Source organism: Panicum virgatum, chromosome 5K (genome assembly GCF_016808335.1).
Source record: "Panicum virgatum strain AP13 chromosome 5K, P.virgatum_v5, whole genome shotgun sequence".
Classification (NCBI taxonomy): Eukaryota; Viridiplantae; Streptophyta; class Magnoliopsida; order Poales; family Poaceae; genus Panicum; species Panicum virgatum.
Window position 1 is genome coordinate 51,746,384 of NC_053140.1, and position 69,830 is coordinate 51,816,213.

At 48.2% G+C, this 69,830-nt stretch overlaps 6 protein-coding genes and 1 long non-coding RNA gene across 7 annotated transcripts; 4 read left to right on the forward strand and 3 right to left on the reverse strand.

The window, feature by feature from the left end:
- The first annotated feature begins 12,838 nt into the window (after positions 1 to 12,838).
- LOC120708385 (cytochrome P450 94B1-like) lies at positions 12,839 to 14,587 on the forward strand. The gene has a single exon (XM_039993598.1). The coding sequence runs from the start codon at positions 12,932 to 12,934 to the stop codon at positions 14,468 to 14,470; it is 1,539 nt and encodes a 512-aa protein (XP_039849532.1). The 5' UTR covers positions 12,839 to 12,931; the 3' UTR covers positions 14,471 to 14,587.
- Positions 14,588 to 15,748: 1,161 nt separating this feature from the next.
- On the reverse strand, positions 15,749 to 17,110 carry LOC120710214 (aspartic proteinase nepenthesin-2-like). Its single transcript, XM_039995866.1, has one exon. It carries the CDS (start codon positions 17,108 to 17,110, stop codon positions 15,749 to 15,751), a length of 1,362 nt encoding a protein of 453 aa, XP_039851800.1.
- A 1,772-nt stretch (positions 17,111 to 18,882) lies between these two features.
- On the forward strand, positions 18,883 to 21,451 carry LOC120708387. Its single transcript, XR_005689347.1, has 3 exons — positions 18,883 to 19,977; positions 20,418 to 20,496; positions 21,261 to 21,451. It is a non-coding gene; the product is annotated as an uncharacterized LOC120708387 (long non-coding RNA).
- A 3,480-nt stretch (positions 21,452 to 24,931) lies between these two features.
- LOC120708386 (50S ribosomal protein L34, chloroplastic-like) lies at positions 24,932 to 27,003 on the reverse strand. Its single transcript, XM_039993599.1, has 2 exons — positions 26,689 to 27,003; positions 24,932 to 25,447 (listed from the first exon to the last, which is right to left on the reverse strand). Exons 1-2 carry the CDS (start codon positions 26,933 to 26,935, stop codon positions 25,188 to 25,190), a joined length of 507 nt encoding a protein of 168 aa, XP_039849533.1. The 5' UTR covers positions 26,936 to 27,003; the 3' UTR covers positions 24,932 to 25,187.
- Positions 27,004 to 29,755: 2,752 nt separating this feature from the next.
- On the reverse strand, positions 29,756 to 30,847 carry LOC120710215. The gene is made up of 5 exons (XM_039995867.1): positions 30,730 to 30,847; positions 30,483 to 30,613; positions 30,259 to 30,345; positions 30,009 to 30,167; positions 29,756 to 29,878 (listed from the first exon to the last, which is right to left on the reverse strand). Exons 1-5 carry the CDS (start codon positions 30,845 to 30,847, stop codon positions 29,756 to 29,758), a joined length of 618 nt encoding a protein of 205 aa, XP_039851801.1.
- A 159-nt stretch (positions 30,848 to 31,006) lies between these two features.
- On the forward strand, positions 31,007 to 32,296 carry LOC120708388 (psbP domain-containing protein 6, chloroplastic-like). The gene is made up of 3 exons (XM_039993601.1): positions 31,007 to 31,470; positions 31,560 to 31,876; positions 31,963 to 32,296. The coding sequence occupies exons 1-3, from the start codon at positions 31,134 to 31,136 to the stop codon at positions 32,131 to 32,133; spliced, it is 825 nt and encodes a 274-aa protein (XP_039849535.1). The 5' UTR covers positions 31,007 to 31,133; the 3' UTR covers positions 32,134 to 32,296.
- A 29,445-nt stretch (positions 32,297 to 61,741) lies between these two features.
- Positions 61,742 to 64,710, forward strand: LOC120708389 (UDP-glycosyltransferase 87A2-like). The gene is made up of 2 exons (XM_039993602.1): positions 61,742 to 62,329; positions 63,485 to 64,710. Exons 1-2 carry the CDS (start codon positions 61,828 to 61,830, stop codon positions 64,393 to 64,395), a joined length of 1,413 nt encoding a protein of 470 aa, XP_039849536.1. The 5' UTR covers positions 61,742 to 61,827; the 3' UTR covers positions 64,396 to 64,710.
- Positions 64,711 to 69,830: the final 5,120 nt, after the last annotated feature.

Genomic DNA, 69,830 nt, shown 5'->3' on the forward strand with positions numbered 1-69,830 from the left:
GACTTTGTTTTCTCCTTTGTCAATTATATGTCAAATTGACTGGCACGCTTGGTTAACTTTTCGTGACTCGGTGAACACTTGCCCTCGGATTCCAGTGTGTTGATTTTTGCGTCAACACATCTTTTGGCACGCTCGGTGGGACACAAAATCTTCAATATGGTGGAACTCACAGATAAATCTGCAGTTAATGAAGAAAACCATATTCTTGTTCCTGAAGATAAGCTCAATGAAGAACAAAAGAAGGAATTTGAAGAGCTGGTGGAGAGGTTCAAGCATGAATGCCTCAAATCATACAGCGTCAACAGATCTGGTGATGTGATCAAGAAGTTTGATCTTCCATTTTTCCAGCCATTGACAGAGGCTCAACGTGAAAGCAAGATGATAGACGCAGTTGGCCAGGCTGTGGCACAAGCCTTCATCAAGAGTGCAATAGTCATGGGCAACACGGTGCACAATGCAGTGGCCAAGACTTTTGCTGAAGGCACGTTATCAAGGTGCATGGGTTCTTGCTATATACAACCAGATTAGATGCAATATACTTCCTTGGAGGTGTCTATGGCAGCAGCCCTATCGGCTCAATATAGCCAGGCAGGAACAAGCAACAGTCAAACTCCACCCCAGACGACTACTGCAATATCGGTGGGTACGACAGATCCTATCTACTCAACCACGCCGCCGATTGCTACAACTGTGCAAGGTGGATCTGCGTCTGTATTTCTTAAAGGATGGGATCCTGCTACTGGGTATGGTATGCATCCGGATTTCTTTTCTACGCCACCCAAGATGTAATTTAATGCATCGACTTCTCAACCGATAGCCTCTCAGCCTGATCCATCGGCCATTCAGCCGATAGGTGCACGGTAGGATGCATTGGCAACACAGCCAAATGCACAAGGCGCATGGAGTCCACAATAGATGGCACAAGCTAATACATCGGCGCCACCGCCAATGACCCCACAGCAGCATCTTGCTATCCTGCTCCAACCCCAGTCTCCTTCAGAAGTGTTATTGTCGCAATCTCCACATCAGAAGAGAATCAACTGGGTATTCCACGATCAAGCAACTAGACAGATACGGTATGTCAATGTGTCGTACATGGATATCACTGGTCAACAATCAGCTAACCCATCAGCTACACAGCCGACGATGACTCAGCAGATACCTAATCAGATGTCCCAGCAAGAACGACAGATGCAATCGGCTGGACAGCCGATGAACCATGCAGCTCAACAACTTGCGATGATGACCAATGTAGCGAGTACGATTTCCCCTCAACAAATGCCAATAGTTGAGCCGTAAGTTGATTGGAGCACGAAGATAGCTGAAGTGATGAGGGAGCAGTTTGGTTTGAGGCCAAAACAACAGTCTGTTATGTACAAGACTCCCTATCCTCCGGCTTATGATCAGATTCCTCTCCCACACAAGTACAAAATGCCTGATTTCACAAAGTTCTCAGGGCAAGGAGAAGTTTCTACTATGGAACATGTTAATAGGTTCCTTCTACAGTTGGGAGAAGCGGGCAACCAGGATGCACTCAGAGTCCGTTTGTTCTCCTTATCTTTGTCTGGATCGGCCTTTGCTTGGTTCACTACTTTGCCAGTAAACTCCATATTATATTGGGCCGATCTAGAAAGACAATTTCATCAGTTCTTCTTCTCTGGGATTACTGAGTTAAAATTGACCGATTTGACCGGCTTGAGACAAAGAAATGATGAATTTGTTACTGCTTTTATCCAAAGGTTCAGAGATGTCAAGAACCGATGTTACAGTTTGGTTCTGTCCGATCAACAGTTGTCCGATGCAGCATTTAATGGACTCTTGCAGCACATTAAAGATAAATATGCATCGCAGGAGTTTGAAAGTATTAGCCAGATCACAAGTCGGATGACAGGAGAGACTCGATCCTACGAGTCCAAGAAGCCTTTTCAGAAGAAGATCAACTATGTGGAATATTCTGCTAATGATGAGTCTGAAGAGGAGCAAAAAACAGTCGCATCGGCTGAGTGGATACAGAACAGTAAAAAGCCGGTGATGTGTCCATTTAGTAAGAAAGAGCCTGAGTCGTACGGGTTCGACATCACCAAAGCCGGCAAGATCTTTGACTTGTTATTGTCGGAAGGGTTGATCAAGTTGAAGCCACATCACAAGATTCCATCGGAGGACGAGCTCAAGAATATAAAGTACTGCAAGTGGCACAACGCCACATCGCATGATACAAATGAGTGCAAGGTCTTCCGACAGCAGATTCAGATGGCTTTCGAACAAGGGAGGTTGAAATTTGAGGCTCTCAAGAAGACGATGAAGATCGACGGACATCCTTTCGCCACAAACATGGTTGATGTGGCTAGAGATGAAGGTTCTTCTCAAGCTAAGATTCTGATGTCATCATCGGCCAAGTAATCTGGAGCTGTTGATCCTAAAGCACAGATAGCGGCCGATGAGGTCAAAGGAAAGGGTCCGATGAGGGATGCTGAACGATCATTGGCACCACGTAGACGTGTAATGTCTCAAATGCTGTTGAACAAGTTTCAGCGTAATCGTGAAAGGCGGCAGCGTAGAGAAGAAGAGGAGCGACGCGAGCAAGATCATTGGAGGTGTCCTTTCTTTGTCTACTGCTGGGAAGAAGGGTTGACATTGCCATCGGCATATGATTGTCCCGAATGCAATGGTCAAGGCAACTGATCATATGAAAGGTCAAGTCATGAGCTCTATCGGCATGAGCGCACTCATGTACATGATCGGCTAGGAAAAAGAGTATCGGTGCATGATCGACTAGGGGGCAGGACAATGCTACGTGATTCTGCTGGGAGAAGAGTATCTATACACGATCGGCTAGAACAAATGGCCGATGACAGAGTACAAGATGATCAGCCGATGCGGAGAGATCCAGAACGTGAACCTGATCACACGGATCAATCCCAATGGTGTCCAGGAGGTTTGACCAGATCTCAGAAACGACGTGTTCAGAGGTTACGCCAGCTGGAGATCATTGAAGAAGAGCAAGAACAGAATCTACACAAGAAAGGGATCAAGTCACAAGTTTGGCGTGCTAAACCCAGAGCCGATAGTGATCAAAATTCTGGATCATCGGCTGCACCGATTAATATGGTTTTCATAATGTCGAAAGAGTTTATGGTACCAGATGATGAAGATCATGAGCCAGAATTAGAGGAAGCCATGACACAGTTAAATTTGGAACCATTGCCAGCAACATTTGAGAAGCCAGAAGATGATAAGAGGCAGCATCTTAAGACACTGTTCCTGAAGGGATTCGTTGATGGCAAGTCTGTCACGAAGATGTTGGTTGATGGAGGTGCAGCCGTGAATATAATGCCCTATGTTATGCTACGCAAGCTTGGGAAGAATCAAGATGATCTGACGAAAACTGATATGATGCTAAAGGATTTCGAAGGAGTCGTATCTCCTGCTTTAGGGGCATTATGTGTCGATCTCACAATTGGTAGTAAGACCCTTCCCACTACTTTCTTCGTTATTAATGGCAAAGGTTCATATAGTTTGCTGTTGGGTCGGGATTGGATACATGCCAATTGTTGCATTCCATCTACTATGCATCAATGTTTGATTCAGTGGGTTGACGATACTGTTGAAATAGTTTTGGCCGATTCGTCATTCAGTGTGGCATCGGCCGAAGCCCATATAGTGAGTTATGATCGGATGAATTGTATTTCTGGTCAAGCATGGGAGAAGGATTTCTTTCGGATGGCTGATTACGAAGTTACATCAGAAAAATCAGGAGATTTTTCGGAAGAGTCTTGATCAATGAGGGATATGGCCGATTGTAGTATCGGCCAAATTTTGTAAGTTATAGCCAATACTGGGAAGTATTGCCTTTAGTGCAAAAAATATGTAAAAGCCAATTCGCGAGTTGGATGCATCGGTTGTAATATGGCCGACACGATATGAGTTGCCCTTAGAGCAATAAATCATAAAGACAAATTTCGGGATTAAGATCAAGTTGTCTGCTAATTCTGGAGGTTACATTACATGAGGTATTCTTACGGTAATCCTAGAGCTTCCTGGATTACTTTCATCGCACGCAGGCGAATTTGATCAATATTTTCAATTACTTGGTTGTTATCTACTGATGAGCCAGAAATCAGCCACAAACTCTTGTGAAGTTGATATGCTTGACAAGCATGCTTTTGCTTATCCTCCTCGAGTTTGGCAATGGCTGGTGGAATCTTAGATAGATCGTGATATGCGATGTCTATTGCTTGGTTTACCCGGTTAAGTTCTTGCATGAGATGATTCCGTTCAGCTTCCAATGCTGCCTTATTTCTCAAAATGCTGGCCTGGGTATCATTATGAGATTTGATCTCACCGATGGCCGATTCTGCTAAAGCTTTAAGGTTGTCCCTTTGTTTGATGATTTCTTCCTGCTGAAGACGATCAGCGAGTTGTCTCTGGGCCTTGTTGGATTCTGCACGATGACTCTCGATAAAGTCTGCAGGGATTAATGCCTCTTCGATCGGTTTTGGAAGCTTACCCTCCAGTTCTTCCAAGATGGTTCGGATCGGCTGTGCATTCTTGATTAGTTGGCCGATGTCTTGATTCAGAAACTGAAGGGATTCTTGGAGTTTGGCTTTGGTTTTGGTTTCATCCGACAGTACAACAGGATTGGCCGATGATGTTTCTTCTCCCTCTTTCTGAGAAGTAGCTCCGATTTGGAAGGACAATAGGCTGTTGTCCGGAGACTCCTGTGCCTGAAAAGAAGATAAAGTTAAGGTGGCCGATGGAGACAAAAGAGTAATAGGATCGGCCAACAGAAAGAATAGTTATTTACCTGCTTCAAGCGTATTTGTTCTAGATTAGAACCAGTAGGGACGAGGGATTGCGATAAAGAACTCAGAATTGCAGTGTTTGGCTGGCCATCGGCTGAAGGCTCTTATAAATGTTGGGGCAAATAAAGCCAAAATTAGCCGATGGTATGATAAAACGGTAAAAACCAAAACCTTTGAGCAAGGGGAATTGGCTTGGAAGTGTTGGAAATATGCCCTAGAGGCAATCATATTTCCTTGTATTCATGGTTAATAAAGTGTTCCTTGAATATTCATGGATGACAACTTGCATTGATTAATGCTTATGTGAAGTATTTGTGAAACTCTTTACTTGTATGAATATTCTAAAGTGTTCCTAGTCGGAGTTCATGTGAGGACACACATGAATATTAGACTAGCACATGTATTAGTTGATTGACTATGTTTCACAAGTCATGGACATGGTGATGTCAAACTAATAATGTGGGCTCATGTGAGACATGAGATTGAACTGACTCAACACGAGATGATGACTTCTCATTACACAATATATACGCTGTGTCCTAAGACCTGAGATCGTCGTATGTACTCAAGATGTGAACCGACATACTTAGGAGCCATCAAACGCTGCACCGTAATAGGGTAGTCATAAAGGTGGCTTTCGGGTCTGTCAAGAAGCATGCTGTGAGACATAATCGGTCAAGATGAGATTTGCCCCTCTCTACATGAGAGAGATATTTATAGGCCACTCGTGTGAGTCAGATCAAGAAGTGAATGGCCATGCCAAGGTTAAGTGTTAACCAAGGATCTGAATCACGGCATCGAGAAAGAGAGGTTAGCTTAGAGCTAGACCAAATATCGTGAGGTAAAAGGAACAGCATGTGTATGATATTGTGACGGCTCGTCTGATATGAACTTTACGTGCGCATAGGAGTTGACATGTCTTGCTAGAGGCCGCTGTCTACTATTGGGCCGAGTAAGATTACTCGGGCTATGTCTATTCGCGTGTGAGCCCATAGGGTCATACACTTAAGGGAAAGAAGCCTAATAAGGACGAGATCCAAATTAGACTGGGCTAAGGTGCACTAATGGGCCCCAACAGGGAAGCCCATTAAAGGGGCACCCCTAGGGGCTATATAAACAGAGGAGGGGGCGCACAAGGCGAACCCTAATTTTCTTCCTGGACGCGATACAGTACCGTAAATAGTGCTCGGTGCTACAGTGCCCCCTGCTACAGTATGCGGGTGAATAGTGCCGCCCCCTGTGCGCCAAGCCCAAGGTCGCCTTCGCGGACCTAGCAGTCCGGATCGTGACGCTTCTTACTGTACATGTGGATACCTTGGAGGTGCCGCATCTGCTGCACAAGGACGAGCCGCACGTGAGGAGGTTTTCGCAACTGCACTGCCGGCTTCCATCTGTTCGACTACATCGACGCACGACAGAAGTTCCGCATCCACGCGTCTAGTGGTAATCCCGTGATCTATAACAGCAGTAGTTCCTGGTCATGGGGTAGAAAATTTTTGTTTTGCATCCCCATATCCCTACAGGAAGTTGATACTGCCGATAGGAACAAAGAGTTCGAAATTTGGCAAATGGTCGCCAACGTGGGAAAGACTATTCAGAATAAACAGATACGTTCCGAGCAATGCCTATATTTTAGAGACACTCGAAGGGGAAGAGTATTCTAAAGCTCTTAATGGGAAATATCTAAAGAAATATTACCCAAGCGTTTGGGTAGATGCATAGCCGATTAAGTAAAAAGATCGGTTGAATTCAAGATAGCTGATGCAGAGAGTGTATCGCCTTTAGCATGAAAAATAAGAAAAGGTTTGATCGTATCGTAATACGTTCAAGTATTTTCGTGGCCGATATAACATGTATCGCCCTTAGATCAAAAAATCTAATCCAGAGGTGCATGGTTTAGGTTTGACTTGGTTTTCTGGTTCGATTATGGTCGCAAGAAGGTATTGGTATATTTGGAGCGATTGCAAGACAGAAATTAATGCAAAATACAGTAAAGACGGAAGACAAGAGCCAACGAGGGGAGCCATTCATTGATTATATTTACAGAAAGCCAGAATAGGCTGTTACAACTACAACCTAGTCTGACTCTTCCCCGAAGAGGTTGCTAATGACCCCCTCCAGGCTGACATCACAGGCGACGGCATCAACAGGATAGTAGAGGTCCTCAACAAGCTCCTCGAAGGCATCGCGCCACGACCCTGGATCGGGGAAGACCGGCGCCCATTGCCGGTAGTCCGCCCCGGACATGGTGAAGACGACGGCGATGGCTCTGGCGGCACCCTCGTGAGCCCCGTACTCGACGACCTTGGTGATGCGGGCTGGAATGTTCTGGAGGCGCGCGACGACGGTGTTCCCCCTCGCATTCACCGAGTCAATGGAGACTCGGGCGGCGTCCAGCAGAGACTGGACTTGTGCCTCCAGCTCTAAGAAAGAGGAAGGAATTAGAATGGAAAATCTGAAGGTCATTAAAGAAGACATGGTTCCAAAACTTACTTGCGGCTTTGGTGTCGGCACTGGTGAGTTGGCCGCGGATGATGACCTGGTCCGTCCGTGCCCGGTCGAGGTCGCTACGGACCTCGTTTAGCTGGCGGAGGAGGTCGCGGATGTACTCCTGGGTGCATGCGTCCAGGATCCGGAAGTTTGGGGGAGTTCCATGGCGGCGTATCTACAGAGAAGAGCAAATGGTCAAAAAGCAGATCAGGGATGCAGCATTGACAGAGAAGAAAACAATGACTTACCCCAGACGAGGGCGGTGCGGTGGAGGAGCATCGGAGGAGCCTTCGCCAATGCGCTTATTGTTGGCCATCTGTCTTGAGGAAGGAGAGGAGGCTAGGGTCTTTTGGGCTTGAAGAAGAAGAAGGCAAAGAAAGCTTTGGCCGATGAAAAGAATACAGTGCCGATGGGGTGATTTATAACCCAAGGCAGGGAAGGTGAATCGGTTGCATGCCCTGGCATAGCCTTTACTCTTGATCTAATCGAGAGACGCGAGGGTAAAAAGACGGAAGGTGAATCGGCAGATTCCCGTTGTGCGAACGAGAAGATGAAGGGTTAAGGGCAAAGAAGAGATTTCCACTCGCCACCCGCACGGGAAGCGAAGCTGCAGTGAGTGAAAAGACCGTTCGGCAGCATAATCATGACAAAGATTTAATTTTAAAGTAAAAAGGATATTTTTACTCTGAAATTGGGGGGCATGTGTTGACACCATTTTTTGACACGTGTCAAGGAAGGTGATTTCGGTGAAGAAAAGGTGGCCGATTCAAAAGAAACCAAAAGATGCATAGAGTTGGGATCGGCCGATGGGAGTCCGTCCGATGGACCAGAAGAATATTCTGCGAAGATGCTGATTAGTCCACTCTGGTACTCGGCCGATGGATAGTTGCCGATGAAGTCAAGGAAGGGGGAGAGGATCCGGGCTCTGCAAGAATCTTGATGATTCGGTTGTAGTATTTAAAGTAGTTTATCTTTTAGAAAGTCTTTTCTTTTTAGTCAAGTAATGTTTGCCGTAATCAGTTAGGACTTGATAGCACTAGCCTATATATATCAGTTGTAAGGGACCGGAAAAACTTGATACACATCCAATACAACAAACTTTACAAATCTTTTGCACTTTTTCGGCGACTTCGCCTTTTCTCTTCTTTTTTCGACGAGTTCTTTCAAGTTGATCAAGGACGTCTCACATTCGAGCGACTTGATTTGCTGGTGAGTTTTCGTTTTACCGAGTATATTTGAACTTTAGCTACCGGGCACATCGCTGTGTCTTCGTTCAAATCTATTCAAAAGTTATCGAGTTTATCTAGACTTTGACTTCCGGGCGCATCGCTGTCGTCTCGTCTAGATCTATTCATTAAATATCGATATCGGCTAGATTTGTAGGTTTTTCTATGCTTTTTGGTCATTATCACATCTAAAAACATACTAGATCGGCTTTAGGTTTTGGAGTAACACTTTTGTTATCTCAAGAGCCGGTTTAGATCTGTTTTTAGCTTCGCATCATCTAAGTTACACATTTGTAGCTTAGATCTTGCCATACATACACGATCGGCTGCTCAAAATCCGATTTTGTCGTCTAGTGTATCGGCTGATCCTGCCGATACGCTCCTTCACTATACGCTTGCATTTAATATCTTCTTGTCGTTTATAGTATCGGCAAAGCTTGCCGATACGCCCATCTGAGAGATATTCGGAATTCCAGCCGATACGCTCTCGAATTTGATTTTGTTTTCTCCCTTATCAATTACAGGTCAAATTGACTGGCACGCTTGGTTAACTTTCCGTGACTCGGCGAACACTTGCCCTCGGATTCCAGTGTGTTGATTTTTGCGTCAACAAGATCCCATCTCGAGCCTTACATTGAAGAATGAGGCTTGATACGGTGCTTGAGAGGAACCACCGGTTCCTCCCTCCACAAATTATCTGGAGCGTTGATTTAATTAGGGGTGTTTTATTTTAATCGAGGGCAGTTTAGTCACTTTATCCAGCACGAATACATCTCGTTCTTCTCTTGACCGGCGGTAGCCACCGGCCTGCGCTCGGGCCTTCCACGACGGCAGTGTCGGCCTGCGCGCTGCCCTTCCCCGACGTTGGTAGTCTGCACGCAGCCGTTCCCCAGCGGCCACCTACGCCGCTGCACGCAGCTCTTCCCAGGCGGCGGTGGCCTGTGCATGGCCTTTTGCCGGCAGCGGCGGCGAGCAGCGCGCGGCCCTCCCTCGACCGGACAACCCGCAGTGGTGTTACTTTAAAATTTAGGCTACGAAATCAAACAACACGAGACACAATCGCAGAGTGTTGAGATCATTCAAACCCACCTAACAAATCGAATTCGAACCCTTTGTCATCACAATTCACAACCCCAATGTTGTTCCATATTACAATTCACTCGAGATCCAAAAGCTCGTGTTGATGAGCACGATGCCGATGCAGAACCACTTGCGGCCGCTGGACTGGTACTCCCTAGCCTTGCCCAGCTCCTTGTTGCCGCCGTGAATGAAGTAGCAGGTGTTGGCGACGTGGCTCTTCATGTTGTCAAGCTTCTCCCCCTCGTCTCCACCGTGATGGCCATGTCGAGGAACACCCGACGGACCTCCAAGAGGCTGCACTCCACACCGATGTCGTAGCCCATCCGCCGACTACACACCATGCCAACGCCTTAGCCCGTCCGCTGGCTGCACGCGCTGCCGACGCCGAACAGCCATCCCACCTGTAGCCGCGCGCCGCGCCTCCGGGCCATCCCGTCTCCTTGATGCCAGCGCTGCGCCTCCCGGCCATTCTCGCTCCTAGATATCGACACCGTGCTGCTTAGCCGCCCCCGCATCCCGCTCATGTCGTGCCACGATCCCCAGATCAAGGGACATGCGGCGGCGGGAATGATGAAGATGGCGCAGCGCTACACCGCTTGACCGGCCTGCTCTAACCATACTGCGTCGCAGTCCTCGGACCAGGGACATGCGGCAGCAGGGCCTGACCACCGCCGGCATCGGCACAATCTATCGTTTTTATTTTCCAAAGCGTTATTCTCCAAAGCGATTTACATTGTTTAATGATTGAAAAGATATGAAAATTGCTAAAATATCCTTAAGGTCATTTTCATAAGTGGTTCCTGGCTCACAAAATAATAGTTCCTGGTCCACACATTTAGTTCTTCGTAACCGGTTCCTCCCACTTTTTAACCATTGGATCTGGACCCTCAACGGCTCATAAAATCTCCGAGCACCGTAAAATTTCTCTTGAAGAATACTTGAGTTTGGAAAATACCTTGCCTTAAGAACCTGTGCGCACAAAGTGCTTGGTTATCAGACCTTATGGACCCAAGCACAGGTACCTGGGATGAACAATTAATCACTGATGTATTCTGGCCCGAGGATGCTGAAGTAATTCTTATGATACCAACCGATGATGAATCTGTAGATTGGCCGGCCTGGCACTACGATCCAAAAAGGGTTTTCTCTGTTAAATCAGCATACAAATTGGCAGTTCAGCTACGGGATCAGCGTAAAGGGAATGATGCTTCTACATCAAATGTGACAAGCCAGAACACGGAGGATTTTAAATGGCTAAAGTTGTGGCAGATCAAGCTCTTAAACAAGATTAAGATGTTTGTGTGGCTCTTTGCACATAATAGCCTGCCTGTGAGAAGGAATGTTGAAAGAAGAGGGGTTCGCCTTGATACCCGCTGTCCTATCTGTTACAGATTCGACGAAGATTGCGGCCACCTATTCTTTAAATGTAAAAAAGTTAAAGAATGCTGGAGAGGTCTATGCATGGAACATATAAGGGAGTTATTGCAGACTTGTAGGTCAGGCAAAGAAGTGATTGAGAAGGTGTGGACTTTACAGGAGAAAGAACAGCAAAAAGTATGGATATTTCTTTGGAGATGGTGGTCTGTTCGGAATAAGGTAAACGCAGGTGAAAGGATGGCTAGTACAGCTGAAATTTGCAGTTCAGTAACCTACCATCTAATGGAGTTTGAACAGCTAAATTTGAAGGAAATCAGGAAAGTGAGTAATCTAAGGGAGAAAGAAACTTGGAGTCCACCCCCTGATGATGTATACAAGATTAATGTTGATGCGTCCTTCCATGCTGATACGAAGAAAGGAGGTTGGGGATTTATTATCCGGGATAGTGCAGGTGATTTTTTGGAAGGAGGAGCAGGAAATATTCCACGAGCTGCATGTCCCTTACAAGCAGAGGCGCTAGCTGCTCTCTACAGCTTACAGCATGCTTCCCATCTGGGTATGACAAAGGTGATTTTGGAAACAGATGCCTTCCAACTTGGTTGTGCACTTAAATCAGCGGAGATGGATCGTAGTCCATATGGTGCTTTGTTTATGCAGGTCCGTGAGCTCATGTACTCACAGTTTAGGCAATGTAACATCTCTGTATGTTCTAGGATTTGTAACAAAGTAGCTGACTGCATGGCTACTTATTGTGCGTGCGTTCTTACTTCTGGCTCTCAGGTGTTTATGAGCCAAGTACCAAGCTTTGTATTCGATCTTGTCTCCGGGGACAAACCTGGAGCTGGGTGTCAATAGGAACTTTTGTTCCTGGTATCAAAAAAAAAAGTGATGTGCTGTCGTTCAGTTGACAACTTGATAACAACCAATGATTTCCAACTGTCAGAACACCATCCATGGGCAGTCCCCCGGCCTGTGGGTTCTGGCCCTGTTTTCGGTCTCTCCCGTCAGTACAACTAAATTTTTTGAAATACAATCTCAAAAAAAATTGAAATACGAAATCACAAGTTGGAAATCATTATTGTTTGGTTTTCACAACTTGTGATTTCTATGAAACTATGTTTCAAGAGTGAAACCCTCCAAATATAGTCAGTTCTTATACTTGCTTAAGGGTGCAACTAAATTTTTTAAAAATATGAAATCTCAAAATGCAATTGAAGCACTTTAATTTCATAAGTTATTCACCTAATGCCTAGATCTCCCAAGTGACACCTATCTATGTCCACCTTGTCCAAAGCCTGGAAATGCGTTTCAGGATTGCTAGACCCAAGTGATAATCAAGACAAGCACAAGAAGTGGAGATTGCCTCGTTCAATTGCTTTGGTTCCGTTCCTGTCCAAGAACCGTTCAGGAACAGTATTGAGTGGATTTCCTTCCTTCACTCAAGCCGAAGGGGGACAGAGCTGCCCCTCGTCCCTTCCTTCAAATCTTGTCCATGAACCATTCCATTTCCAGGAACACGAGGCTCCGATCCGGGCCGTGGAGTGTAGGGGGAAGGTCAGGCTGGGCCAGTTTTCTTTCCAGGCCAGAGCAAAATGAACAACCATTCCACGGACCGCAGCAATCCACTCTGGCCAATCCGACACAAACGAACGAGGTCTTTGTATATTTTACTCTTCTGCCGAACATATGGTCCTCTCTGCACTTGAGTGAATCTTAAACAAAGTGAGCACCTCGTGGCATTTGTCTTGTTGGCATCGATCATGTCGTCTATATTATATCCCTCCTGGAAAGATCAACCATCAACTTCCTTTATTTTAGACATGCCTCACTCACAACCTTTGGAGTTGGGCGCACATGACAGGCAAGAACACGAAGCATCAAATAAGTATTGGGAGCCGCGTGACTCCAGCTCGCCCGGTACACAAACAAACCACTTGAACCAGAAAGCCAATCGCCATGGAACTCCCCTTGACCTCGTCTCCTCTCCTCGTCCTGCTCCTCGCTCTCCTCCCTGTCCTCTACGGCCTGCTCCGCCTGTGCCGGGACCCCAGGAAGCAGCCCCGCGCCGACGGCCTCAAGCCCTACCCCCTCCTCGGCACGTTCCCGCACCTGATCAGGAACCAGCACCGCTTCCTCGAGTGGACGACCGACGTCGTGAAGCGATGCCCCACGCACACCATGTCCTTCAAGGTCCCCGGCCTCGCCGGCGTCGCCATCACCGCAAACCCGGCCAACTTCGAGCACATAGCCAAGACCAACTTCGCCAACTACCCCAAGGGCGAGGTCACCGTGTCCACCATCGAGGACTTCCTCGGCCACGGCATCTTCAACTCCGACGGGGAGCAGTGGCTGCGGCAGCGCAAGGCCGCCAGCTACGAGTTCAGCAAGCGCTCACTCCGGAGCTTCGTCGTCGACACGGTCCGGTTCGAGATCGCCCAGCGGCTGCTGCCGCTGCTCGAGCGCGCGGCGCGCGACGGCCGGACGCTGGACGTGCAGGACGTGCTGGAACGCTTCGCGTTCGACAGCATCTGCCGCGTGGCGTTCGGCGACGACCCGGCGTGCCTCGCCGAGGAGGGCGGCGTGTCCGCGCGCCGGGGCGCCGAGTTCATGCGCGCCTTCAACGACGTGCAGGACGGCATCATCGCCCGGTTCATGACGCCGTTCAAGTCGCTGTGGCGCGTCCAGAGGCTGCTCAACCTGGACCCCGAGCGGCGGCTGCGCGAGGCTCTCGACACGGTGCACGGCTACGCCGACCGGATCGTCCGCGAGCGCAGGGAGAGGGCGGAGGCCGGGCTGGCGGGCCGGGACGACTTCCTCTCGCGCTTCGCCGCGAGCGGCGAGCACAGCGACGAGTCCCTCCGCCACGTGGTCACCAACTTCCTCCTCGCCGGCCGCGACACGACGTCGTCGGCGTTGACCTGGTTCTTCTGGCTGGTCTCCGGCCGGCCAGACGTGGAGGGCAAGATCTTGCGCGAGATCCGGTCGATGCGCGCGTCCGCTCCGGCGAACGCGGGCGCGCCGGCATTCAGCTTCGACGAGCTCCGTGAGATGCACTACCTCCACGCCGCCGTCACCGAGTCCATGCGGCTGTACCCGCCGGTGGCCATGGACGCGCACAGCTGCGAGCACGACGACTTCCTGCCGGACGGCACGTTCGTGGGGAAAGGGTGGCAGGTGACGAGCTCCGCGTACGCCATGGCGCGGGTGGAGGACATTTGGGGGAAGGACTGCGAGGAGTTCAGGCCGGAGCGCTGGCTCGGCGAGGACGGCGCGTTCCAGCCGGAGAGCACGTTCAGGTACCCGGTGTTCCACGCCGGCCCGAGGATGTGCCTCGGCAAGGAGATGGCCTACATCCAGATGAAATCCATCGTCGCGTGCGTGTTCGAGAGGTTCAGCTTCCGGTTCGTCGGCGGCGAGGAGCGGCCGGGCCTTGTGCTCTCCTTCACGCTGCGGATGAAAGGCGGCTTGGCGATGCAAGTGAACAAGAGGAGCTAAGGCAATCCAGGATATTGAGACCTACAATTTGTTACCTGTATTGTTTCATAGTGTTGTTCTCGTTTGGTTTGAGTCTTATGACTGCTATTAACCACTGCTGGATAAATTCCTACCTTACTACTATACCTGCTTTGATTAAAAAAAGGTAAATCTTTAAAATTCTCATAAAAATCAGAGATACGTGGCCATCAACCCGATAGACTCCAGTGATCATTAAGAATAATAGCCATTGGATGGAGAAATCACTGAAGAAACCACTGAAAGAGAAGAAAAGAATCACTGAAGATTGAGCACATGTTGGTGCAGGCAAAATTCACTGGCCTCACGGAGTCACCGTGCAACCACACAGTAACAAACAGACAAAGGTTAGTGATTGTCTCTACCTTCAACCTCTGAAGATCAATTGGTTCAGATGGATTCAATATTCAGAAAGTAGGAATCAAGAAATCTCATTGTCGCACCAATGTGAAACTTGGAAGTGGATCAAAGTACAATAAATGTTTCTCGTGAAAGTGTGAAAGAACCCGGACTAAAAGTGGGACAATCACAAAAGGTGAGGTGATTCAACTGTATATTAAGTTATTAACCAAAAGATAGAAACTGGAGGATCCATGATTGCTACAGTGGACAATGGCTCAGAAAATTGGGAGTCGTAGTGGGTTGAACAAAGGAGAAAGTTAGATGTACACAAATCTGGGCTCTTGAATTTGATCAATACAATGATTAGAAAAACAAGTGATTTGGGAGATTAAAATCATCACATGATGAAGGAACAGGGCCATTTACTTAAGAAACCATCTCTAGTGTTCCTTGAACTCTGAAGATGTAAAATACCATAATTTTACTATGCACAGGTTCAGGCACCTCAGGCAAAGGCAACATTCAGGACGCAGAATAAAAAAAGAATATCGTTCGCACACCGAATAAAACCATAGCAAAATCGATAATATATTCTCAGATATTACAGAAAAAGAGATTTAATAAAGATAACAACAAGCAAAAAAGGGTAGATTGAAGCATTTGATTCAGATACATTAGCGAAAACAAAAGATTTAATAAGGGGACAACACGATAATTCCTCTTGGAACAACCAACTAGGAACAGAATAAATAACAAGACAGCAACGACATGATAATTCATCAAAAGAGAACCTAGCTTAGTAAGATGACTACTTCACCTTCAGTTCAAAAAAAAAAAAGATGACTACTTCACCCTATTCTAGCAACTTTCTAGTTGCTACGAACCACAGCTAGCACCAAACTCGAGCAGAAATTAAGGTTATGAAACGCAACCAGCAGCTTGATCGATTGATATCTCCCTTTCCGATAAATCGAACCCCATGTTAGTGTTACGCTGGGCATATATGCCTAGAGCTGTGGTATTGCTTGGAGTAAACCCCAGGCAAATCCATTCCGAATTGTTGTATTCAAAGAAGAGTGAGTCGCCGAACAGCTCCATCTCCGCCCCTCCGACAAATCCCAATGTCACAGCCACTTCCTCAACATCCTTCATAGTCCCTCTGTAGCAATAGGCGTTAGGATTGTCAGAGAAGCGCACCCTGATCAGAGAAATATCAGTGTCGATTTTCTTCTGCAGAGGGTAAAATATAGATTCGGGAAGCCAAAGCCCGATGGTTCCCGAGTCCACCAGCATATAAAGTGTGCTCCCTTCAGCTCCTCCATCTCCAGGATATATGGGTACAGGTTGCTGCTGACTTAAGCGATTTCCATGCTGATATGTCACCCTCTTCAGTTGGACATAGTACTTATTGTTGTAACTCCAGAATGGAATCCTCTTCCCTGAGATCCGGGCTTGAGAACCAAATCTAAGGTAGCTTAGTGCTAGATCATCATCATCACGTCTTGCTGGAGCTGGAACACAGTAAGAGAATTTGTCCACACGCACTTGCGCTACAAATGACAGGCTGCTGGTACCAAGAGATAAAATTCCGGTGTTATATTCCCTTACAAATACGGACTTCTCAGCCGTGGCACAGCCAAAGACAACTTCCGGCTCAAAGTGGTAGTCAGTGTTGCCTTCCAAGCTGAAGTGGAAAATATCAGATGCTAGGTAACCCGAGGCCTTACTCCCATCCACATATTTCCTAAAAAATTTGCACTTCCCGCTGCCTGATTCATCACAAGAGGCATCAGGGGCATGCTCGCAGAGTGGATCATCACAAGAGACACTACGAAATGTGCTAGACTTGAACGGCATGTAAGGGGGAAAATGGCCCCGAGCACAGTCCGTACAAGGATAGCACTGCGTCCAGGATAGATCACTGCCTGTGTCAAACATGAGGTACCTCGAGGAGATGCGGTCGAGAGATCCACCGATGCGGAGCGGCACGAGGTAAAGACCACGGCGGAAATGGGATGGCACAACTATCTTCTCACTGGCCAATGCATCAACCGGCACATGTGACGATGCCAGTTGAATCTCCTCCTTGAACAGATCCCAAGTGGTCAGAGTGGAGTCCCGAAGTGGACTCGTCAGGGCATTCCGGTGGATGATGGAGAGAGAAAACCCGCCCTTGAAGGAAGGCTCGCCAAACGGAGGAGAAGCAACCTTCTCATCACGAACGGCAGAATCGACGGCCACGAACAGAAGAGCAGTGAGTATAAGAGCAGCAATGCTCATCGTGAGTGTGAGAGAGAATTGGTAGATGTGGGAGCTGGCGAGCTGCTTATTAAAAGCTTGAAGGAACACGAAATTCATCAACTCATAAAAGTTTCCTAGGCAAGCATGCATGTGGTAATAAGCTTGAACTGATTGATCACCTTCTATGTGCTGTGGACTAAGGAACCCATTTCCAAACTAGACTGAATCATGCATTTCATGACCTCTAATCATGAGAAAAGATTCATGTTTTGGTTGCTCACGCAGACCGCCAGTTTGATTCATGTTTTGGTGGCTCACGTGACCAACCGAGATGACTAGTGCGAGGGACTAAGCAAGCTTTGGTGAAGCGACGGCTTACCATGTGTGCAAGTGCTAAGGTGAAGTACTGATATCCGTGGGGTGTTCGAAGTATCATATCCAAGTTTTGATTGAGAAGAGCAATGCAATGCATCAAATATTTTATTGGAGTGACTTGAGTATTCAAGGACAGTTTTGCAAGATGATTTGGAACTCTAAGTCATTAGCTCACGTATGGATTTGCTCAAAAGAATGTTGTGCAATGTTGGAATCCCAAAGTTGAAGAAAATTAAAGTATGGCAAAACTGAAGCAATTCAAGGCTCAAGTGGTTGAAATGTGTTTAATATTTAATCTTGAGTATAGGTACGTCGTACTATCCAGAGGGATGCAACATTGATTATTTGACTTGATCAAAAGTGCTCATAGGTCACTCCAAGTGAGAATCCTGAGAGAAAACCCCTGAGAACTAACTTTTTGCTACTTGTATGATCAAGTGTTGATTTGGTGGACCAAGTAGAGCACCTAGACTTGGGTTTGTGCTTCTCTGGCCCAGACCGGTCTGATCGGTCTGGGGGACCGGTCTAACCGGTCTGGGTATAATGGCTAGTAGTTTGAACAGACCGGTCTGACTGATCTGGGGGACTAGTCTGACCGGTTTGCACTGACAGTTACAACGGCTAGTTTTAGAATGTGGGGTATTTATACCCCTCAGCCCTCTCCTTCGAGGGCTGCTGGTTCTTTGCCTTCTCCTGAGCTTCCTTAAGTATTTTTCTGACCAGCTAGCTCTCCCCAACACTTTTTGTGAGTTAAGCCATCTAGATTGCATATTTTTGGATTGGGTTGAGAGATTGAGCAAGTGTGAGATTGTAGAGCTTTGTGAGAGCTACATTTTGAGCAGCAAGTGAGCAACCATAGCTTGAGCACTCGAGATTCGTCAAAACATTCATAGTTCGCATTTGTTACTCTTGGAGGGTTGCCTTCTACACGGCTAGGCATCGTCGGCTAGCTCCCAACGTTGTGGTGAGCAGCGGCAAGTTTGTGTGGGCGTGATCTTGCCCCCTTGGTGGAAAGAATCAAGATAGTGGAATCGAGGAAGCGATTGAAAGAGACCCAACTCAAGGGATCAAGTTGAAAGAGACTCACACCAATGAGTTCCTCAATGGAGACGTAGGATTCACGGCGGTGAATCTGAACTTCGGGAAACAAATACTTGTGTCTCCTTTATGGTTTGCCTCACTACTTTGAGTTCTAGCATTTATTTATAATTCCGCATCGATCTACTTTGGTGTGTTGTTTCTGTGTGTGCAGGGACTTGCAATACATTAATATTCACCTGTAGGAACACTACACCAAGTTGTATTAGTGCTAGAGCTCGAGGAGGGGAGAAACTCTGATATTTGTGCAGGTTCTGCAAGTGACCGGTCAGTGGCTGACGGTTTGTTTTAAGTGTTGAAATTTGCAGAATTTATTGAAACACCTATTCACTCCCCAGGTGACATCCGAGGTCCTTTCAAAGCGCGGGGGAGTGTATCTTCATCTTCGGATCTTCCTCAACAAGCCAAAACTGAGGCAAGGAGGGCTCGAGGTCGAGGCGGTCGGAGACGGATTTCGCCGCTGGGTCGTCTCGTTGCAAAGCACAACCTACGCCTCCGCCTCATAGTCATCATCTCCTTCGTGCGCTTCTGCTCCTCTCTTCCCTGGAGCCCAGATCTGGAGGTGAAGATAAGTTGCGTTGAGCCATGGTGTCGCTTCAGGTCGGGCACCCCCAAATCCTAGTTCGCGCACAAGCTAGGGATGTGAGTTTCTATATCGTCTTCTACTTTCCCTTCGGGTTGCTAGGCACACGCATACGTGCTGGTCATTGAATTCGTGTCGGTGGCTAGCTTTCAATTATGCATATCCGGTGTAGATGCCTAGGTTGTGCATCTAATCTTCATGGTTAGGCGCTTGGTTGGTCCTGTACACTAGTCACCTTGATTCCGTTTGATTTGTAGCTATTTGGGGGGGTCTAGTAGCATTGCTTATGTATTCTGCTCATGTTGTTTCACTAAATGTTGCATTAGTTAGAATTTTAGTCTACTTGCTTAATGCTGATTTTCCATACTATTAAGGTCCTAATTTTGGTGCATAAATTGAAATATGTTGATTGTTTTATTTAGATGATTCTGCTAAACATTGTCATGAGCAAACACCTGCATATAAATTAGGTTATCTTCCCCATTTGCAGTTACAGGGATTATTTTTTATCCTATTAGATATCTCCCGATATCCTTAGTACTGGAGCCACGTACTCCCTCTGTCTCCACTGATGAGTTGCCGATGGGCCAAGGCCACCAAAATATTTACATACAGTATCCTTTTGTTCAACTTATTATGCAGAGATTGTTCATCGAATAGCCCATATTTATATGTATGGCAGTAGGCATTATTTAGCACTGATTATCTGACACGGTTTATTAGAAGCTATAGACCAATGTCTCTAAATTTTTTATCTGGCTGGTAATTTTCACTTTAGATTTTTTAGAGATTTGATACAATGCATCTCGGACAGAAGTGGCAGCACGGATGTGCTCCATCATCCAATGTGGTACGTGCTCCAAAACGAAGATATTTCAGTTTGTATGTTTAAAATAGTATGTTACTTTATTTTTACTAGCAATTATAATTATTCCTTATAACATTTTTGCAGCTTTCGATAAGCAATAATTTACATTTCCTAATTTAGCAAATGTGATTCTACTGTTTTGTGCTATTCTTAGTCACTAGTAGAACTGGATATAATAAACTGTGATCTGCATCATTATATGATTCTTATCTACAAGCACACATATTTAACATTTCTGCTAGATCCTACATTTTTATGATATAAGCATATCTAGTTCTTTACTTTGGCAATAATATAGGTAGAGAGTAGGCAATAATATTATTCTAGATAGACAATAGTATGAGTTACAGTAGGTATTTTTTTCTACAGAATGTTACATTGGCTCTCCCACCATCAGTAACTTTTTCATTGCTAATGTGCAGTTTTTTTTCAAACACGCACCAATTACTGTGTCAAGAGCACAGAAGCACAACAAGTCTTGATGTGATATCATCTAATGCAGTATGTTTTTTCTCCACCTTTTTTACTGCAATACTATTATATGGTTATTAATTAGGCAATTATTCTTTTTAGCGGAGGCAAATTCATGCATCTCTTTAGGCAATTTCCTTAAACATTTAATTTACATTAGCCCAAGTCATATTCAGGTTAAAAATGCCCTACCTCATAATTATTATCATTAGATTCGGCAACTGACTTGCATTTTTTTTTCTTTTCCTCCCATACCCTTCTTTGTTGTAAATAAACAAAAAAAATTTACTCTTCCCTTGTTAAACCTGGGAGCCGTGAGGTTACTGTACCAATTGAGAACTTAATCCATTTTGCATATGAGTTGTAGAACTCCCTCACCTCTTTGCTTAGTGCAAAATATTTTGCCCAATGTACGGCAATGTAGCTTTTTGACCAAATCTCTTCCACAATTTGCTACATCTTAGATTTTATCAGCAATTGCCTTCACATCCGAGGTGCTTTCAGCTAGATTGTTGCCAACGTAGCTAAATTATTGCCAACAGAAACTACATCATTGAAAATTATAGCTAGCTCTTGATTTGGAATATGCTCAATATCATGTACTTCTCCCTTTTCCAACTACATGAGAGCATTTTTTACATGTATCAAAAGCAATTAAATGTGAATCATCGGGCAATAATGTACTATTTAATAGGTAGATCAGTTGTTTTTTCCAGACGTTTTTTGTATGCCAACTTTTTCTAGTTTGTTCAGCATCACAATCTATCTAATCAAGCTTGTTTGCATTCAACCAGGCTCTGCAACAGTGGATTCAAATCAGGTTGTTCTACATCAGTTGATTCTACAACAACACATCTGTCCAGATTATTACATGCGCTATTTATTTTCTGTGATGTGTAGCAACTTTTTTTGATATCCAAGAGCAGTTGTTTTTGCATCTAAAGATGATGCCGGCATAAAAATACTTTTTTGATTCGTGTGTCACGCACCTTATCTGTCATGATATTCCTCTTTTTTTGATTCGTTAATGTGGCCAGGGAGGGAGGGGGAAGGGGTTTCGTGGGGCTGTAAGGTTATTGGTGGTAAAAAATGTGGGGCTGTAAGGTTATTGGTGGTAAAAAATGCTGAGAAAAGAAGGTGCAGGTGGGATTACCGAAATAGAAAAATAGTAATATAGTATACTTTTCAAAAGTGGATCAGCCGTACGGCCAGCCTAAATTACGGCCGGCCGTACGTTAGCCGGGTCCTAAATATTATCCCTTATATTGTGGGAGAAGATTTAGGTATATATATATATATATATATATATATATATATATATATATATATATATATATATATATATATATATACACCACCAGAAGTATAATGGAAATATATCAGGTGCAAATCAATCTCTTTGTGCAAACTATGGGAATTTCAATCTGGGCCACCGGACCAACATCCAAGAGACATGGGGGGATTGAATAATTTTACAATTAACAGCCCGCCTCTACTCACACTTTTGCAAATCTTCCCTCCCACTTCCTCTACGCACCCGCTTGGATGTTGATCCAGTGATACAAATTGAAGTTTGCACGGTTTACACCTGATATGTTTTGTTTTCATTATCTTTCAATCACCACCCTTGTTATAGCCCCGTAATGTATACTCTCATATTATCGGTATTTTACCGCCAAGCCTACCAAGGTAGTTGATTATAGACAGGGAGTCGCCGAAATCTGAAACTTGAAGGTAAACATAAGGACACAAGACACACATTTAGACAGGTTCAGGCCGCCAGAATATATAATACCCTACATTCTGGGTGGCGGTTTGGTATATTGCGCCCTGCGCTGGTTGTATGTTTTAAAGATGTCCCTGCCCGCCCTTATATAGTCTGGGGGACAGGGTTACATGGAAAGTCCTAGTCGAATACTAGTAGAGTCCTACTCCAATAAGATCAGGTAGTTTTCTTGTATGTCGACTAGTCCTACTTCTGTACGAGTAGTTACTAGAGGATAAGGTACATGTCATGCGCTATTCCTTACTCTAGAATATTTTATGCCAGTAAGCAGTCTTGCTGGCCCGAGTCTGACACATAGTCTTAGGTACTATATCTATTATCCTCCCAAGAAACTTTGCCCGCTATGATAATCGAAGATGCATCACCGATAGTGCATGTTATTACTTTTGAACACTACCCATGGTTTGCTATGGACGGCCGTGCATGTCAAACATTGATTTTCAAGTCGCTTTGTCCTAAATCTCGCATCATCAGCTCCACTGCGGTTGTATCATCATAAGCAAAACATCACCGTCTCGGTTCTTCTCGTTTGTCGCTAGTGGTGATCGCCCTGCTTTGGTAATTGCGACAGTGCAATTCATGTTAGACTAATCATCAACTTGGTTCCCTATGCGCCTAGGGTTCCTAATTTAGGTAACTAGCGTAACGCATTGGTGTCATTCTGGTTAAAGCGTGATTAGGGGGTGTTACAACATGGCTGCACTACCGTGCAATTATTGCTATGACCCTAATTTTGTTACGCTAGTTACCTATGCGTTTACTATGCAGACTCTCATCTGCTCATCGTTTTCCAGATGAAAATCACTTCTTAGCAACCTTGCTTTTTTTCTATAAAATAAAAGAGAAAACTTGAATCGAAAGCCCTAGCTGTTACAGATACAGACGTATACGTGATGGAGATTGTGGCCCAACTAATTCTCATAAATATACATTGGGAGGATGTCTTGTAGTTGTAGCCCCGTACCGCCGCCGGTAGTTCTATACACAGATCAACATATGGGCACCTTCTTCTTCGTGCGTGGCGGTGGCGCTCGCTCGCTCGCCCTCGTAATCCTCGCGTTGATGCTCCTCGTCCATGGACCATGGCGCTACGGCGTCCACCCACCGGGGGCTTCAGGGTACGTAGCACACTACCATCCCGCTCCCGCGTGGCCCATCTATCTCTGTTCTCCTCAGAGCCCGTGGTGGTTTGACGCGTGCAGCAGACGCCGAGCCCACCGAGCTCCTGTGGCAGTACTGGGCGAACATGACTGCGGACGCCGACGCCGACGCCGACGAGTTCTTGCTGCGCGGCATGCCCTGGGCTAACAACGAGACCGACCCGGTGTACGCGCCGATCGCCAGGCGCATGGCGGCCGCCGGCGCCACCTACGGGTACGCTAGGTGGTGGCTCTCGTGGAGGTGCCCGCGGAGGGAGAGGAACGGGACCCTGTCCCGGATAGCCCGGCGCTGCTACGTCCGCGGGCTCAGGTCGCTGGAGAAGGAGGCGCTGCTGCTGCGTTCACGGCCGCCGCCGCAGGAGACCCCGGAAGAGGTGGCCCGCCGCACAGTGGTGGAGCTCTTGAGCATCTGCCCAGTACAGGTGTATCCCTGGCCTGAGATGATTCTCAATCCAGGGATAAAGACAAGATTCTGTTGGTGATATGCTCAAGAGCCCATCATCACAATACGGTTTAAAAGCCCAAGAAGATATTGATCCAAGAGGGATTAGGGTTACTAATGGGCCTATGAGATAGAAGCCCATTAGTACGCTCTATATATACGATGCAGGGGCTAGGGGGGCAAAACCCTGTGAGCCGCGCCACCTCCTGGCCGCCACCCCTCCCTCTCTCTCGGCCGCCGCCCATGCCGTGCGTGCGGTGCTAGCACACCGACGCCCGGCGTTTCATCCCCGTACGTGTGAACTCCGTGGAGGCGCTGCTGCGACTGCTGCACTGATCGGCTGTTGGGATCAATTACGAGGAGCTCGGTTCGTGGGACGTGATCGACTACTTCCTCTATATCGACGCGCGACTTCTTTCGCTGCGCTGCGCGTCTAGTGATAACGATCTATGATCTTCTACTCGCAAGTATTTTGGGTATATGCAATAGTGATGCTAGCGTAGCCTACCCGTTTCCCTACAGATTCCGCACGGACACAGGATCCCTTCGCCCCCGCCTCAAGTCCTGGCGTAGATGGTGATTCCTCTTTTTTTTTTTTGTGTGTGTGTGTGTGTCTGTGATTTGACCTGTGAAAACTGTTCAATGTAGTCCATGTTACTTAAACTACATCGCAGTGTGATCCCTATTGGAAGCTCTGCCTATTTTGTTTTATCTTGCAAACTAACTGGAAGCTTCTCCAAGAGCCTCTATCCTAATTTGCGATTAGAATGCTGTTTAAGTCCAAAAGGACCCGATTAGAGAAAGATAGTAGTCTTGCAAAGAAGGCCACTAAGCAGATCTCACAGAAGAGAAGTCAAGTGAACAATGTTAATTTTGAAATTTATGACTTTATTCTTGTGAATAGATTTAGCGCATGTGGTTGCAGGTAAAATTAAATGGATTATTCCTGCAACGCAAAAGAGGATCCTACTGCATACCAGAGCCAATGGACAACAGAAACCCTGAAGATACTACTGAGCCAATGGGCAATTGAAACTCTGAAGATACTACTGCACACAACTTCAGGGCCTACAGGCAGAGTCAAACACTCATAATGAAATCTCATTCAAACACCAAATAAAACTTGGAAGCCGAAAGCATAATACACGTTCCACCAAAGCAACAGGGACATCCAAAAAAGGTAACTTGAAATTGTGTGGAGAAGGTGATTCAGATGTATTAACCGAAAAAACAGAAATAGGATGCTACATGATTGTTACAGATAGAAGGAGGCTCAGAAGATTGGATGTAGAAAGCATACTTGAAGTTGCATGCACGTCATATTGCAGTGGAATTAGAATATTCTTTTCTTCCCAGTGGGTGAGTTTGTTCTTGTGCACAGAACCTTCCTGCCTTTGGCACGCCTGCGCTTCAGTACCTTCCTTCCAGAAGTAGTCCGCATCCGCCTGCGGAAACCATGTGTCCGGGCAAGTGACTTCCTAGATTTTGACCTCTTGGTCATGCAGAGGGCAGCCTTTCCAGCCCTAATCTGCAGACCACGCGATCTTCGTGTTGTCATTCTGTTGTAGCTGAACTCAATTCCCAAAGATGAACCTGGCATAGTGGCATACAATATGTTAAAAAGTTTCAGAACAATGAAGGCACACAGCATTCATAATCAGTTATTTGTGAATACCCATCTGGTTGTGATTAGAGTTTGGAAAGAGGTTATAAATGCTTAAGTATTTCATTTAATCAAATTTTTCTATGCTTATTTTAGGAGCTTTGGGATTGCTTTAGGTAATGGAAAAACTGACTGGGATTAAAGTGGTGTCAGAGCATGAGTCTCGAGATCAAGTTTCTTGGAGGTGATTCCTTATGCTTCAACTTTGTTCTGTCATGCAGGTTAATGGTTAGGTTGTGCGCTGCCCTTCTTAAAACTTGATTTCTAGTCAAGCAAAAGAAAAGGCCAATTCAATGTTCTGTAAGAGGTTGTGATGTCTAGATGATTCAGGACAGAAAACAAGAGGCAAGTTCTATGTGGCTGTAGATTTTGCAACATATAGATAATTCAGCACAGAAAACAAAAGGGCAACACTATGTAGCTATTTTGTAAGATCTTGGCATTTCTGCAATGTCCTTATGATTCAGGACAAATCCAGATGCATACAATCTTGAATTCATCAGAAGCTACATGGAGATGACCACAAAGATAAGAGTTGCATTTTTACTCCTCACAGCTGTGAAAACCCCCCAATCACATTCACTGAAATAGTGAGGCATGAGCATAGTCAGTTTCATGTTTGAACACTAATACAGCTGGCTCAACAAATTAACTTCATCTTGCATTCAAATTACAAATAAAACTTTGCTGATCTGTGATCGATTACAGGAATGCTCAACTGCAAGATATAAATTTCATATTTCAGAGAACCATCCATATCAACTAACAGGTTCAGCATTAACTGAATTTCAGTTTTTCATAATACCCACCAGACAAATTCCAATATTTTCAGACAACTAACTAGGACGCCTTTATAATTCTGTTTCCACATGTTAAAGCAACACATAGGTCCCCAATTTTTCTTCTGCTCGCTATATTGGACTAGAGGAACAAACTATACAAGCGCCACCTCCCATGCATACATTTCCACCTTTCTGGTACCATTTATCAATTCTGTATATCAACACGTACTAAACATCTAATTCAATAAAACTAGTGCCAACACGGTCACACACAGTGCACGGAGTCGTAATTTGAAAGCCATTTCCCCGTGCGAGCGTAGTAACTAGCACAAATGGCCGCCCCAAACGCTAGCACACGAGTATGGAGGGAAGACATGATCCATCCTCACCGGCGAACGAGGAAGAGGACGTGAAGGCCAGCGACGCCGAGACCGCCGCCGACAGCGAGGCGGGGGAGGCGGAGGCGGACGACGTGGAGGAGGACGAGACGAAGGAGCTCCTGAGGAACGGGGAGGCGGCGGAGGCGCCCACCGGGGCCGCCCTGCCAGCGCGGGCGACGCCGCCGATAGCCGCCGCGGAGATCCTCCCCGAGCGGAAGGAGAGGGGCGCCATTGGAGAGGCCAGCACGAGCGCCATGGCTGGAGGACTCGTTTGTGCTGAGGGCTGGCCACTCCCAGTGCTTTGTTTCCTTTATCTTATCCACCACCCACCCGGGATGAGACTTACGGGCCTCCATTTTGGGCCCGTTCACAATGGGCCCAGTTGCTAACGCTTCTTTTTTCTTTTCTTTTTTTGGCGTAAACTACTCGCTAACTCTCTCTCTCTCTTGCCGCTCCTCTCCTACAATTTGGACAAAGCCCCTTGTTCATCCATCCAATAAATGGAAACTTCTGATTCCGAACGCCACGACGCTAACTCTGACAGTTGTTATAACGAACTAGTGGAAATGCACGTGCCACATGCACGTATTTAAAAAATAATTATTTAAAAATAACTTGATTGCATATCAAGACTACTAAATATTTAATATATTTATTACTATATCATAACGAACCAATCTAGTCTAAAATAGTCTAATCAACGGACTTGTAGGAGGTCGCAGACAGTATTTCGGGAAGACTATAACCCCCTCTCTCAAACACTGATACATACAAGTACTTTATTGTAAAGTTGCCTCACGCAACAGGGTATGTACGTATACTAATTCTAACATTTGCAATAAAAAATTATATATAGATACTTTATAAATAACAATAATAAAATAATTAGTGACATTATTAAAAGATAAATTTTACGATGATTGAAAAAATAGGAGCTGTCCATCTGATAAAATTTTACGGTAGTGAAGGTAGGAAGTACCCAGAAATACCTAGGTAAAGTATCTGGTATTTCCAAAATGCGAGACTAAATACCAAAAATAGTGAACCAAGTACTGATTTAATTTAATTTTCATAGATCAACGGTCAGAAATTTTTTTAAAAAATAAGTATCTGTAAGTATCCTTTGGTACTTTACAATCATTATAAGAGCTCTTTTACAATGATTGTCAAGCACCAAAGAGTACTTTTATGTATTTATTCCCTTGTGTGAAGGGGCTGATGGGACTTGCGAGTATATGCGAAACCTAAAATCCCGCAATGGGCCTGACCGGTGGCTTGAGCTGTTTGTGCGCCTATGTCGATGCGTGACCAGTGTGACCACCTTGTGTTCACCTCAATGCTGACAAAAATAATTTTTAAAGCATCAGTAAATATGAAAAAAAAACTAATTAGTAGACTATAGACAAAAATGTCGCTGTTCCATCATTTGTCACCGAACATTCAACCCAAATCTGGTCTAAAAAACATTCAACGGAACCATACATACATACATGAGCAAATGCACAAAAGAAAATTCATTTGCTTGGAATAAAATATTATTTGACATTGGAATGCAGTTGAAACAAAGTACAAATAATTGCAAAGACTATACATACATGAGCAAAGAAATTTTCCAATCATATGATTAGCGCCAGATATTCGAGATAACTGATGCTAACAATCATGTATTTGCTTCTCGTTTTAAGCTATGGCCAGGTCATTTGTTTATAGCTAGATAAACAAAGATCGGGATGGACATACCCAAGGATTCTTGTGTATGATTGATGAGTGACTCCAACTGATAATCTTTGCTACTCAGAACGGAGTTGGCGTGTATGCTCGTCACAGCTCTCCTGAAATGCTAGAACCGAACGATTGGAGCCCCCGTCTACAGATGTTGTTCCGTTGTGGGAGGAGGCAAAAATGCCTGGGGACACCACCGCCACTCACAAGAACGTGCCTAGCCGCTGCTAATGGTTGCGAGAATCCTTCGCGCTCTGCGTCCTCCAATCGTACCACTGACTCAAAACTCAGAAGCTTGAAGCCTGATCGAAAGACGGGCACAAAGAAATAGTCGCTACGATGAACTAAAAAAAAAATAGCAACAGGCCTCTCGGGGGTGATGGTGGGTGGCTAGCGACCGGACACCTCCAACAGGACGCCGACGGGGGCTAGCGATGGTTGGAGAGGGCAGGGAACTTGTGAGGCGCCGAATGGAGGCCAGGGATAGCATGTCAACATCATGCAAGAGGGAAAGTATAGGAATGGAATGTAATCAGCGTATGTAATGGAAACAATAACAGCCCAAACGTAACCGTGAGATCAATTAGCTTTCCAAAAAAAAGAGGTACGTGATTGCATGCATCAATGGAAATAAAATTGTGCGGTGACTTCCAAAAAATCAGGTGTATGCGGTTACTTCCATAAAATCAATTGCTTGATTGCCTGTATAATTGGAAAGTAAAGTGCGGTGGATCAATTTGCTTCCAATAAACTTGCGCGTGATGTGGCTGTCATAATGGAAAGTAAAATGCGGGTACACCGGGTGGGTATGTAAAAACTTTGGTGAAAGAAGTTTTAGCTTTTGGGTGGAAAACAAAACATTTTCCTTCTATCGAAAAATAGGACTCCACTCCCTTTCGTCAAACCTTTAGACCTGACAAGTGGGACCTCTGTGAGGGGTACGGTGGGCCTAATTTTGGTGAGAAAAGTTTTCAATTGTTTCAACTTTTATAGTATAGATTAACTCTGACAGTTCTGATTTAGTTTTTTTTTTACCTTCCCAGATTGAGTAATCTCAATCATTGTCAAGTAAACGGAGCAATGGAGGAGAAACAGGTAAGGTTGCATCATCGCGGTAGTAACAACAGCGATCTTCTGTATAGATCCTGAAACATTAATTGGATATTGGTGCATATTGCTGTTCTTCCACGACGACTGAAATGGACTATTTCAAGTTTGACAGCACTAGTGGCCTAGCGGGCGTATTGTACAGATCTTAACGGAGCGATGGAGCTAGCTACTGAAGCTATGCTATAAACATGTCGAACAAGAACGGTGTCCAGTTGATCGTTTGGCACGAAGTATGGCGTGCTCCTCATTTCTTCTTGAAGGTGATGGCGTTGGGCTCTTCCGGGATCTGCGGCAGGCGCTGCTTCTCTTCCTCCACTTGCTCCAGCAGAGCCTGCAGCTCAGCCTCCGACAAGCTCTCCAGCCGTTTCTGCAACAAAAGCGGCAGCCCCAGGGCGATCAGTTTCTGTTCTGCAGTGCTGGCAGGTGTGAGAATTCAGAAGCCGCAAAGCAGCTACTCTATTGTGCAGAGAACAGAGATGGTGCCAACGCTGTCCAACCTCCATGACTTGCTTCTCGTAGTCCCTGAGCTGCTGCGCGTAGGTCATGTCTTTGTTGGCCACCCGGAACATGTAGGTGGAGATCCACCCCACCGTCATCCCGAGCACCACCAGCAGCTGCACCACGTTGCCGGCCTGCAGGGGGTCCACGCCGACGAGCTGCGCGTAGCGCGTTTATGGGTTACTGAACGAGCTGAAAACCAAACGCAGCAAGCTTCTCCTAATGGCGCGACATGGCATGGCGCCTCACCTCCAGCCCGTACTTGAGCCCGACGCCGAAGGCGGTGACGCCTGCGCCGATCAGCAGCACGTCCTTCCTCGTGTACCCGAACGGCGCCTGCAACGAGACGCGCGCCCGCCGCGCGGTTAGTTCTGGGTGTTCCGCTCCGTGGCGTGCGTGCGTGCTCGTGTTTTCAGTTCAGGAATTCATCGGTTGGGGGCTTGCAGGGAGCAGGACATGGAATCTTGGATTACCTTCTCTTGTTTCGGAGATTGGGAATCGCCCGTGCTCGTCTCCGAGGGCGACGACGTGCTGCTCCATGCCACCAGGCGCCTCCTCTGCCTCGCCGATCCGAGCAGGTCGGTTGGTGGCAACACCCTTCTGGCTGGAGAACAGCAGGTCAGCATAAAAAAGAGCAGGATTGCATTGGATTCCGATCAAATCAGCGGCGAGATGATGAGAAAGCCAAGAAGGAGTAGCAGCAGCAGCAGCGCCACTTACTGGAACGAAGAGGAGCCAGGGAGGCTATCCTGGCCAGGCGGACGCCGCCGCCGGGGGCGAACGCCGCTGCCGCGGGGGAGACGGAGGCGACGGAGGCGGCCAGCGCTGCCGGAGCCATGCTTGCCGTGTGCTGTCGCCGCTCGGCCGCACACCCCCCGCTCGCCCGGCTCCTATATCTTATCCGCAGGCGGCTGGCAAGGAGAGGACGCTGCCGAGCCGCGCGTGCGCGCGCCCTCCTGGGCTTTGCCGCTCCAGTGCCCCCACAGACACGGACGCAGGCACACGAACAGAACACAGCGAGAAAAATATCGCGCGCGCTCGTCTGATCTGGATAAGGCGTCGTCGCTCCGGCGCGAGCCAGACGCGACGCCGTGCCGCGAGCGAGCCCGTTTTTTCTGCCGCCCATGGCCTCTTCTGTGTCCTCCTCCTCCCCGCTCTTCGCCTCGCTCCGGCCGCCCGCGCCCGCCGGCTCGCGCTGCTGCGCTGCTCCCCCGCAGGCAGCTGCGCCGTCGGCGGAGAACGCCGTCCCGTCGCGGCCGGCGCCTCTCGTCGCGGTTGCTAGCCACCGGAGGGAGCTGGTGCTAGGGGCGGCGCTGGGCGCGCTGCTGTCGGTGTCGCGGGCGCCGCTGCCGGCCCAGGCGCGCGAGGTCGTGGTCGGCTCGTACCTGCCGCCGGCGCCGTCCAACCCCGGCTTCGTCTTCTTCCGGGCCACCCCCAAGGACACCCCCGCCCTCCGCGCTGGTGAGGTCTCGGTTCTTGCCGTGCTTGCTCTCCGCCGCCGCATTGCAGATTTGCAGTTCGTCGATTGAGCTCATCCGTAACGTTTGCAGGCAATGTGGAACCGTACGAGTTCGTCCTGCCGCCGACCTGGAAGCAGACGCGGGTGGCCAACATCCTGTCGGGGAACTACTGCCAGCCCAAGTGCGCCGAGCCGTGGGTGGAGGTGAAGTTCGAGGACGAGAAGCAGGGCAAGGTGCAGGTGGTGGCCTCGCCGCTCATCCGCCTCACCAACAAGCCCAACGCCACCATCGAGGACATCGGCAGCCCCGAGAGGCTGATCGCCTCCCTGGGGCCCTTCGTCACCGGCAACACCTTCGACCCCGACGAGCTCGTCGACACCAGCGTCGAGAAGATCGACGGCCAAACTGTAATTGAACCTGAACCCCCTTTGTGGCACAGGGAGGAATTTCCTGCGCAGCAACTGAAATCTGTTTCGTGGTTCTTCCGATGCAGTACTACAGCTACGTGTTGGAGACTCCGCTGGCGCTGACCGGCTCTCACAATCTTGCCAAGGCCACGGCCAAGGGGAACACGGTGGTGCTCTTCGTCGCAAGCGCCAGCGACAAGCAGTGGTCGTCGTCGGAGAAGGTTCTCAAGGCCATAGTGGATTCGTTTCAAGTATGATTGCATTTGCAGCAATGGACTCTGTGAGATGCTTGGTTGAGCGGGTGATGACTGATGAGTTTTTTTTTTGAGCAAACATACCTGTATTAAGAGATAAGGAAGAGTACAAAGACCAGTACAGATACGAATACACCATACAAGAATACGGAATACAGCTTCTCCACCCTAACAGCACAAAGGGCCCCAAGAAAAACAAAAATTAGACACGGGTCCCTGGACCCCTTGCTCGCCGGATTCCTCTGGACACCCTGCCGGTTGCCGGCGAGGAAGACGAGGACCAGTCGCCGCCGCACCACGGGCCAAAGAGAACTCCATCGCTCAGAAGCTTTGGAAAGAGCCGCAGAAGACCCCCGACCCGGAGATCGAGGAAGAGCCGTCGGCGAACGCATCTCGGCCGGGGACACACCCCGAGCTCCCATGACCTTGGATCCGTCCTCGCCGGTGACGACGACAGCCGCCACGGGAGGGTCGAGGAAGATCCATCCACCACGCAACCGCAAGACCCGCAGCCACCTCTGTATTCTTTGAAAGGATCTTAAGATGACTAGAGGGGGGTGAATAGGCAATCTGCAATTTAAAAACACTTAACAAAAAGGTCAGACACAGACCAGCCCGGATACTCCGGGTTTTTGTGATCCGGAGTATCCGGAGATATATCCGGAGTCTCTGGGTATGAACGACCAGAAAGGAAACTGCAAGAATCTATGTATGAAAAGTAGATCGAGCCAAAGTATGAGTACCAGGGGTTCCTTAAGGTTGATATCCAACAAACAAAACTTACTAGAAACTCGTGAGTGAGTAGATCGAGCTCAAACCCTAGAAATAAAGTCTCACAAGCAAATAGCAAAGAAATCAAGTAAACTAACACGAAGGAGATAAGGATTTGTTTCCCGAAGTTCACACCCGAAGGTGCTACGTCTCCGTTGAAGAATGATTCGAGAGACGGTGGTCAAGAACCCCTATGCTCCTCTTCCAAGGGCGAGATCACCTCTCAAGCCCAAGGTTACTTACTATGGATTCCTCGGCAAGGAATGGAGCTTACAAACTTCTTGTGCAGCTCACAATCTTGTTTGAGCAATCACAAGCACGCCTAGCCGTCTAGGAGCACAAGGCTCCAAGAGTAACAAACTTGAATCCGCGGACTTGACCAAAACCAAGTGCTCAAGAGATGGGAATGAGGCTCACTTGCACGAATCCTTGCTCTTGCTTGCTTCTCACTCAAATCCCTCAAGGGAAACACTCAAGAATGGAGAAAAGGGAGTGAGAGAGCTCTTTCTTGGCTTAGATTTGAGTTCAGCTCGTCAAAGTGGCAAGAGAGAGGGCTAAAGGGGTATGGTGGGGGGTATTTATAGTCTTCAGCCCAGAAATAGCCGTTGGGCGAAAGGGTAACCGGAGACTCCGGGTATATGCCCGGAGACTCCAGGCAACTCTAGTTTTTCAGCCCGTGAACAGCACCCGGACACTCCGGGCAAAGAGGTCCGGAGTATCCGGCCCTATACCCGGAGTATCCGGGTTAGGCAGGGAAAAACTTTGATTTTTGCTCTTTTAAATTGTTTTGTGGCTCACAAGTATTTGTCTAGATTCTCTTGAGCACTTGTTTCAAGTCAACATCTTTGAATTAAGTCCCTCTTGATAGTACGGCGTCCCTATACTCAGATTTCAAAAATAAAATCTAATTTCATGAGTATGCTTGAACACCGCCTTTTCATTTCCTTTTTGAGGGACCATACGTCATCACTTGATTCACCTATACATATTCATCACCTGCACACATGCTTAATTACATAATTAAATATACATGTGTTTTGTCATTATTCACCAAAACCCACCTAGGGGCCTAGATCACTTTCAATCTCCCCCTTTTTGGTGATTGATGACAACCCACATGTAGCTCATTTGATTAACATAAAATGATAAACATCTAGCATATAAGAGCTCCCCCTTAATATATGCCATGAACTTTGAATTTCAATTTTGACTTGACATGTCAACAATTTTGGCGTATATATCAAGAGAACCACAAAAGCTCTTATATGTTTTACAGTGGGGTGAACATGTGAGTGCAAAGACAAGTGTGATGCATATGACATGTTATCCACTCAATCCACTTCAATAAAAATTGTGTCTGCCAGCAAGACCCGGAGACTCCGGTCAGGGAATCCGGAGAATCCGGCATGTAGCCCGGAGTATCCGGCCCTTCTGAACCAGAACACAGAAAAACAATCACCAATCAGGGAAAGAATTTTCACCCTAGCACAACTTCCTTAAAATAGAGATAAACAACACATCTAGGCACAAAGTAGCACACATTACAAATGTTCTCACACCACAAAGTCCTTACGCACGATCGAGGAAGTTCGAAATGGAATGGAAACGACATAAGTTCGATACAAAGGCGACACATGCCCAAATGAGTACATGAATGGCATTTTCACTCCCCCTTTGTCATCAAGTGCCAAAAAGGGAATGAAAAGAAGCAAGAAGTCCATCTACTTATCATCTTCATCTTGGGCGGCATCCTCGGAGGTATCCTCATCTTCAGCGGAGTCGGGGTGCTCGCGGTAGTCTATGGGCGTGTCTTCCTCGGTCTCCTCTTCCTCATCAAAGATTTCTTGGCCACTTGGAGGAACACGGCAAGAAGTAGAAGCACGGCGACGAGGAGAATGAGCTTGGCGACGAGCACGAGGAAGTGGAGCATGAGCAGCAGCAACAACAGCCTCATCGGCGACATCCCACTCAGCAAAAGGATCATCAAAGTCCGGGAGCTCGCGGTGAGAATCCAAAGGAAGCCCCAAGTGACCCCGAATTTCATTGATCGATCTTGTGTTCTCATGAACATCTTGTGCAATGTTTCTGCACATTCCAAACAAGCTGCGGAGGGCCCTTTTCACAAAAGAGTCATGGTGACGGTGACGAGACGATGAAGAGGCACCCACAGAAGATGGAGCAGGATCATGTCTTGGGTTTCTTGTTGCACCGGCATGAGATGGAGGAGGAGGTGGTGCATCACCAGAGCGGGCACGCAGGTGAAGAGGTTCATGCTTGACTGTCTTTGGAAATGTGACCTTTGTCACCCCCTCTATCATGTACATGATGTATGGTGCTGCAGGAAGTGACTTCTTGGCCTCAATCATAGTCCTTCTTAGCTCATTCCAAATGAAGTCCATGATGCAAAAAGGTCTTCCACTGGGCAAAGTACGGGCTAGAAGGTTTACTGCATAGTATCTTAGTGCCACGGAATCACCATCCTTTGCATCAATGGTGGCTCTGAAGAATTGATTCATTGAATAGTATACTGGTAGAAGATGGTTGGCCTTTCCTTCTTGAGCACAAATAGGATTGTAGAACAAGGTAGGTACTTGATATGGCTTTAGTTGTTCCTCAACATGAATGGGATCTCTTTTCTCATCCTCAGTGCCAAGTCCAAGTAACCTAGAGAAGGTCATGTAATCCACTCCATATTTGGCTCCCTTGGTGGTCCAATAGAATGCAATCTCCCTTTCATCATAGTACAAAGAGGAGTGAAATTGAGCTAGGATCTCCTCATTTCAATCATAGCGAAAACCCATGATATCATAAAGACCCATCTTCTTGCACTTTTCCATAGCCTCATTAAAGAATGGATCCTTCATATTTTCATAATATTTCCAATCCACGTACTTGCATGGGACAATGGGAGCACGAGACTTACGCATCACCACTGAGGAATAGAAGTCTTCATGAAGCTTGCACCAAAAGCGCCTCTCAAGACCTTCACTCTTGTCATATTTGTAGACTTTCTCCTTGCGTACCTCACGAAGTGCTACATCTTGCTTGTAGTAATTTCTTTCCATCTCTACGGTAAAGCCAGGAACAATTCCAGGTCGATGAAGCCTCAGAATGCTTGGATAGTTGCGCTGCTCGGAAGAGTATTCAACTTGCAAGCGAGGAGGGGTTTTAGGACAAATGTCATAAGCAATACCCTTGCTTGTTGGAGTCGGACGGGATGGAGGAGCCGCGGGTCGGCTTTGCAAGATGTAAGGAGCTTTCCTTGGCTCCTTTCCTGAACTGCTGCCAGCGGGTTCTTGCCCGCACGATGACGTGGACGCAGCTCCCTTGAAGGATTTCGAGGGGGATCCTCCCTTTGAGTGCGAGGATCATGACGCCGCTTTTGCCTTCTTTGTTCCGCGTCCTCCAAGGACTCACCAGCACATGGCCTCACCATGCCTAAAGAACAGATAACTGAGATCAAGACCAAGCTGGATAGGATCAGGAAGAAGAAGAAGATGTGCCAGTGGTGACCTAGTCCGGAGACTCCAGGTATACCACCGGAAACTCCGGGCCAGAGGGTCCGGAATATCCGGAGTATCCGGATTCGAGCACCTGAAACCCTAAGTTTTAAAAAAATCTAAGGATTTGACCATGGGATTTGAATGAAACTTGAGCCAAAGGTTCCTACACATGCTAGGACGAGATGCCCTAAAGATCTTTTGAAGAAACCAACGGCATTGGGAGATCGGGCAATCCGAAGTTCAAAGTACCTTTGAGATCGTTGAGAGCGCGGGAACTTCAAATCCAAGGCCTCCCCGGAGTTTCCGGAGGGGAGGAGAGTCTTCCTTCAAAGATTGACGAGTTCTTGATGGTTGGAAGGTTGAAATCGCCCCTAGGACGTGAGAGGAGGAGAGGAAAAGGGAGAGGGTGGTGGCGGCAGAGAAAAGGACTTGAGGAACCGTTTACCCCGACCTCCCCCGTGGTATATATAGGAACATTTTACTACCCGGAGTATCCGGCCTCAGGGCCGGAGTATCCGGGCCCTGGGCTGGAGACTCCGGCTCCCCCTGAGACTGAGCAAAAAAATGTTCAAAAGAACTTGATCTAGATGGATTTGGTATAGATAGATTTTGAAGATCTAATGGTGTGAGAGAAATTACTCAACTCGAGATCAGCCAATAGTCAATCAAGGAGAACAATGATCTCAAGTGAGTAAAGTGAATAACCAAGTATTTTTTTCATAAAACAAAAGTCACACATTTTTGAAAGTTTTTAAGATCTTTTCATTTTGATAACCACTTAATCTATGATCACTCAAGTGTATGCAGTCATTCAAGCTAGGTTACGAGAATCCAAGATGTTTAGTTCACTTCTCAAAGCACAGAACCTTGACTCATCTAGAGGCTTAGTGAAGATATCGGCAAGTTGCCCGTCGGTGCTTACATGTTGTAAAGCAATATCTCCCTTAGCCTCATGATCCCTTAAGAAGTGATGACGAATATCTATGTGCTTTGTTCGGGAGTGTTGTACCGGGTTGTTTGCTAACTTGATTGCACTCTCATTGTCACAAAATAGAGGAATTGCATCAAAATGACAACCAAAGTCACTCAACGTTTGTCTCATCCACAAGAGTTGTGCACAACACGCACCGGCGGCGACATACTCGGCCTCCGCCGTGGACAAGGCAACCAAATTTTGCTTCTTAGAGCTCCAAGCTACTAAGGACCGGCCAAGAAATTGACAAGTCCCCGTAGTGCTCTTTCGATCCACTTTGCAACCGGCATAATCCGAATCGGAATAGCCAAGTAAGTCGAAAGATGAGCCCTTAGGATACCATAAACCAAGGTTAGGAGTGAAGACCAAATATCTTAGGATTCTCTTAACCGCCATCAAATGACATTCTTTCGGATTAGCTTGAAATCTTGCACACATGCACACACTAAGCATAATATCGGGCCTAGATGCACAAAGGTAAAGAAGGGATCCAATCATGGAGCGATATACCTTTTGATCCACGGCCTTGCCATCTTCATTGAGATCGAGATGCCCATCAGTTGGCATGGGAGTTTTGATGGGCTTGGCATTTTCCATGTCAAACTTCTTGAGCATATCCTTGATGTACTTGGTTTGACTAATGAAAGTGCCATCGTTGAGTTGCTTGATTTGAAATCCGAGGAAGAAGGTCAATTCACCCATCATAGACATCTCAAATCTCTTTGTCATAATCCTACTAAAATCATCGCACCAAGTTTTATTAGTAGAACCAAATATAATGTCATCGACATATATTTGGCACACAAAGATATCTCTATCAACTTTGTGAGTGAAAAGAGTGGGATCGGCTTTGCCTATTTCAAAGCCTTTTCTTAAGAGAAAGTCCTTAAGGCATTCATACCATGCTCTAGGGGCTTGCTTGAGCCCATAGAGCGACTTATGGAGCAAAAAGACATGGTTTTGGAATTTGGGATCTTCAAACCCCGGTGGTTGCTCAACATATACTAATTCGGAGATTGGTCCATTAAGGAAACCACTCTTCACGTCCATTTGATATAGCTTGAAATCATGGTGAGTAGCAAAGGCAAGCAAGATACGAATTGACTCAAGCCTAGCTACGGGAGCATAAGTCTCACCAAAATCCAAACCTTCGATTTGTGTGAAGCCTTAAGCAACCAACCTAGCTTTGTTTCTTGTTACCACGCCATGTTCATCTTGTTTGTTTCGAAAGACCCACTTGGTTCCGATGATATTTTGCTTGGGCCTTTCTACTAAGGACCAGACTTCATTCCGAGTGAAGTTGTTCAATTCTTCTTGCATAGCCATCACCCAATCTGGATCATCCAATGCTTCCTCCACCTTAAGAGGTTCCAAGGAAGAAACAAATGAGTAATGTTCACAAAAAGTAGCCAAACGAGATCGAGTGGTTACCCCTTTACTTATACTTCCAAGGATATTATCCACGGGATGATCCTTTTGAATTATGTGATGAACTCTTGGATGTGGAATGGAGGATTGATGTTGGATTGGTTCAGCTTCTTTATCATCTTGAGACTGGTCTTGATGTTGAGTTGATGCCACGGCTTGAGCAGCCCGGATACTCCGGTTTGGAGTCCGGATACTCCGGTCAATATGTCCGGAGTCTCCGGCTTAATATCCGGAGTTTCCGGGTTTTGCAGCGGATGTAGAGGTAGATGGTCCTTGAAACATCATCTCATCATCATCATCATTGTCCACTTGTTCTTGAGGCTTTATTTCACCAATCGCCAACTTCTTGATGGCTTGACTTGATGATTCTTCCATTCCTCCAACATTATCAACTTGCTCCCCTTGAGAGCCATTAGATTCATCAAATGTCACGTCACACGCTATTTCAACACAACCGAAGGTTTTGTTGAAAACACGATAGCCATGAGCATTTGAGGCATAACCAAGAAGAAATCCTTCATCAACTTTAGGTGCAAACTTAGAGTTCTTTGACTTCTTGTTAAGAATGAAGCACTTACTTCCAAAAACTCTAAAGTAAGACACATTAGGCTTTTTACCAAGTAGAAGCTCATATGCCGTCTTGTTCAAGATCTTGTGAAGATATAGGCGGTTGATTGCATGACATGCCGTGTTGATTGCTTCCACCCAAAATTGATCCGAGATCTTGTACTCATCAAGCATTGTTCTTGCGGCCTCAATGAGAGTTCTATTTTTCCTCTCAACAATTCCATTTTGTTGAGGAGTGTATGGAACCGAGAACTCATGACCAATGCCCTCTTCATCTAAAAACTCTTCTACGTTAGTGTTCTTGAATTCGGTGCCGTTGTCACTTCTCACTTTCTTGATCTTAGTCTCAAATTTATTTTGAGCTCTTTTTGCAAACTTCTTGAAGGTCTATTGCACTACACTTTTGTCATGCAAAAAGAATACCCAAGTGAAACGAGAATAATCATCAACAATGACAAGACCATATTTGTTACCACCAATGCTAATATACGCCACCGGACCAAAGAGATCCATGTGTAGAAGTTCAAATGGCTTGACGGTGGTGACGATGCTCTTTGATGGATGTGGAACACAAACTTGCTTCCCGGCTTGGCACGCACTACAAACACGATCTTTCTCAAAAGAAACATTTGTTAGTCCTAGGATGTGATCCCCCTTTAGAAGTTTGTTGAGATTTCTCATCCCAACGTGAGCTAGTCGGCGATGGCATAACCAACCCAAGCTAGACTTTGCTATCAAGCAAGCGTCAAGTTGAGCCCTCTCTTGAGAGAAATCCACAAGATAGAGCTTTCCCTTGAGCACCCCCTTGAAAGCAACGGAGTCGTCGCTTCTTCTAATGACGGTCATACCCTCGTTAGTGAACAAACAATTGAAGCCCGAATCACAAAGTTGTGAGATGGACAACAAATTATAACCAAGTGACTCAACTAAAAGAACTTTTGAGAGAGTGAACTTTGAGTTTAGATTAATGTTACCGGTACCAAGCACTCTTCCCTTTTGATTTCCCGCAAAGGTAATGAAATGATCTGAAGCGTCCCCTCATAAGAGAAGACTTAAATGTATTACAAACATCAGTCCCAGGGGGCTGATGACACATTTATTACATCAGATGGTTCATTACCGTACAACTCTACGCGGTCGTGAGCAGAGAAGCGCCACTATCGCGAGGATTACAATCCACACACACGCAATGATATTAAAAACAAAGAGAAAATCATCAGAGTCTGGCGCCATGCGGTATCTCCTACGGGTGACCCTAATTCACAGGCAAGGCTGGGTGCAAGACGGTACCCCTACTCAACGTCATCGGGCACAAAGTCTGGATCTTCTTCTGTAAAAACAAAGAATGGGGTGAGTACAAACGTACTCAGCAAGTCCAACCACACCCACGGAGGGGTATAAGCAGAATATAATGCACAGGATAAATCAAGGTTACGGCTAGGGTTTGATTTACGGAAAGCAATATTTTATGCAGGGGTTCATTTGAAAGAAAACATTTCTAAAACCAGTTTTCTTATACCGAGTAACACAAAGGGTTGATCCACACGGGATCCAAGTTTTAGACTGCTACCGGACTCCCCATGCGCCGTAGCACACGGCACGACTGCCGGACACATTTCCAAAACAACTCACGCCAACCCATCCCAAAGTAAACACTAGTTGTGAGACCACACTGTAACTCGCCCAATTCCGTGGGCACGGACTATTCGAATAGGTTTCAACTCTGTAGAGGTGTGCAACTTTACCCACAAGTGGGGTACCACAACTCGATCACCTTAGTGTCGGTGCAGATCCCAACAAAGCCATTACCCACCTTAGCTGAACCTGACTTGCCATCACGGAATGTACCAAGGGGACATCGACCGTTCACTTAGGTATAACCGGGGCATAAGTCGCTCGGGACTTATTCCTTCAACTTAGTCACCCGTTGCTCTCAGCTCTCCTGATGGCTATCAGATTAACTAGTGGGATTTATGCTAAGCCGTTGCCCATTCAACAGTCGAGTGGTTTGCACGAAAGTGGAGTTAGGTGAGATGTAACACCAACTCGGTCCTTAGTTGTGACAAGATGGATATCTCCCTTCCTTGCCCTGCCACATCGGCACGAGCACACCAAATGGCAAATCCGTAGAAATGCCATCCACCCCGTCTAAACTTTCTTTACAAAAACACCACATTTATCCCATCCCACATACGCACGCATTTTCTTTATAAAATAAATAGTATTATGAGTAAAGTCCTAAGCGTTCTAATATCGATTAACGTCCAAGCAAAGTCAGACGTTAATCTAGGTGGTCAAGGAATAGTCATCACAAATCCAGGGGTGGCTATCCAACCGTGTTTTCATGCAAGCAAATCATATGCAATTTGTAAAACAGGCCAATAGGTTGTGTTTATAAAAACTGGGACAAAAGCATGCATCAAAGGATGGGATTGAACTTGCCGTCTTCGAAGCCTTCGGGGAGGCCTTGGTCGAAGCTCTGTCCTTCAGGCTCGGGGTCGCGGAATTGGTCCTCGTTCACGGGCTTGCAGTACTGCTTGTCAACGGGCTCTCCTTCGTTCACACCATGGTCTATGACACGTACAAACAAACACACAATCAAGAAAAAGAAAATAAAAGTTTTATCGTTGAGCTCGAATCGGAAATAATTAAGATATGGTGATAGGAGTGATATTTTCGGGTGGTTTCTTAATGGCACGGCCCAAAACTATATTAGAAAAGGCGTGGCAAAGTTTCGGGTCAAACGGAAATGGTCTGGCGCATGAAATGATAAGTTATACGGAGGTTTAGGGTGAAACAAAGAGTTAGGGCCTATTTGTAATTAATCTTGAGAAGGCAGGGGCCTGTTTATAATTTTTGGAAACATCTGAGTCATTCCGGGAAGGTTAGAGGTCTATGTAGAATTAATTTTATAAGGTGGGAGGGTTTATTTTGAAATAGGATAAAAGACAGGGGTCCTTTTGAATAAAGACAAAAGAGTGGAAGGCTCTTTATGGATTAGAGAAAAGTGGAGGGGGCTAGTGGCAAAACTGCCATCCCCTTCCTTCCTTCTCCACGGGAAACAGGGGAGGCGGCCGTGCGGGACGGTGGCGGCCCGATTCGGGCTCTCTGGGCCATGGCGGCGGCCGAGATCGAGGGGGAAAGAGAGAGGGAGCTGCGGGGGATTGATCCCCTGCCTCACCTCAAGCGGAGGTGGCGTGTGGCGGCCTGGCCACGGTGGCCAGCGGCGCGGGCGGAGGCGGTTCTGGTGGCGGCGCTAGGGGAGCAGAGGAGAGGCTAGGGCGGCGGCTCGTGGTGGCGAAGAGCATCGCAGAGGCTCCTTTTATAGAGGAAATGAGGCTCCTTTTATGGCGCTCCGGCCGCTTCGCTGGCGTCGGGACGCGGCGGCGCGGCCGGCAGGGACGGGCCCGAGGTGATGTGACGCGAGCGGCAGCGGGGGCGAGCCTGCAGGGCAGCGGGCGGCGTGCCTGGCGCGCGGGGCCAGGGCCCCGTGGCGGTGCCTGTTAGTTAGGCGACGGGCGGCGCGCGAAACGCACATGGGAGCAGGGCAGCGCTGGCCGTGGTCGTGCGCTGCAGAGGGGGGTAATGGCGGTGCGCGTGCCCGCGCGTGCGCGCGGGCGGCGCCGAGCGTAGCGGCGAGCTCGGGCACGCAGCGGCGGGCCGTCGCGACGAGGCAGGGAGTGGCAGGCGGCGGGTGGCACATCGAAGAGCGCGTGGGCGGGCGGCACTGCTTGCGTGTGCGGGCGGCCGGTGGGCGTGCCCGTGCGCACGGTGCAGGGCGCGGTGTGCGGGCAGGGAGCGGAGGCGCGCGGCGTACGCCGCTCGGTGCGCCGCGGCGCGGCAACTGTGGCGTGGGCGCGCGCGTCCGCACGTGTGGGCGCTCGCGGGTGCAGGCGAGGGGGGGCGGGCCGAGCACGCTCGGGGAGGTCGAGCCGGGCATAGGCAGCCACTGGGCGCGTGCGCAGGAGCGGAGCAGAGGAGAAGGGGGGAGCGGGAGAAGGAAGGAGGGGGAAGAGAAAGAATGGAAAATGGAAAAAGAAAAGAAAAAGGAGGGAGAGAAAGAGAAAGAGAGAGGGAGGGCGGGATTCGCGCCGATCGCGGTGCCGACCGCGACTGCTCGCGCACGCGCGTCGGTCGGGCGTGGCGCGGCGGTCGGTGGTTTGTGATGTGCGGCACAGAAAAAGAGAGGGCCGCGTCAGGGATTGGACATCGGGATGTTCGGAACAGGGACAGTTCCCGAAATATTAGGGTTAGGGCTTTAAGGAAAAACTTTGGGCTCAACGACGAAAACTCGATTTTGAAATTAATTAGCGCACGATTTAACTCAGCGAATTTTGGGATGTTACAAACCTACCCCACTTAAAATGAATCTCGTCCTCGAGATTCGGCTGGTTCCTAAACAGGTGGGGAAACTCCTTCTTTAAAGCGTCTTCGCGTTCCCACGTAGCTTCTTCCACTCCGTGTCTGCTTCACTGGACTCTGCATATCCGTACTTCAGAGTTTCTAGTTCTCTTATTGACAGTGTCCAGAATCTTGATCGGTATCTCCTGATATCGCAAGTCTGGCTGCAGATCTATTACTTCTATTGGCACGTGTTCTGTCTCGGGTACCTTTAAACACATTCTTAATTGCGAGACATGAAATACCGGGTGTATATCTGACATTTCTTCCGGTAGTTCCAGACGGTATGCTACTGCTCCGACTTTCTTCAGGACTTGGTATGGTCCAATGTACCGAGGGGCCAGCTTTCCTTGCACCTGAAACCTTCGGGTTCCTCGAATGGGCGACACCTTGAGATAGACGAAGTCTCCGGGGTTGAAAATTATTTCCCGTCTTTTCTTGTCCGGGTAGCTCTTCTGTCGAGACTGGGCGGCCTTTAACTTCTCGCGGATTTCTGCTACTCTTTCCTCGGCTTCTTTTATGAGTGCGGGCCCGACTAGGGCACGTTCTCCAACTTCTGACCACATCAGAGGGGTTCTGCATTTTCTTCCGTAAAGAGCTTCGAACGGCGACATGCTCAAGCTTGCTTGATACCCGTTGTTGTATGAAAACTCGGCATAGGGTAGACTCTGCTCCCAATCTTTGCCATAGGTGAGGACACATGCTCTCAACATATCTTCCATAATCTGATTCACTCTTTCTGTCTGGCCATCCGTCTGTGGGTGATAAGCAGAGCTGAAATCCAACTTGGTGCCCTTGGCTTTATGTAAACTTTTCCAAAACCTAGAGGTGAACTGGGTCCCTCTATCTGAAACAATGTGGCTGGGCACACCATGCAACTTCACTATGTTCTCCACATAGAGCTTGGCTAGCTTTTCTCCGCCGTAATTAGTCCGTACGGGTATGAAGTGAGCCACTTTAGTGAGTCGGTCCACTATTACCCATATGGAGTCATGTCCATTCTGGGTCCTAGGCAGACCCACCACAAAATCCATCCTATCTCGTCCCACTTCCAAACCGGGATAGGTAGGGGTTGCAACAGCCCTGCTGGCTTCTGATGTTCGGCCTTGATTATTTGACAAGTATCACAACGGGCGACAAACCGTGCAATATCAGCCTTCATCCCATTCCACCAATATTTTTGTTTTAAGTCCATATACATTTTGGTGGATCCTGGGTGAATGGAATATGCCGAGTTGTGAGCTTCATCCATGACTATCTGCCCGAAGTCTCCTTTCTGGGGCACACAAATTCTATCTTTATACCATAAGGTTCCCCTATTATCCACTCTAAAGTCTGGGGCCTTATTTTCTCCGGTCTGCCTCCGGATTTCCATCAGTCCCTTGTCCGATCTTTGGGCTTTCCTGATTCTTTCTTCTAGAGTGGATTGAACGTTCAGTACTTGGCTGGAGCCTCGAGGAACAATGTGCACGTTTAATCGGGCAATTTCCTCTCGTAAATGCTCATCTTTGGGCCCGTAGGATTTCCGACTTAGGGCATCAGCTACTACATTTGCTTTACCAGGGTGATAATGGATTTCCAAATTATAATCTTTGACCAATTCCAGCCATCTTCTCTGCCTTAAGTTCAAATCCGGCTGGGTGAAAATGTACTTCAGGCTCTTGTGGTCGGTATAGATTTCGCACTTATTTCCAATCAAATAATGCCTTCAAATTTTAAGTGCGTGCACTACGGCTGCAAGTTCCAAATCATGGGTTGGGTAGTTCTGCTCATGATACCTTAGCTGGCGGGAAGCATATGCAACTACTTTCCCGTCTTGCATCAGCACACAACCCAATCCTTGTCGGGATGCATCACAATAGATGACAAAATCCCGATGAATATCCGGTAGGGTTAGTACTGGAGCGGTCGTCAGTCTTTGCTTCAATTCCTGGAAACTCCTTTCACACGACTCCGTCCAGGTGAATTTCTTCTCCTTCTTGAGTAGTTCTGTCATGGGCTGAGCTATCTTGGAAAATCCCTCAATGAATCTTCGATAATACCCTGCTAATCCGAGAAAACTTCTGATCTCACTGACGTTGGTTGGTTGCTGCCAGTTGGAGACTGCTTCGACCTTTTCGGGATCCACTGCTACTCCTTCCGCGGTCAGAATATGACCAAGGAAGGCTACCTTCTCCAGCCAGAATTCACACTTGCTGAATTTGGCGTATAGCCTATGCACTCTCAGCTTTTCCAAAACTACCCTCAAGTGTTGCTCGTGCTCCTGGATACTCTTCGAGTAAATAAGTATGTCGTCGATGAAGACTACGACAAACTTATCTAACTCGTCCATAAACACCTTGTTCATGAGGTTCATAAAATAAGCAGGTGCATTTGTCAGTCCAAAAGACATCACTGTGAACTCAAACTGCCCGTATCGGGTGACAAAGGCTGTCTTCGGGATATCGCTCTCCCTAATCTTGAGCTGAAAATATCCGGACCTCAGATCGATCTTGAAGAAGTACTTGGCCCCTTTTAACTGATCAAAAAGGTCATCGATCCTGGGAAGGGGGTACTTGTTCTTGATAGTGACTTTGTTCAGTGTCCGGTAATCTACACACAACCTCATACTTCCATCCTTCTTTTTAACAAATAGCACCGGGGCTCCCCAAGGAGACGAACTTGGCCTGATGAAGCCAATTCATTGTAGTTCCTCTAGTTGTTACTTTAATTCCGCCAACTCAGAGGCTGCCATCCTATAGGGTCTCTTGGCTATGGGGGCGGTTCCAGGAACAAGGTCAATAACAAACTCTACATCCCTATCTGGTGGCATACTGGGAAGTTTTTCAGGAAAGACATCTGGGTATTCATTCACTACTGGGTCTTCTTCCAAGGACTTGGCTTCCATGCTAAATACCATCGGGTTTGCTCCACTCTCCCGGGTATGACAGGTCACTCAGACTCCTTCCGGGTTCGTGAGGTGTACCACCTTGTCGGTACATCCTATGAGGCCATTGTGTCGGCTTAGCCAGTCCATTCCAAGGATCACATCTATCCCCTTGGACTTTAGTACTACTAAGTCTGCTAAAAATTCTACCCCACTTAAGTTGATCCTTACCCGTAGACAACCTAGTTGACACTTGATGTCACCTCCAGGCGTCCGGGTTAATAGGGGTGTTTTTAGTAGTACTGTAGGTATTTTGTGCTTTTCCACAAAACTCGAGGATATGAAAGAGTGTGATGCTCCAGAATCAAATAATACTGTTGCAAGGGCTGAGCTGACTAGGTACTCAACAAAGTACTACGCCCTGAGCTCCTTGAGCCTCCTGTGCATTGATGTGGTTGACGCAGGCTCGTCTGAATGACTGCTGGGGCTGCCTCATCTGCTGACTGTTGTTGTTGGCGTTGCTGTTGTTGCGGATGGGCACTCGGTTGGCACCGGTCAGGACTGGCTTTGGTCCATTCACTGTATTAGAGAAGGCTGACGTAGCTGGCTTGTTCTTGGCATAGGGGCAGTTGGCGATGAAATGCCCCGTCTCTCGGCAGTTGAAGCAGGCCCTCACATTGTTGTTGGTGGTGGTGACCTGGCTTGCGTTACTCTGCGGGGCCCTCATGGTGTTCTGGGTTCTGGGCTGGGTGTTAGGGGCCCGTAGTCCTGTCACTTGAGACTGAGTTCTGTACTGCATTGGGGCTTGGGACCTTGGTGCGTTGTAGCTGAAGCTTCTGGGCCTCTGGAAATGATCCTGCTGGCGAGACTTGCTCTCCAGGAACTTGCGCTTGTTATCCTTTCTTTCATCAGCCTTGGCCTTCTCTATTAGGATTGCCTTGTTCATCAAGGTGTTGAAATCAGGATAGATCTGAGGGGTGAGCAGGGTCCTGAGTTCTGGGTTTAGTCCCTTCTTGAACAAATCCTGCTTCTTCTCGTCGTCGTCCACTTCTTCTGGTGCATAGCAAGCCAGCTCCATAAACTGGTGTGTATACTCTTCCACCGTCATACTCCCTTGCTGAAGTGCGCGGAATTCATCCGCCTTGCGCTTCATGGTGGCCGAGGGGATATGGTAGCAGCGGAACTCCTTCACGAATTCACTCCAAGTGATGGTGGAGGCATCTTTGGCAGCAGCGCAGTAATTCTTCCACCAGGCTAAGGCAGACCCGGTGAGTTGATGTGCTACCAGCAGAACTTTATCTCGATCCTGGCACTCGAATGGCTCAAGTTTCCTCTAGATCACACAAAGCCAATCATCTGCATCCAAGGGGTTGCTGGATCCAGCAAAGGTGGGCGGCTTGGTCCTTAGGAAAGCCGTCAGCTTGTCATTCATGGTTTGTCCTCGTGGCTACCTATTGACAAGTGCATTGGCCAGTGTTTCTAGGATGAGGGTCTGATTGTGGATTATTTGTGCCAGGTCTCCGAGGGGTGGGGGTGGTGGCAGTGGCACTTCTTGATTTTCTCCTCGGTTCTGGCTCACTTCTTGTTCATCCTGAGGAGGATTCTGTCCATTCGGTTGCACTCCCACATCAGCGACCGGAGGGTTCCGAATGCGGGAGACCCTCGTAACGCTTCAGGAAGCCATCTGTAAATTGGGTAGAGTTTTTGTGAGATTTGAGATTAAGTGATGTTTAAGTTGTTCAAATCGTATTTTTGAAAAGGCAGAATCTACCTTCTGCCGACAAACACACAACCAACAAGCACACAAACATAGCAAACAATAAGCACAAACAACTTCATTACTGCAAGGGGGGGTACAACACAGGGCAAGACTAAACACGTACTACACGTCCGGGTACAGGTTCACGCTAAGGGTACAACATAAGCCAGTAGGGCTGGGAGGTATAACACTAGGGTGACGTCGGGTATTTCACTCGCGGGGCGAGCCTTCTTCTGGGGCGGAGTGTGTGAGTAGTCCTTGCTCGCCGTCCTCTAAGTTCTCGTTCTCCTGGGGTTGCGCAGCAGCCTCTCCTTCACCGACAGCAGTAGACCCTTCGGGGTTCTCGGGTGGTGCTTGTGGGGTTGTCACGACTGGTCCCCATCCTATGACGGGTGTCCCGAGTAGAACTTGGTCTTCCCCAATTGCCAGGACCGGGGTTCCACTTCTGGTCCATTCTTGCATATGCCGGTCTCGGGCTTGCCTGAGGCTCTCCTGAGCAACTGCTTCTCTGCTGACTGCGGCTGCGGCTCTTGCCTCGGCTTGGGCTGCTCGTATCTGTTGCAGTCTCACTGCGAGCTCTGCTTGTTCGGCTTGGTGAGTCTGCTCCCTCAGAATGTTGGCTTGCTCGTCAAAGAGCTGATCCAAGGCGGCTAGGTAGGTAGCCACTTGGTACAGAGGGCCCACTTCATGGCGGCGCCGTTCCAGACTTCTCATGCGTGCTTCCCAAACTGGGGTTCTGATGGCCGGTGGAAAGAACCTCATTGGCATGGGAGCTAGGTGTTCTTCGAAAATCCGGCACAGGTAGCGGAGTGCCTTCCTGATGGCTAAGGGATAGGTGTCTTGGTGCCTAAATCCCGTAGCGGTCACTCGTCATGATTGGATGTCGAGGTAGCGATCACTTCTGGCGATGACTAGGATCACCCTGCAGCGGAGGGTACCATGGTGCTCGTACTCTCTGCTATAGTACCTTGGGCGTTCCGTGACGCCAAGGCCTTCCAGGGCGTTGATCAAGAGGCTGGGGAAGCCAGGCGCAGCTTGGCAGTCGCCCTAGGTCCATCCTTCCTCAGCCATCTGAAAACAAAGATAGTGTGGAAACTTGCACAAATTATTTGGGGGTACACAAAGGGAGTAGATGATATTTATTATTGCAACATGGTGGTGGTACAAACTTCATGGTTACACAATTATTAGGGCAGAGGTTCTAGCTTAGGGGGGGCTTATCATGGGGACTCTTCCTCAATCCTAAGAGGGCGCTTCTTCAGTGGAAGGTACTGTTCCAACACGTCATCTTCTATCTGAGTACCTTTGTCCCAGTGGGTTTCTTCGGGTTCTTCTTCTTCGGTCTGAGTACCAACATCCCAATGGGTTTCCATGGGTTCCTCTTCTTCTTCTTCCTCTATCCATCCACCTATTCCTCTGCGAGCCTCGTACTCTCGCATTCGAGCTTGGAGGGCGGCTAGGGAATTCTTAGCGCATGTGGCTCTTGCCTGTTGTTCTTCCAGTTCTACCTCTTTTTCTTGCATTTGGACTTGGAGAGCGGCTAGAGAATATTCGGCGTGTACGGCTCTTATCCGTTGTTCATCCAGCTTCTTGGGTTGCCTTCTCTGCTCTGTGGACTTGTTGCTTCAGTTGTGCCACTTGTTCACGGTAGAGCTCATCCAGGCCGGTGAGATAGATGGATAGGTGAGAGACCGTGTCTTCTAGGTCTTCTTCTTCTTCTCTTCTAAGTCCTCTCATTCGGGCAATCCATGTGCGTCCTCTTCCTTCAGTCGGCGGGAAAAATCCCATAGGAGTCCGCTGAAGGTGGTGCCTGTAGATCACGCGTAGACGTCGGAGGGCTTTACGGGCGGCTTTCCGGTAGGTGTCCGGGAAGCGGAATCCAGTGGTGGAGATGAACCAAGGATCCACATCAGGGTAGCGGGTGCTTCTTCCTATGAAGATCATCAGATCACACCGAAGAGTGCCCTTGGAGTGGTACTCCCGATAGAGGAACCCTGGTGGGTCCACAACTCCGATGCGTTCCAGGCTGAGTATCAGTAACTTGGGAAGGCCGGGCTCTGCGTGGCAGATTCCGCCAATCCATCCATTGTCAGCCATCTGGAACAGGGCAAAAACCAGTGGTGAGTGTTTGTGTGAAAGAAAGACTAAGGAAAGAAAAGTCCAAGTGAAAAAGGGCCAGAAACAGGGTTTCGCTCCTAGGGTCACGTCCAACGGCCAACCTACGGCTCTGATACCACCTGAAGCGTCCCCTCATAAGAGAAGACTTAAATGTGTTACAAACATCAGTCCCAGGGGGCTGATGACACATTTATTACATCAGATGGTTCATTACCGTACAACTCTACGCGGTAGTGAGCAGAGAAGCGCCACTATCGCGAGGATTACAATCCACACACACGCAATGATATTAAAAACAAAGAGAAAATCATCATAGTCTGGCGCCATGCGGTATCTCCTACGGGTGACCCTAATTCACAGGCAAGGCTGGGTGCAGGACGGTACCCCTACTCAACGTCGTCGGGCACAAAGTCTGGATCTTCTTCTGTAAAAACAAAGAATGGGGTGAGTACAAACGTACTCAGTAAGTCCAACCACACCCACAGAGGGGTATAAGCAGAATATAATGCACAGGATAAATCAAGGTTACGGCTAGGGTTTGATTTACGGAAAGCAATATTTTATGCAGCGGTTCATTTGAAAGAAAACATTTCTAAAACCAGTTTTCTTATACCGAGTAACACAAAGGGTTGATCCACACGGGATCCAAGTTTTAGACTGCTACCGGACTCCCCATCTGCCGTAGCACACGGCATGACTGCCGGACACATTTCCAAAACAACTCACGCCAACCCATCCCAAAGTAAACACTAGTTGTGAGACCACACCGTAACTCGCCCAATTCTGTGGGCACAGACTATTCGAATAGGTTTCAACTCTGCAGAGGTGTGCAACTTTACCCACAAGTGGGGTACCACAACTCGATCACCTTAGTGTCGGTGCAGATCCCAACAAAGCCATTACCCACCTTAGCTGAACCTGACTTGCCATCACGGAATGTACCAAGGGGTCATCGACCGTTCACTTAGGTATAACCGGGGCATAAGTCGCTCGGGACTTATTCCTTCTCCTTAGTCACCCGTTGCTCTCAGCTCTCCTGATGGCTATCAGATTAACTAGTGGGATTTATGCTAAGCCGTTGCCCATTCAACGGTCGAGTGGTTTGCACGAAAGTGGAGTTAGGTGAGATGTAACACCAACTCGGTCCTTAGTTGTGACAAGATGGATATCTCCCTTCCTTGCCCTGCCACATCGGCACGAGCGCACCAAATGGCAAATCCGTAGAAATTCCATCCATCCCGTCTAAACTTTCTTTACAAAAACACCACATTTATCCCATCCCACATACGCACGCATTTTCTTTATAAAATAAATAGTATTATGAGTAAAGTCCTAAGCGTTCTAATATCGATTAACGTCCAAGCAAAGTCAGACGTTAATCTAGGTGGTCAAGGAATAGTCATCACAAATCAAGGGGTGGCTATCCAACCGTATTTTCATGCAAGCAAATCATATGCAATTTGTAAAACAGGCCAATAGGTTGTGTTTATAAAAACTGGGACAAAAGCATGCATCAAAGGATGGGATTGAACTTGCCGTCTTCGAAGCCTTCGGGGAGGTCCTGGTCGAAGCTCTGTCCTTCAGGCTCGGGGTCGCGGAATTGGTCCTCGTTCATGGGCTCGCAGTACTACTTGTCAACGGGCTCTCCTTCGTTCACACCGTGGTCTATGACACGTACAAACAAACACACAATCAAGAAAAAGAAAATAAAAGTTTTATCGTTGATCTCGAATCGGAAATAATTAAGATATGGCGATAGGAGTGATATTTTCGGGTGGTTTCTTAATGGCACGGCCCAAAACTATATTAGAAAAGGCGTGGCAAAGTTTCGGGTCAAACGGAAATGGTCTGGCGCATGAAATGATAAGTTATACGGAGGTTTAGGGTTAAACAAAGAGTTAGGGCCTATTTGTAATTAATCTTGAGAAGGCAGGGGCCTGTTTATAATTTTTGGAAACATCTGAGTCATTCCGGGAAGGTCAGAGGTCTATGTAGAATTAATTTTATAAGGTGGGAGGGTTTATTTTGAAATAGGATAAAAGACTGGGGTCCTTTTGAATAAAGACAAAAGAGTGGAAGGCTCTTTATGGATTAGAGAAAAGTGGAGGGGGCTAGTGGCAAAACTGCCATCCCCTTCCTTCCTTCTCCACGGGAAACAGGGGAGGCGGCCGTGCGGGACGGCGGCGGCCCGATTCGGGCTCTCTGGGCCACGGCGGCGGCCGGGATCGAGGGGGAAAGAGAGAGGGAGCTGCGGGGGATTGATCCCCTGCCTCACCTTGAGCGGAGGTGGCGTGTGGCGGCCTGGCCACGGTGGCCAGCAGCGGCGGGCGGAGGCGGTTCTGGTGGCGGCGCTAGGGGAGCAGAGGAGAGGCTAGGGCAGCGGCGGTGGCTCGTGGTGGCGAAGAGCGTCGCGGAGGCTCCTTTTATAGAGGAAATGAGGCGGTGGGGGTGGGGTGAGCCGGTGGCGGTGAGTAGGTGTGGCCAGTGGGCGTCCGGTGAGCGGTGCGGGGCGGAGTTATGGCGCTCCGGCCGCTTACTGGTGTCGGGACACGGCGGCGCGGACGGCGAGGACGGGCAGAGGTGATATGACGCGAGCGGCAGCGGGGGCGAGCGCAGGGCAGCAGCGGCGGGCGGCGTGCTGGCGCGCGGGCAGGGCCCGTGGTGGCGCTGTAGTTAGGCGACGGGCGGCGTGCGAACTCACATGGGAGCAGGGCAGCGCTGGCCGTGTCGTGGCGCGCAGAGGGGGGTAATGCGGTGCGGGTGCGCGCGCCTGCGCGGGGGCGGTGCCGAGCGTAGCGGCGAGCTCGGGCACGCAGTGGCGGGCGTCGCGGCGAGGCAGGGAGCGGTAGGCGGTGGGTGCACGTGGAAGAGCGCCTGGGCAGGCGGCACTGCTGCGTGTGCGGGTGGCCGGTGTCGTGCGTGTGTGCACGGTGCAGGGCGCGGTGTGCGGGCAGGGAGCGGAGGTGCGCGGCGTACGCCGCTCGGTGCGCCGCGCGCGCGGCGACTGTGGCGTGGGCGCGCGCATCCGCACGTGTGGGCGCTCGCGGGTGCAGGCGAGGGGGGGTCGGGTCGGGCCGAGCGCGCTCGGGGAGGAGGAGCCGGGCACAGGCAGCCGCTGGGTGCGCGCGCGGGAGCGGAGCAGAGGAGAAGAGGGAAGCAGGCGAAGGAAGGAGGGGGAAGAGAAAGAAAGGAAAAAGAAAATGGAAAATGGAAAAAGAAAAGAAAAAGGAGGGAGAGAAAGAGAAAGAGAGAGGGAGGGCGGGATTCGCGCTGATCGCGGCGCCGACCGCGACTGCTCGCGCATGCGCGTCGGTCGGGCGTGGCGCGGCGGTCGGTGGTTTGTGACGCGCGGCACAGAAAAAGAGAGGGCCGCGTCAGGGATTGGACATCGGGATGTTCGGAACAGGGACAGTTCCCGTAATATTAGGGTTAGGGCTTTAAGGAAAAACTTTGAGCTCAACGAGGAAAACTCGATTTTGAAATTAATTAGCGCACGATTTAACTCGGCGAATTTTGGGATGTTACATGATCTCCACTTAATGCGGTTATTGTTTCGAACATACTTCTTTCTCCGGTCATATGATTTGTGCATCCACTATCAATCACCCAAGTAGATCCACCGGAGGAGTATCCCTACAAAACAAAGTTACTCTTTTCTTTTAGGTACCCAACAATACTTGGGTCCTTTAATATTAGTCACAAGAACTTTGGGCACCCATACATGACTTTTCACTTTTGTGTTCCATGTACGGTGTCCTACAAACTTGGCAACCACTTTACCACGGTGGTTCCTACTCAAAACATAATCGGCATAAAAGGATACATGAGATGATTCTTGTGTCTTGATCTTGGTTGGGTTAGAGGTCTTGAACTTATCTTCTTTGAATGAGGATGTAACAATCTTAGCACCCTCATCACATGTTGTGCCTCTATTGATGAATTTGACATGACCACCATTTTGAATCGCATCATTTGTCTTGTGAACGGGAGTGGTCATGTTTACTAGACCTCCTTGAGCACCCAAGGTGGTCTTGTCCTTGTTTTTGGTAAATGGAATGGCATGTGGAGTACCTTGCCCATTCCTACCAAGTCCCTTACCCTTTTCAAACCCAAACTTGCTCATGTATCTTGACCCAAATCCCTTGGTGTGTTTCTCAAACTCACCTACCCTTGTTGAGGGATTTTTCTTTGGGACTTGAGTGTGTGATGAAGCTTCTTCTTGTAACAAATGAGTGAGTATAGAAATTTCTTTCTTCATTGCATTCATCTCAACATGTTTAGTAGCACAAGTTTGAATATCGATATTATAGCACCGTGCACATCCATTACTCGCAGAAGGACTCGATGAATTAGATGTCTCTCTAGTCTTAGAAGTACTTTCCCAAAGAGTATTAAATTGAACTTCAAGTGCTGTGTGATTAGCTTGTAAGCTTGTCATGCTCTCTTGAAGTTTCTCATTATCCTTCCTTAGGAAAGTGTTAGTGTCATTGACAAAAGAAAATTTTCTAGTCAAATCATCCACTATTTCTTTTTCACTATAGAGTGACTCTTTTAACTCAAGAAGAGTGCCATCCTTGACTTTGATTGAGTTCACAAGCATCTTGTTTTCCTCCCTTTCATAGACGAGGTCCTTTTCAAGAGCTATGAATTTTTCTCTCTCAAGTCTAAGCAATTCTTCTTGTGTTTCAAGAGTCTCATCCACATCGTCTAGTTTCATAACTAATTTCATCATTTTAGTTGCGGCCCTTTTATCATATTTCTAGACTAGTTTAGCAACTTCTACTTCATTATCCATTTCATCATCTGATGAGTTTGGAGATGTTACCTTGGAGTTTTTAGCCATGAGGCACATGATAGGATCTTCATCCTCATCGCCGGTGAGATCTTCAAACAAACTTGTAGGATGTGGAGATGATGCCTTGAAAGCCATGGTTGCAACATCTTCTTTCTCGGACTCACTTTCTTGTTGTGAATCCCATTCTTGGCCAAGATGAGCTTCTCCGGCTTGCTTCTTGTATCTTGATCTATCTCTCTTGGATGAGCTTTTTTTGGTGTCTTTGTTCTTCTTCTTCTCTTCCGGGCAATCGGCAATGAAATGCCCAACTTTGTTACACCCAAAACATGGCCTATTAGATCTTCTTCTTGGCTCATACTTCTTGTTCTTCCCAAAGTTTCTAAAGTTGTTTTTCTTCAATACTCTTGTGAAGTTCTTGATAAAGAAGGCCATTTGTTCATCATCAAGCTCGTTATCATCATCACTACTAGTGCCTTCAATTTTTGAGGATTGATTTGCCTTTTCTTTGCCTTTTGACTTAGCTTGAAGTGCCAACCCATTGTTTTTGGCCGCTTGTTCTTGAAGCTCGACTAGATCTTGATTAATCTTGACTCTCTTCAATTGATCATGGTGAGCTTCAATTCTTCCAAGGACATTCTCGGCGGTGAAGTGCTTGAAACCTCTTTCGGCTCTAATCAAACTAGGTAGAGTAACATCCCTAGCCATATACACAGTCAAGAGCTTGTCCACGATCTCACGGTCACCCCACTTGTCACCACCAAGTGATTTGATTTGATTTGTGATCTTCTTCATGCGGTTGTACATTTCTTTGACATTTTCATCTTTTTTCATGGAGAATAGGCTCAATTCATCTTCTAATGTCTTGATTCTTGATTCACGGACTTTCCTTGAACCTTGATGATTTACTTGAAGAGTGTCCCAAGCATCCTTGGTGGTTGGTGCATCCTCTATCTTGACAAACACTTCGGGACTTACGGATGTGTGTAGGATGTTCAATGCTTGAAAGTTCCTTTGTAGCACATATGCTTGAATCGGTGTTGGAGTTTCATCTTCATCCGGAATTTCACACCCAACTTCCATAACTTTCCAAAGATCCTTGTGGATTGCATTCATGTAGCCGAACATCTTAGTATTCCATTGGTTATATCCGGAGCCATCAAAGAAAGGTGGATTGCCCATGTGAATTGATGCATTATGCTCACTAGGTAGAGAAAAAGTGTAGTCATGAGCAACTCTTCGATAATCACCTTTGCCTTTTGACTTTGATGAGCTGCCCTTGTTTGAAGAGCGTGAGGCTCTTCTCTTGGAATCGGAGTCGGAGTCATCACTAGAATCGATAATAACTCGGGAGCTAGTCTTTTTCTTCCTTTGCTCCTTCTTTTTCCTCCATGCCTTCCACTTCTCATAAGACATCTCATCATCGGATGTCTCTTCTTCACTTTCTTCTCCACCATTCTTATACTTTCTCTTCTTGTTGTTGTTGGATGGCTCTACATTCTTGTCTTTGTCTCTTTTATCACTGGGATCACCTTTTTCACCTTCATTAACCGGATTCTCTGGATTCTTTTCATCATCCAACATCTTGACCTCTCCGGATGGTTAAGCCCTTTGAATGGAGAGCCTTGCTCTGATACCAATTGAAAGAATCTTAAGATGCCTAGAGGGGGGTGAATAGGCAATCTGCAATTTAAAAAACACTTAACAAAAAGGTCAGACACAGACCAGCCCGGATACTCCGGGTAGAATCCCGGATACTCCGGGTATGAACGACCTGAAAGGAAACTGCAAGAATCTATGTATGAAAAGTAGATCGAGTCAAAGTATGAGTACCATGGGTTTCTTAAGGTTGATATCCAACAAACAAAACTTACTAGAAACTCGTGAGTGAGTAGATCGAGCTCAAACCCTAGAAATGAAGTCTCACAAGCAAATAGCAAAGAAATCAAGTAAACTAACACGAAGGAGACAAGGATTTGTTTCCCGAAGTTCACACCCGAAGGTGCTACGTCTCCGTTCAGGAAGGATTCGAGAGACGGTGCTCAAGAACTCTTATGCTCCTCTTCCAAGGGCGAGATCACCTCTCAAGCCCAAGGTTACTTACTATGGATTCCTCGGCGAGGAATGGAGCTTACAAACTTCTTGTGCAGCTCACAATCTTGTTTGAGCAATCACAAGCACGCCTAGCCGTCTAGGAGCACAAGGCTCCAAGAGTAACAAACTTGAATCCGTAGACTTGACCAAAACCAAGTGCTCAAGAGATGGGAATAAGACAAACTTGTACGAATCCTTGCTCTTGCTTGCTTCTCACTCAAATCCCTCAAGGGAAACACTCAAGAATGGAGAAAAGGGAGTGAGAGAGCTCTTTCTTGGCTTAGGTTTGAGTTCAGCTCGTCAAAGTGGCAAGAGAGAGGGCTGAAGGGGTATGGTGGGGGTATTTATAGTCTTCAGCCCAGAAATAGCCGTTGGGCGAAAGGGTACCCGGAGACTCCGGGCAACTCTAGTTTTTCAGCCCGTGAACAGCACCCGGACACTCCGGGCAAAGAGGTCCAGAGTATCCGGCCCTATACCCGGAGTATCCGGGTTAGGCAGGGAAAAACTTCGATTTTTTTTTCTCTTTTGAATTGTTTTGTGGCTCACAAGTATTTGTCTAGGTTCTCTTGAGCACTTGTTTTAAGTCAACACCTTTGAATTAAGTCCCTCTTGATAGTACGGCGTCCCTATACTCAAATTTCAAAAATAAAATCTAATTTCATGAGTATGCTTGAACACCGCCTTTTCATTTCCTTTTTGAGGGACCATACGTACCACTTGATTCACCTATACATATTCATCACCTACACACATGCTTAATTACATAATTAAATATACATGTGTTTTGTCATTATTCACCAAAACCCACCTAGGGGCCTAGATCACTTTCATTCCTGCAGCAAAAGACCGGCGACCCCGCTCCACTGAGACGACGAGCCGCCGCGAATGAGCTCCTGTACAGAGGCTCCACAGACGAAGCCCCTCCTCCATGGACTCGCTGCCGGAGCCAGAGCGGAGCGCCGACGGGGCGAGGAAGAATCCAGAAGGACTTATTCCGCGGCGACGCCGCCGCCTCGCCGTCGCCACCAGGAAACAAAACCTAGATTCACTAGGATTGTAACACTCTGGTGTTAATCCACTATAGTTAGAATTAATTAAGGTCATTAGTTCAACCTCACACAACAAAGCATGAAACCAAAGCTTCTTCTGTCAGCCTGGGCTGGACCGGTCGGGGCGACCGTTCTGACCGGTTGAACTGGTTTCAACCGTTTTGAGGGGCCCCATAGCATTTAAACTGCCCTCTCTCTCTCTCTCCCTCACCAACTCCCTCGCCCTCACCATGCCCAGCTCGCCTCTCCCGAGCTCTCCCTCTCCTCAAGCCCCAAATCCCCAATCCTCCCTTTTCACTTGATTCCAAGGCCAGGGAAGGATCAAACCGGCGTGGGTGAGCTTCTTCTTCGTGATTCCCTCCCTGGGAAGCCGTGGATCCGAGTTCTTCGTGGGGGAGGAGCCCATTCAAGGTAAACAAGCTAGGGTTGGGTGATCTCCTTTTCTCGGTGGTTATAGGTGAATCCCTTTGGTCAAACACCTCTAGATGTAACTATGAACTAGGGCCTAGAGAGGATTTGAAATTTGTGGGCTAGTTTAGCCGCGATTTGGATTCCAGTTTGTGGTCTGGGTAGGACCGGTCTGACCGGTTGAACTGGTTTCAACCGTTTTGAGGGGCCCCATAGCATTTAAACTGCACTCTCTCTCCCTCACCAACTCCCTCGCCCTCACCGTGCCCAGCTCGCCTCTCCTGAGCTCTCCCTCTCCTCAAGCCCCAAATCCCCAATCCTCCCTTTCCACTTGATTCCAAAGCCAGGGAAGGATCGAACCGGCGTGGGGGAGCTTCTTCTTCGTGATTCCCTCCCTGAGAAGCCGTGGATCCGAGTTCTTCGTGGGGGAGGAGCTCATTCAAGGTAAACAAGCTAGGGTTGGGTGATCTCCTTTTCTCGGTGGTTATTGGTGAATCCCTTTGGTCAAACACCTCTAGATGTAACCATGAACTAAAGCCTAGAAGGGATTTAGAATTTGTGGGCTAGTTGACACATCCAAAGTATCTCATCTAGGATTGGATGAATCCATCTTTCTAGAGGGTTTTAGTCGATTTCTTTGGGTCAAGATCATCTATATGCATCTATGAACTAGGGCCTAGAAAGGATTTGAAATTTGTGGGCTAGTTTAGCCGCGACTTTGATTCCAGTTTGTGGTCTGGGTAGGACCGGTCGGAGGGACCGGTCTGACTGGTATCTCGGTTGAGTTAAATGGGACCGGTCTGACCGGTATGGGGAACCGGTCTGACCGGTGCTAGCAGGGTTGAGAGGGTTAAGTCAGTGTTTGTTGGTGTAAATAGTTAGAAATTAATTTAGTTATTGGTTACGTATAATTTTTATAAATCATGCATGCATTTCTCATGTCATATGCATATGCATACGTGTAGCAGCCGCGGCAGAGGATGTGGTGTACGAGGTGGTTGCGGAGTCATAGGAGCCGCAGAGGCAAGCCCCGCCGCAGGAGGTTCATGGGGAAGCGGCCCAAGGCCCAGCTGACCCTAGCACTGAGCAGTAGACGCAAGCCAAGCCCCGGTGCATGTCCTGTTATTTTAAATTATGACACCTATATATATGTATTTATTACTTGTGCATTACGTTTCAGGAGTTATTTGGAACCCTAGTTGTATGATCCCTAGATTTTCCTGAGTTATACTAGTATGTATAGGTCGATAGAAGTGCTATACTTAATGGTTTCTGGTAGAAGATGAGTGATTTCTTGTCACTCGCGAGGTATAGGATGTTTAGAAGTCGAGTAATTTCCGGTTACTCGCGAGATATAAAATATATTAGTATTCCAGTACTTGAGTTGTGAATTTGAGATGAAATGAATGGAGAAATGAGACCGGATGGGAAATGATAAGCATGCATAGGTATGGCAGCAGGACAGGGTTCCTGGGTGTCTTAGTCCCGTCTGTGTCGGTTAAGGACCGGTCGGTGTCGGCAGTGCTGATCGGAGATTGAATTATACTAACCGCATACCGGGAGTAGGAGGTAGTCGAAACCGGTAAGCCGAGTACTGCTTTGCTTCGAAAGTATAGGAACCCGCACCCAACTCCTGTGGTAGTCGAGTAGTCGCGGAGAATCGGGGATGCATATGTTTACTTTTGGTTGTCTCACGTTGAGCTCGGCTGATCATATATCGTTGGGCTGGTTCCTGTAGTTCGAGGCGGGGAGGGGAAAGGTTGGTGCGTGGGGTCCGACGAGACTTTTGCGTGCCGTGTTGGTTAGGTCTACCTTGCAAGGTTAAATCGAATCGATTCGCCGTGTCTCACGGTTATGAGGGCCTTGATCTCTTTGCTGCATCGTAGCAAAATGTTAGAATGTGAGTTATGTATATGTATATGTATATGTATGTGTATATATATACATATAATGTTGAACACATTGAATTATTATTGATTGCACCACCATATTTGCTATAGTTGATTTATGCAAATATTAGATTAGAGTTAATTTATATAGAATCCGGGGCTAAAATAATGAAAGTAGGGAATTACTTTAGCCGCTTTAGCTGCAAAAATAACTATCAGCCAAAAGGCTTTCATGTCTAGGTATGTGGGCTAAGTTATACCCACTGGTCGGGTAAGTCTTGCTGAGTATTAGTTGCTCAGGGTTTGTTGCCACATATTTTTATTTCAGGGTACCCGGACGTGGATTTCTGCCTCTGCTGCGTTAAATTTATCCGTCGTGATGCAAAGGGGTGGAAAGTGGTGGATAGAGACCCTTAGCTTAGGAATTTGGCGGGTTGCACCTTTATGGGGCAGAGGGTGCAACCTCTCTGTTTTGCTTAGACCGGTCTGACCGGTGGAATCTAATTATAAAACTAATTACATGGATAGCTGAGAAATCACGAGACGAATCTATTAAGCCTAATTAATCAGTCATAAGAGGTTGTTTGATGTAGCACGACATTGTCTAATTATGGTCCAATTGGACTTAAAAGATTCGTCTCGCAATTTCATCGGGGGTTGTGGAATGAGTTTTGTCAGTTATCCACATTTAATACTCCTAATTAGTGGTCAAACATTCGAAATTACTGTAGCGTTAGAAAAATTTTGGGAACTAAACGAGCCCAATAATTGCCACTTGCTTCTTCTCGTCTCGAGTAAAGAAACAATCAAAGTGCAATCCGTTATGTGAAACGGTACAAAAAACAAATTAATCTTCCGGACCTCATTAGAAATATCCTACCATGATGGAAAAGTGGAACATCAACCTTGACTTCTTCTTTTGCTCCCTGACTTTTCAGTGACCGTGCGAGAGCATGTGAAAAATACTCCCGCAAAAATTTGTTGCCGTGCAGCTTTCGCAAAAAAAAAAAAAAATGTTGCCGTGCAGTACTAGTTGTCAAGCTCCACCAAACTCGCTCGCAGTCTGCCCGTAGCGAAAAATGTCGACGGCGGCCGCGTCTCGCTCTCGGCATGTGGTGGCGGTGCCGTACCCGGGCCGCGGCCACATCAACCCCATGCTCGTCGTGTGCCGCCAGATCGCCGCCGCCGACGCCGACCTCGCCGTGACCGTCGTCGTCACGGAGGAGTGGCACGCGCTGCTGGCCGCCGCGGGGGTGCCCGCCACGCTCCCCGGGCGCGTCCGCCTCGCCACCATCCCCAACGTCATCCCCTCCGAGCGCGGCCGCGGCGCTGACTCCGTCGGCTTCATCGAGGCCGTTACCACCAAGATGGGGGAGCCCGTGGAGCGGCTGCTGGACCGGCTGGCGCTGGAGCGGAGGCCGGACGCCGTCGTGGTCGACACCTACCTGACGTGGGGCGTGGCCGCCGGCGCGGCGCGCGGGATACCGGTGTGCTCGCTGTGGACCATGCCGGCCACGTTCTTCCTGGCGCTCTACCACATGGACCAGTGGCCGCCTGTGGATGGCCCTGAAGGGGAAGAAGGTTTGACTGCCTCACCTTCCTGTTTCCTCTTTTTGCAGATGTGCTGAATGCTATATTGTAATTTGATCGTTAGGAGTTCGATTGTTCAAACGTAGGGTAAATATAATCTTGTTATTCAAAATCGCGGTAGTCTGATATATCCACTCTACACTGCGTGATCTGAATTTTCCTCATTTCTGAAGAAAACTTCTTCTGTGGCCATTAGCCAAGACAATTACTTAGCAAAGATACCTAAAAGGAGAGTACTAAATGGCTAAATAACTGTCCTTTTAGTAACACTAATAGTGAATAACTAAGAGGCATGCTTCTTTTTATCATAGTCTATGCTGAAGGTTCATGAGTTGTCATGCAATCATGAAGGTTCAGGTATCTGAATGTCTAATGAGCAAAGCTGCTTCCAAAAACTTGTTGAATAGTGTAGTGATGGTTTCGGTCTAGAAAAAGTTTAACTGAATCATTTTCTGAATTTGGTGCGTCTTATTTCATCCGGAACTCTCATAACACTATTAGCAAACACATCCAAATGCCATTATCCAGGAATAATTTTTATACACGCTCAAAAATTCAGGATGTAATCATAGTGCTCATCAATCCAGGAAGGTATGCAAGGATTACTCGATTAGACTGTTCTCCACAGCTGTGGTTCAATGAATAAATATCCCTGACATCACTAGCAGATTTTATTCATACGAAGTATAACAGCTGATTATTAGAATCTCTGGAATGCTTGGTCAAGAATTTTCAATTAGCTTGCTTCTGAAACTTTATGCTCATTTTCTATTTGTATCTGTACACTGTACTAATTCAGTTTCCAAACCCCTGGTTCTTGCATCTGTGCTAATTCTGAACTCGTGTCCTTTCAGTTTCCATCTTCTGAACAAGAAAGTTACAGATGCTTGTGATCTTCAGAATTCAGAATCACAAAAAAACACTTGCTATTGATAAAAAAAGATATGAATGGTATCCCACAAAATTATCTATTGTTGTACCATTAATCAATATCTTTACTCTTTAGCTGATCTGCTGATGGAATTTCCAACTTCCATGCATTCAGAATCTCCAACCACAGTTGATTACAGTGCTAATGTGTTTGAAAATGTACTTTTAGTTGCTCAACTCAGTAAATATAGATATCTGATCTTCTGTGATCTGCAGGACAAAGCTGCAAGTCCTTGGATCAATATTTGTCATTCCCAACCCTGTCGTCAGTAAAATGTTCTGATATCAAGGTATTTCGCTCCTGGGAGCTGCCGATGAAACGAGCTGCGCAAGTGTTCTCCAATGTGCGCAAAGCACAGTGTGTCCTCTTCACCTCCTTCTATGAGCTTGAAGCTGGTTCAATCGATGGAATATCACAAGTGCTTCCATGCCCCATATATACACTTGGTCCTTCAATTCCACATATGCCACCTGAAGGCGAGTCAGACAAGATTCTGCGTGAGAAATACTCTGACTGGCTGGATGCCCAACCGAAAAATTCAGTGTTATACATCTCTTTCGGCAGCCATGTTTCAATGCCATCCTCACAGTTGGAAGAGGCTGCCATGGGGCTTCAAGACAGCGCAGTCAGGTTCTTCTGGGTGGCCCGGGACAAGGCCACCACCACCACTCTACAGCAGATCGCCGGTGACAAGGGCTTGGTGGTGCCATGGTGTGACCAACTGAAGGTCCTGTCCCACCCCTCAGTTGGCGGCTTCCTGAGCCATTGTGGGTGGAACTCGACACTGGAGGCCCTGTTCGCCGGAGTGCCTGTGCTTGCGTTCCCGGTTGCTTGGGATCAATTGGTGAATGCCCGGCTTCTTGCTGATGAATGGAAGGTCGGGATCAACTTGAGGGAACAGAGAAGGGAGGATGGCATTGTCAGCAGGGCCACAATCTCTTCTGCCGTGACAAAGCTCATGGATTTTGGCGATGATGGTAGGCAAGAAATGAGAAGAAGAGCCGCAGAATTGCGTGACGCTTCACACAGAGCCATTCAGGAAGGTGGATCATCAAGCCGTTCTTCCAACAGTCTCGTGAGAGATCTCATCGAAGGAAGACTGAACGTTGCAGAAATTTCACAGTAGTTGCTCACAGGCAGAATCGTTGCAGTTCTGCACGAGTAGTACGAAGTAGCCAATGAAGTTGTCAGTTATGAGGCTCCTCTCATGTTGGATCCAGGTATATTTGGATTGAGACGCCACGCTTGGGCGCTTGGCACTCCACCTAGTACATCTGTTTGCATACGTGTTGAATGCTAGATTGAATTCGACCGTGAGGAGCTGTCATTCAGATGCATGTAAAATAAATCTCGTTCTTCTACCTGCTGGTATAAGACAATCGCTTGAAAAATCGCTGTAGTTTCCCCCCATTTCTGAAGGAAATATGCTCTTTCACCATCAGTCCAACACCATAACTTAATAAAGAAACCTAACCGGAGAATTGTCCTTTCAGAAGGACAAATACTATTGAGGCTTCAAAGGCCGTTTTTCTTTATCACATAGTCTGTACTGATTCCCTTCCCTACATTGCATGGTAAAATTCACGAGTTGCGTTTCGATCATGAAGGTTCAGAATTTCAGATATCTGAATCATTTTATGCGATGGTAAGACTTCACTGATTTCTATCTTGGGAAGTTTGGTTCATAGAACCTTTAATAAGCAGAAAACGTATGAGTAGATATCAGAACCATTTCCTATTGATTTTGTAGCAATCAACAACATATACATTTTCAGAAAAAAAAGGAGCCAAAATATATATGCTGCTCTTGATTTTAGACGCGCCAAATTAAATCCTAGGAGCAAAAGCTTAGCAAACACACCACATCAAGTCGTCAACTGACTTTGCATAGCTGAACTGAAGCATCATCTAATTTGCACTAGAGGAACGTCAACTTAGTAGACATGTACATCACCCAGCCTCTCATCTCCTCCGCGAGTTTGGTCTGCATCCACAGCGGCCCTGGCGCAAACACGCAGCAAAGCTCCTCGACGGCTGGCGCGTTCCGAAGCAGGAACTTGGCGAGCGTCCTCTGCGACACGCCCCCTTGGTAGTGCACCAAGTTGATCTCCTTGACCCGCTGCTTCATGCAGGGGATCTCGCCGCCGTCCGGCACGGCGAGGTCTGCGTGCCGGTCGTACCTGAGCCGGTGCGTCGCGAGGGTGGACTCCCCGTCGCAGCAGGTGCCGTGGCTGCTGCACGCTGCCTTCAGTGGCTCCGGCAGGAAGAAGAGCGAGAGCGTCTCCAGGCTCGGGGTCTGCCCCAGGATCCTGGTCAGCGCGGCGACAGCGGTGGCGTCGTCGCGCGGGCAGAGCCCCGTCAGCTCGAGGCGTCGGAGGCTCGCGAGCGCGGGGAACGCCGGCGGGGAGGGGGAGACGCCGTCGTTGCCGACGCCGGCGCCGAGTTGGGCCGACTTGAACCGCACGTGCCTCGCGCAGGCGAAGAGTTGGAGGAAGTCCCTGAGCTTGGACGGATCTGTGGGCTCCTCGCCGTCGCCGCAGAAGTCGAGGGCGCACGACGAGATCCGTGGCGGCGCACCGTGCACGGTCAGGAACGAGGGCGCGGGCACGACGCCCCTGTACTCGAAACTCCGGAGTTCCGACGCGTCCACGGCGACGGCCGCCAGCTTGTGGCAGCACAAGAGGGCCAGCCTGCGGAGGCGCTTGCCGCGGACGGAGAGCGTGGTGAGCTTCGCGCAGGCCTCGAGCGTCAGGTCGGCGAGGCGCGGGCAGGCGGTGACCAGCCGCTGTATTTGCGCGCCGGCCCCCGGGCCGACTACCCGGGTCAGGAGCAGCGTGTCGAGGGACGGCAGATGGATGGCAGCCGGCAGGTCGAGTCGACAGGGGCCGAGGCGAAGTGACCGTAGCGTGAGGAAGGAGAAGAGCCTTCCCGGCACGGGGATCGCGCGTGGAGCGGCATCGTCGTCGTCTGCCAGCGGCAATGCGGGGTATTCTTCATCTTCCTCGTCGTCGTCGTCACGCTCGCCGCCGCACGTCGCGTGAGGCCCCGCGTACGGCTTGTCCTTGTCCTCTGGGTCGGAGCTACGACGACGGGCGAGGGAGCAGACGAGGCTGCCGCCGAGGCCCAGGTCGAGGTGGAATTGGCCGCCGGCCAGCTGCATGGCGCAGGAGAGCCACTGGTCCACCATGCCGGGGTTCAAGTTCAACCCGCAGAAATCGCGGAGGGCGATGCGGAGCTTGCGGAGCGGGGCGCCGGCGCCGCCGCAGCGGCGGCGGCCATGGAGCGCGGCGCTGACGACGTTTCCGAAGGGTGCGCGCTCGAAGGGCATCGGCGGCCACGGCCACGTTTCGGCGATGCTGGGAATTGGGCGTTCCCACCCGTCCATTGAGATTGTGTGGACGGCTCCGAAGATGTGGCGCCACCGACGCGAGAGCATGGTCGCCTGCGCCGCCTGGAAGGCCGGGAGAAAGGACAGGATGTGACCGAGGACGCCGTCGCTGAACCTGCTCAGGCGGTCACCGCACTCCGGTTGGGCGAGCACGGACGACGGGATTCTCCTGCTTTCTGATGAATTTCTGGTCCATCTTCCAACCTTGCCGCTCAAGTGCTCACGTATCCTGTGATTTCCGTCGTCGATATACATTTCGTCTAGAACCGCTGCGTTCTCGGCGAAGAACTTTGCAAGTCGGGCAGCGAAGCAATTCGGCTCTTCCATCCGAAATTCCAAGCTCACTCTTCTTAGGTGTTTGCGCATGCAGTTGAATGACTGCTCTCTCAAGCCACCGATGTCAGAAACCTCCTCCTCGCTGTCATCTCCGTCTCCGTCCGGCAAGATCCTACGGTGCTTGAAGTGATCAACTGACTCGTCGAAGTCAGTCTGAGCCCTCAGTTTTGCAAAAGGACGCAAATCTGATGCGCCTAGCCTTGGCCGCATCTTGCTCAACTTGAGCCGGAGGTCACGAACCACAGGGCAACAATGGAGCAAATTTGCAATCGCAAACCCTGGGGCCTCCCTCGTGGCAACGTAGGTTCCTTCCAGCTCGAGGCGCTCCAATTTGCTGAACATCTTACCACCTAGAATGCCACCCAGCTCCTCCCCGGCAACGGCGATGTGGTCAATCGGGTAGCCCAGCTTCAGCTTCAGCGCCTTCGCGTTGTCGAAATTTCGCAGAAACTGCCAGAAGGGCGTGCGGACTTCGCTCAAGAGCACATTTACGTTGTCTTCATCTGTAAGCAGGCCGTAAACCTTGTCGAGGAAGTGCAGATCCACTCGATCCAAGAACGGAGCATGTGATTTCAGCGACAGTCTCTCGAGAGCAACAAAACCCTTGAAACTCAGGTACCTTAGTCTCGGCACGTCAAGCTTGATGCCATCCTGCACGGACAATGGGCATGGGCAATTCTCCAGCACCAGAGCGGTGACCGCCGGGCAGCGAAGCTGGTAGCACTGCACGGCCTTGAACGGCGCTCTTCGTTCCTCGTCGGTGGAGAGGGACACGGATTCGAGATGCAAGGTGGCCAGCAGCGGCGCGGCGTCGATCATGGCCTGGAGCTCCGTGCGGGAAACCCCACATAGCCGCAACCGCATCTCTGCCAGCCGCGGGAAGGGCGTGCCGAGCGGAGCAGGCGTGAACTTGAGGCAGTTCGTGACGTGTAGCACTCGCAGAGCCTCCCATGGGTGGTGGGCGCCAAATCTGAGCTCGCGGAACCCGTATCCCGTTAACGCATCCAGGGACACCCCGCCGAACATCTGGGCCCCGATGCAGAGCTCCTCGACGCGCCGGGCCGCCGGCTTGGAGAGCAGGGCGCCGATCATGCCGCTCAGCTCCTGCTTCGCGGTCGCGGTGCCTGGGCGAGGTAGGAGCGTCTCCGGCTCGGGGCGGTCCTTGAGTTCCAGCTCGACGTAGAGCGTGAGCTTCCTGAGGGGGGCGCGGGCGGCGGCGAGGGCCGCCTCGGCGCCGCGGAAGAAGTCGCCGCGCGTCTCGGCGTTGTTGAGGCGGCGGCCGTAGGAGCGGGAGTCGAGGTTGACGGCGCCGCACGTGCGCCACAGCGCGCGCCAGCGCCGCGAGATCACGGCGGTCGCGGCGGCCTCCTTGGCGGGTGCGAAGGAGAGGATGTGCCGCAGAAGGTCGTCCGGGAGGTCGGACAGGCAGCGGTTGGCAGCCATCGTTGTCGGCGGTGGTCGGTGGCGGCGGCCGGCGCGAAGCGTGGCGAACCGAACGTATAGTAGGCTAGAGATCTGTCGGTATCGTCGACTCGTATCTAGCCTTACAATCACGCGCACGCGCAGCGATCTCTTCTTCTTCTCGGAGTCGATCCGTCTCGGTGTCGGTGGCGTCGGTAATCTTCTTCAATCATGCGTACCGCGATGGCCCAAACGGCCCGTCCACTTTTGTGCGGCCCATTAACAAGAAAACATTTCTTTCGCTACCTGGCCGGTGATAAAAAATGATTTGGTTAACTTTTCCCAAACGAATTTTCTAAACATCTCTCGGGTGATTATTGTTCCTGTTTTCACCCACTTTTTGTGGCTCTGATCTTGTGAATATTTGTGCTGCTGATTGAAATTGTAATGTGCGGGGACGCTAGTTGGGCCTTTTTCTATCGTTTCATTGGTCTTTTTTTTAATCGAGAACACCCCATTTCCATTACGTAACAGAAATACCAGACGTTCGTACAATCAAGGTAAGGAGAGAGAGGGGGAGACACAGTGAGCATACACGAGAAGCCCGAGCAGGACTGACATTCTGACCGGGCGAGATCTCTGAATGGTCACCCCCTAAACCTAGAATTCCTAGGCTAAGTCCTCTTATTACAATACAAACTTCATGCAAGCTTCATAACAGCCAGAGAGAAACAAAAGAAAGAGGGAAGCCTCCTTGAGCAGGTGGTGGATGTCACTCCTCATCTTCAGATGTATCATCTTCTGACGCCTGAGCTTGTGTTGAGCTGAGTAGCAGCAGAGGAGGGCGCCTTGGCTAGATCGTTTCATTGGTCTGTTAGCCAATTTGTTGTTCTGTCGGCCGCTGTACAGCTCCATCCCGTTGTTCTTTTGCTTGCTGCTTCATTTTTATGTGCGAGGAAATTTTTTGAGACGTTTTTGTGCGTGGAATCGCTTTCTACTTCAAACGGTGAGGTAACGCGTGCTAGGATAATCCATTTTCTCTCTGACAACCCGACGAGGTGAAATTGAATTTATTTTCTTTCAGTTGTGTGTGTGGCCGAGATGTATTCTTGGTGGGAGAGAGAGAGAGAGATTGCGCATCAAGGATTTCTGTCTTCACTATGATTGACGGTGCTAGTGAAAGGTGACAATAATGCGTCATTTTTTCTTATAGTATACCGGTACTAAAACCTCTTCGGATTCTTATAGTATACCGGTACACAGTGGCGGAGTTGGAACACTGAATCGGAGGGCCAGACGTGGTAATTAAGCTGCTAATCGATAAACAGTGCTAAAATTACTGTTCATCTAATGGAAAATTTGCATAGCAAGGAGGGCCATGGCCCCCTTTGGCCACAACGTAGCTCCGCCAGTGCCGGTACACAACTCAATGGTAG

Bases quoted from the DNA above. Each gene is read 5' to 3' on its own strand.
- LOC120710215 (XM_039995867.1), bottom strand. From the start codon at position 30,847: ATGGCTCCGGCAGCGCTGGCCGCCTCCGTCGCCTCCGTCTCCCCCGCG. The intron at 30,614-30,729 runs GTAAGTGGCGCT...GCTGTTCTCCAG, and splicing joins CCTGGCTCCTCTTCGTTCCA to CCAGAAGGGTGTTGCCACCA. The intron at 30,168-30,258 runs GTGAGGCGCCAT...CGCTACGCGCAG, and splicing joins GGCTCAAGTACGGGCTGGAG to CTCGTCGGCGTGGACCCCCT.
- LOC120708388 (XM_039993601.1), top strand. From the start codon at position 31,134: ATGGCCTCTTCTGTGTCCTCCTCCTCCCCGCTCTTCGCCTCGCTCCGG. The intron at 31,471-31,559 runs GTGAGGTCTCGG...TAACGTTTGCAG, and splicing joins CACCCCCGCCCTCCGCGCTG to GCAATGTGGAACCGTACGAG. The intron at 31,877-31,962 runs GTAATTGAACCT...CTTCCGATGCAG, and splicing joins AGAAGATCGACGGCCAAACT to TACTACAGCTACGTGTTGGA.
- LOC120708385 (XM_039993598.1), top strand. From the start codon at position 12,932: ATGGAACTCCCCTTGACCTCGTCTCCTCTCCTCGTCCTGCTCCTCGCT.
- LOC120708386 (XM_039993599.1), bottom strand. From the start codon at position 26,935: ATGGCGCTCGTGCTGGCCTCTCCAATGGCGCCCCTCTCCTTCCGCTCG. The intron at 25,448-26,688 runs GTGAGGATGGAT...CCACTATGCCAG, and splicing joins GTCCTCTTCCTCGTTCGCCG to GTTCATCTTTGGGAATTGAG.
- LOC120708389 (XM_039993602.1), top strand. From the start codon at position 61,828: ATGTCGACGGCGGCCGCGTCTCGCTCTCGGCATGTGGTGGCGGTGCCG. The intron at 62,330-63,484 runs GTTTGACTGCCT...TGTGATCTGCAG, and splicing joins TGGCCCTGAAGGGGAAGAAG to GACAAAGCTGCAAGTCCTTG.
- LOC120710214 (XM_039995866.1), bottom strand. From the start codon at position 17,110: ATGAGCATTGCTGCTCTTATACTCACTGCTCTTCTGTTCGTGGCCGTC.